The sequence below is a fragment of the Sus scrofa genome, chromosome 2 (assembly GCF_054392235.1).
Source record: "Sus scrofa isolate SSC_HxYL_T2T_F1_AM1 chromosome 2, Sscrofa_HxYL_maternal_Yorkshire_Landrace_v2.0, whole genome shotgun sequence".
NCBI classification, from domain to species: domain Eukaryota; kingdom Metazoa; phylum Chordata; class Mammalia; order Artiodactyla; family Suidae; genus Sus; species Sus scrofa.
Genome location: NC_139384.1, coordinates 61,927,461 through 61,999,549, shown reverse-complemented (window position 1 = coordinate 61,999,549; position 72,089 = coordinate 61,927,461). Strand labels below are relative to the sequence as shown.

The window sequence follows — 72,089 nt, the reverse complement described above, 5'->3', positions numbered from 1 at the left end:
ATGGAAAGTCTCCATGCTCTTGGATTGGAAGAACCAATATTGTCAAAAAAAAAGTATACTCACCAAGTCAATCCACAGATTACAGGCAATATCTATGAAATTACCTTTTTTATCCATAGAACCAGTACAAAATTTAAATTTTATGGAAACACGAAAGAGCTTGAATAGCCAAAGCAATTTTGATAAAGGAAAATGGAGCTAGAGGAATAAGGGTCCCTGATTTCAGACTATATTGCAAATCTATGGGCATCAAAAAAGTATAGTACTGACAGATATACATAAATATAGATCAATGGAAAAGGGTAAAGAGCCCAGAAATGAACTCAAGCACCTATGGTCCAACTAATCTATGACATAGGAAGCAAGAACATACAAAGAAAGAAAGATAGTCTCTTCAATAAGTGGTGCTGGGAAAATTTGTCAGCTACATGTGAAAGAATAAAATTAGAACACTCTCTAACAACATATACAAATAAATTCAAAATGAATAAAAGACATGGAAATAAAAATACTATAAAAGAGAGGAAAACATAGGCAGAACACTCTTTGACTTAATTGCAGCAATATCTTTTTGGGTCCACCTCATAGAGTACTGAAAATAAAAACAGAAATAAACAAATTAGACCTAATCAAATTTATAAGCTTTTGCAGAGCAAAGGAAACCATAAACAAAACAAAAAATATAACCACATAATGGGTGAAAGTATTTGCGAAGGAAGCACCTGACAAATTAGTAATCTCCAAAATATGGAAATGACCAATGCAGCATGATAAAAATGAAAATTAAAATATGGTCAGAAGATCTAGACATTTCCCCTAAGAAGACATACAGATGTTCAATAGTCATATAAAAAGATGTACAACATCACTAATTTTTTGAGAAATACAAATCCAAACCAAAATTAGGTGTCACTTCACACCTGTAAGAATGGCCACCATCAAAACACTACAAACAATAAATGCTGGAAAAGGTGCGAAGCAAAATTAACGCTCCTACACTGTTAGTGGGAATGTACAATGGTACCACCACTATGGAAAACAGCATAGAGGTTCCTCAATAAATAAATATAGAACTATCATATGATTCAGCAATTCCACTCCTGGGCATATATCCAGAAAAAAATTATAATTTGAAAAGATATATGCATCCAGATGTTCATTACATAAAATAGCCAAGACATGGAAGCAACCTAATTGTCCATGGAGAGGCATAGATAAAGAATAGGTGGTATATATATACAATGGAATATTACAGAGCCATAAAAAGAATAAAATAATGTTATTGGCAGCAACATGGATGGACCTAGAGGTTATTATATTAAGTAATTCAGGCAAAGATAAACATTATATATCACTTACATATATAATTTTAAATCATGATACAAATGAACTTATTTACATAACAGAAAGGGACTCCCATACTTCAACTTTAATGGTTATCAAAGGGGAAAAGTAGGGGAGGGAGGGATTGTGAGTTTAGCATTGGCATGTACACACTATTGTAACTAGAATGAATGGTCAATGGGGACCTGCTATATAGCATAAGGAACTCTACCCACTATTATGTAATAACATATATGGAAAATAATCTGAAAAATAGATACATGTGTATGAATAATTTAACCACTTTGCTGTGTATCAGAAATTATCACAACATTGTAAATTAATTATAATTCAATAAAATTTTCAAAAGAGGTACTCAGTCTCACTAACTATCAGATAAATAAAATAAAATCACGAGATATAATCTTATACTGCTTTTGATGGCTATTATAAAAACAAAATGAAGGACATTAATTGTTGGCAAGAACATGGACAACAGGGAAATGTCGCACACTTTTAGTAGGAGTGTAAAATGGTGCTCCCACTTGGAAAAACAACACATATTTTTCCTCAAATAAAAAACTAAAAATAAAATTAGCATTTGATCCAGCAATTTCATTCCTAGGTATACATATAAATGAATTAAAATCTGGACTTTGAGCAAATAACTGCATACCCATAGTCACTACAGCGTTATTCACAGTAGTCAAGACATGGAATAAACCTAATGACAAACAGATGAATGAGCTAAAATGTTATTTGTAAATACATTGTCATATTATTCAGCTTTATGGAAGAAGAAATTCCTTCCATTCTTACAACATGTATAAACATGAAGGTCATTATGTTAAAAGAAATAAGCATTACACAGCAGGAAAAATACTCCATGATACAACTTATATGATGAATCTAAAAGATTCAAGCACAGTTTCAGCGAGTAGAATGGACATTTCAAGAGGCCAGAGGGTGGGGGATGGAAAACAGATGGTATTAATTAATGGGTACAAAATTTAGGTTATATAAGTTTAATTGTTCCTATATGTCAAGTGTATAGCATAGTGCCTATAGTTAATAATACTATACTATATATATATATACCATATATATATATATATACACACACACACACACATACACACACACAAACATGTTTGAAGGTTAGATATCATTTAATCACTTTTATAAAAAATTATTAGATTAATTCATATACATAAACCCTTAAAATATACACAGCACAGACATGGTTAGCCTGTAAGTGGATGATGATTAGTGCATGGGCAGTTTTTAAATTGTCTTGAAGTCCTTTTATATGCATTATCAAAATAAATCCCTACAGTAAGCCTACTTATTAAATATATTTCTCAATTTTATACCTGACAAAACTGAAGTTCAGAGAGTGTACTTTTCATCCTATTAATTTGAGGTAAGAGAAGCGCATGATTGCTAAAATTACCCAGCCAAAAATATAAATACAGGAAAGGAAGGTAGAGATTTTAAATTCAAGGGCATCGAGTTAGGAGGAAAGAGGTTTCCTTGAAACAACAGGAAAGTATGGGACTTCAAAACCTCTTCAAAGAGACAGAACTCAGAGCCCCTGGCCAAGAAAAGAATTACCAGAACCTTCTCATTGCTCCACCAGTCTCATTGTAATCCTCCCTCTCCAACATTGAGCAAACTGTCCTACTCTCTCCTACCCCCTACTAGGAAAAATATGTGACCAACTCCTTGCCCTGCCCCTGTAGTGGTCTTATAGGCCCCCAACCAAACAGCAAGGGTAAATAAGACCCCTCTTTCCCCAAACAATCAGCAGGTTGACAACCTCTCCTTTCTCCCCAAAATACAAAAAAAGACAAAACCAGGGCTCCAGATAAGCTCTACTTGATTATCAGGAAGTCTTGATTATCAGATGCACTAGCAGCATCCCTTATCTCAATACACTCTTCTTTCTTTTCACCCTGCTGTGAGTCTGAAACATTCTTTTACCAACACACACCATGGACCAGGACAAAAGTTGAAAATCAGATGGGAATAGACATAGAACTAAGAAAACAGAGCCTGCCCCTGCTTGAAGCATATTCCCCAGGAGAAAGATGCTGCATCCTGAGAGGTTTTTGAGGTGTCTTGTGCAGTAGTGGTCATTCCCTCTGTTCCCTTTAAGTCAGAACATTGAAAACTTCTCCACTCTCCTTAGATATCCCCTTCAGAGCAGTATGTGACTCCTTTTCCTGAAATAATATAAAGAACCCTCTGAACACCAGAAAAGGTCAATTACACAAAAGCTGGCAAAAAAAAGAAAAACCAAAGTGACAAATATTTAGATATACTCACTAGAACAAAAAGAGAGAGGACATATATAAATTAAATAAAAATTAAGGAGGAAACATTGTGATACATACAATGGATCATAAGAAATTACCACAAGACCACAAACTAGAAAAACTGGTTCAACTCCTAGAAGCATACAAAAGGTGAATATTGAGTCATTAAGAAATTGAAAATCTGAACAGGATGATTACTAATAAGGGGATTGAATTAGTAAGCAATCATCTCCCAATAAAACAGAATTCCAGGCCCAGATGGCTTCACCAGTGAATTCCAATGAACATAAGATTTAATACATAAGAGTTAAAATTTGTCAAAAATAGAAAAAGAAGGAATGTCTTCAAACTCATTTTAAGAGCCCAGCATTACCCTGATAACAAAATCAGACAAATACTACACAAGAAAATAAAATTATGGGCCAAAATCCAAAATGAATATAGAAGCAAAAATCATCAACAATATATTATCAACCAGATTTTGGCAATATTTTAAAAATGATTGTATATACTATGATCAACTTGGATTTATTCCAGTGATGCACGGATGGATCAACATCTGAAAATTCATTATGTGATAAACCACATCAACAAAATGAGGTGTAAAAACCATGTATTCATCACAATACATACAAAAAATGATATGATAAAAATAAACATCTGTACACATTAAAAACGTTTTTTTAAAATGGGTATAGAGAGACTATACCTCCCCATAATAAAGGCCATATACAACAAATCCACAGCTAACATTATACTCAATAGTAGAAAGTTGAAAGCTTTTCCTCCATGATGAGGAAAAAGAGATGGATGTCCACTTTCACAATTTTTATTCAACATAGTATTGGAAGTCCTATTCTGAGAAATTAGGTAAGAAGTAAAAGGCATCCGAATAAGAAAAGAAAAAGTAAAACCGTGACTATTTTCAGATAACTTGTTATTATGCATATGTATGTATATATATATATATATATGTATGTATTAATTTGTATGTATATGTGTGAGTGCACAAAACCATACAGACGCTAACAAAAAAAAATAACTATTGGGTCTAATAAATGAATTCGGTAAGTTGCATTAAAAAATCCATGTACAAATTTCCATTACATTTATCTTTTTAAAGTTTGATTTGAGTATGGTTGAGTTAGAATGTGATATTAATCCATCCATCTTTCCATGGGCATTGATGTGGTACATATACACAAAGGAACACTATTCAGCCATAAAAAAGGACAAAATAATGCCATTTGCAGCAACATGGATGGAATGAGAGATTCTCATACTAAATTAAGTAAGTTAGAAAGAGAAAGACAAAATCCACATGACATCATTTATATGTGGAATCTAAAATATGGCACAGATTATTCTATCTACAAAGCAAAAACAGGTCGTGGACATGGAGAGCAGACTTGTGGTTGCCAGGGGTACAGGGGTGGGAACGGGAAGTTTGGGGCTGGTGGATGTATACTGTAACATTTTGAATGGATAAGAAATGTGGCCCTACTATACAGCACAGGGAACTCTGTATGATTGGGTCATTGTATTGTACAACAGAAATTGAAGAAAGATTGTAAATCAGCTATACTTTAATAAAAAATGTATTAGTTTCAGGTGTACAACAAAGTGAATAAATTATACATATATAAATATGTATTCATACTTTTTTCCCATACAGGTTATTACAATCAATTGAGTAGATTTCCCTATGCTATATATTAAGTTCTTGTTAATTATCTGTTTTATACAGTAGTATGTATATGTTATTCCCATCCTCCTAATTCTGCCTTCTGCTCTCATGTTTCCCCTATGGTAAACATAAGATTGTTTTTTAAAGTCTGAATTTATTTCTGTTTTATAAATAAGTCATTTGGTGCTCCCAACATGGTCCAATTGCTCTGTTTTGGGTTGCTGTGCAGGGGGTGTGTGTTCTATCCTTGGTCAGTCAGAGTGAGTTAAGAATCCAGTGTTGCTGCACCTGTGTCTTAGGTTGCAAATGTGGCTCTTGGATTCAGTCCCTAGCCTGAGAACTTCCATATGCTACAGAAACAGCCAAAAAATAAAAAAATATATATATATTGTATTATTTTATTAGATTCCACATACGAGTGATATCTGTTACATTTCTATACACTAATAACAAAATAACAGAAAGAGAAACTTAGAGAACAATTATACTTACAACAGCATCAAAAATAATAAAATAAAACATCTGGGGTTAATAGATGCAGACTGTTGCATTTGGAGTGGACAAGCAATGAAATCCTGCTGTAGAGCACAGAGAACTATATCCAGTCATTTGTGATAGAACATGATGGATTATAATGTGAGAAGAAGTATGTAATATATGACTGGGTTACATTGCTGTATAGTAGAAATTGACAGAACACTATAAATCAACTATAATGGAAAAAATAAAAATCATAAAATAATAAAAAACCTAGGAATAAATTTAACCAAAAAGTAAAAGACTTGCTCACTGAAAACTACAATATTAATGAAAAAGATTGAAAGACACAAATCATAGTTTATTTACAATGTTGTGTCAATTTCTTCTGTACAGCAAAATGACCCAGTCTCAAAACAAAACACAAAAATTGACACACATATCCATGGATTAATCCACAAAGACCCAGAATAAAACCACCTATATATGGCCAATTAATTCATGATAAATAAGCCAATAATTTTCAATGAGAAAAGGACAGTATCTAAAATAAATGGTTTTGGGAAACCTATAATATAAATTGTTTGAGGTGTGTTCACTTAATAACACTTAGAAACAAAACCAAATTTTTATTCAAAAATCTCTTAGAAGTGGTTGCTAAAATCTGCTCACTCTAAACAAAACAAAACAAAGATTTGTACTCAGACTGAAAATTTTAAGAGAGACCTACTGTTACAAGTGTATCCCTTTAATAAATTAAACTCTAGTTATTTAAAAAATAAAAATAATGCAAAATAATAATGCATGTAAGTAAAGAAGATTACTCTATATCATATGAGTGAACTTCACATCAGGTGAAGGCCTTAAGAGCAAAACTGAGGGAGTTTTACCAGGGAAAAAGGAATTTGGCATCAAGATTATCATGTAGAAATGGTGCCTAGTTTCCATGCTCCTGGCCTGTCCTATGGAGTTCAGACTCAAAGCTGCATCAACTCTGAATTCCCACCCTGCCTGCCTGCACTACCGACATCATATATTTTAGTCTTCACATTTATGTAAAATAATTCCTTTAATAATATCCGTCACTCACTCCTCTCTCTCTCTTTCTCTCTCTCTGGCATTAGATATTGCTGATGATTCAACAATATTGGGAATGTACTAAAAGCCATTTAATTGCACACTGTAAAATGGTTCAAATGGTGATTTTCATGGAAATTTTCTCTCAAAAATGAAGAAAAAAATGTGCTTTTCACAGTATACTGAAGTCATGCATAAATATGAAAGAATGTACTAGAAATTACTATAGAAGGTATTTCTGTTACTGGGAGCAGGAAGGCATATTTAAACAAGATATGAAATTTCAAACCAAAAAGAAAATGACTGTTATATTTGATAAAATTAGAAAAGAAAAATATATACAGCAAGCAAATATTTATATTGAAGTATCACAGAAGAAAAACAGCATATATAACAAATAATTAATTTTAGGAATATAGAAAAGGCAAACAAATTAGATAACAAACTACCCAGTTGTTAATATAAGATATTGAGGACTCAGAGTTCAAGTGAAATAGGAAAATTACCTTATGATAAGATGCTAAGTCAAAAGTAGATAAATGTACACCAAATACATAGTCTAGATGAAATCAATAACGCTTGAAAAAAACTGCAAATACATCCAGTAAGTGATTACCTCAAGATCAAAGTAGAAAATGGGTGTGTAGAAGTAAGAGTTTTCATCAAGGAATAGAGAATGACCCAAACGCAGCAAGAAGGGGACGCTCTCCCTAGCCATGATCCTGAGGGGCAGTAGGATGAGCAACGGTTTCCAGGATCAATTAGCTTACCAATATGGAGATCTGGGTCCCATATATTGGAACTTGGCCATGCTGGTCTCAGCTTGGCAAAAAAATACTAGGGGAATAAATACACAGACTTCATTATGCTCCTACTCTCCAATCACTTTCTGGAATCTCTCAATAACCAAACTATCCAGAGGGCAGAGGGATAAGTAGTCCCCTCTGGTCACAGTTAGACTTGGACAAGCCAAAAAACCTGAGAGCACAGTGGGAATATGAGAGTATGCTCCTCTTTCTCCATAACTTGTAGAAGATAAATTAATCTAGATGAGAGTACCATACACATTAGCACTTTGCATCAAATTCATTGATCGTTTGAATAATAATCCCCTTCTGAGAATCTGTCGTATATTTGAAGAAAGATATATGTACAAGACACTCATTTATTTAATTTAAAATATTTCAAGAAATTTTAGGCAATATATCATTTAGTACATTGACATTTTTACTAGTGTTTGTTTTAATTTGGTTATAAATCAATAATCTGAGAGATAAAAGGCAACCAAAAGTATGTTAAATGTGAATTACAACACACCTCATGTTGTTTATTAAGCCTTATTTCCTCAGTCATCTCTGGCAAAGTGATTTTGCTCCTCTGATTTCTTCAAACACATAACTGAAAGCTGGAGTATTTGTGAAAAACAATGCAGACATCTCTATTAGAGAAGTTACTATGGTAGTTTACTCATAAATTTGGCCAGAAATCCAATTATAGTTTTAAGGTCCTCTGGAATCTGTAAGAAATGGAGGGCTTTTTTTTTTTTTCCTTTCTTTTTTGGTGGGATAGAAGTAATTTTTTTTTCAGACAAAGGCTGAGAGCATAATAAGCATAAGCACAATAATAAATTTTGAAGTTTGCAAAACTTTGAACTACTTCAGTGCAAAACTTCTTATGTAGCATTGTAAAAAGGTGTACTTCAAAGCCAGAAATGTTTTCATTCATTTTTTTTTATTCTACTTAGAAAAAAAAATGGAGCAGCAATTTTTCCTGCAGGTCTAGGAATTTTTTTTTTTTTTGTCTTTTTGCTATTTCTTTGGGCCGCTCTCGTGACATATGGAGGTTCCCAGGCTAGGGGTCCAGTCGGAGCTGTAGCTGCCGGCCCATGCCAGAGCCACAGCAACGCAGGATCCGAGCTGCGTCTGCAACCTACACCACAGCTCACGGCAACGCTGGATGGTTAACCCACTGAGCAAGGGCAGGGACTGAACCTGCAACCTCATGGTTCCTAGTCGGATTCATTAACCACTGCGCCACGACGGGAACTCCTAGGAATTCTGAGTATTATAAACTATATATAATTTGGCTAAAAAATTTTCAACTATATACTTCTTATAAATCATTAGTAGTATGATCTGTGGAAAGTTGTATTTTAGACATTTTATTTTTAAATTATTCTATTATTTTAAAATCATTTTACTTTAAATATTATTTTCCTTGAGATAGAGTAAAAAATTCATCTTTGGAAGTATATGGTTCCATACCACAACCACAGTTTGTCTTGTTTCATTCTCTGTGTGTGTGTATGTGTGTGTTTGTGTTTGATATCTAGGGTGTTTTAAACAGAACTTGTAAATGTGTGGATTTGTAAATGTGATACATATGCTCCTCAATTACTTTAAAGGATAAAGAGTATATATATTTTATTCATTCTGTTCACAACAAAAATATTGTAAACTGATTTTCCAACTTTGTTTCCACAAATACTGCAAGATACATATTTTATAGTCAGGATTGTAATTATGTGTTTCAAAAGAAAGTGAAATCTGTACTTTTGAAACTTTCTGAAAATACGCAAATTGACATAGTCAATTGGAAATTATTATACATGCAGATGAGTTTGTGATTTTATGGAACAGATTCAAGAGGTCCTGCCTTACCCCATACCCAGCACAATTTCTCCTGGATGTAGTGCATGGTCCTTCCACCAGGCAGCTCATGATCCTCCTTCTCCTCATTCACCACTACCTAAAGTTTTGCACATTTCTAATTAATTACCACAATTTTATGTTTTTGAAAGGCAATTCAAATCATTTAACTACTTAAAAAATCTGGGTAACAAAGGACAAGAAATGAGACTGTGGAATAAATCAGGAATGGAGACATTGGAGTATTGACCTCTCCTGCTTGGCCAACCACCTATCTTTACTCATGCTCTTCTTTTTCCATGGCATTATGTCCCTGTGCAGGTCCCCCTGCCCCAAACACCTGCACTCATCTGAGCTTAGCTTCAAGTTACCTTTCAACACTGAGATCCCAGTCATTTTCCTCAGTCTCCTTTTGTTTGGCTGAATGTGAATGTCATAGAACTCATGTGTCTTTGTAACCTGTATGCTTTCCCTATGAACATAACAATAGATTGTATCTTTTATTATAACTCTTTTCACAAACTACACCTAAAGTTCAAATTTCCTAGGGATAGGAGCCATGTGTCATTCAGATTTTAAACTAATTTTGGCTATTTTAAAAAACTACAGTATAGCATAGGAAATATTTGTTGGAAAAATGAAAGATTAAATGTTGATTTTTTCTACTTGCTTGGATAATGCTAATTATTTCAAATCATAGTAGTGAATATTCCCTAAACACTACTTACACTTTAGGGTTAATATTTTCCCCACAGTAAACTTTGTGGGCTTGGATTCCAAATCTACCATAAGGTATTAATGATTTCAGAGAGCTAATATGCAGTGCACACTTGCAGGGTTGGATCCAGAAGAACAGAGCAACCCTCATAAACGTAGGCATAAGGCTGCATTGTTGCAGTAATTATCATACATGTTAACTCGAACATTTTTAAAATATACACACTAGTACCAAAGAGAACATCAGAAAGAAAAAAAGGAGGAAATCTGATACTTTACTTTTTGTCCTCACATCATGCACAAAAATGAAACTTAAAATGGCTGAAAGACTTAAATATAGGACAAGACACCATCAAACTCCTAGAAGAGAACATAGGCAAAACACTCTCTGACATCAAGCTTACGCATGTTTTCTCAGGTCAGTCTCCCAAAGCAACAGAAAGAAAAGCAAAAATAAACCAATGGGACCTAATCAAACTGGCAAGCTTTTGCACAGCAAAGGAAACCAAAAAGAAAACAAAAAGACAACTTACTGTCAAGGGCTTACTCTCTAAAATAATCAAACAACTTATACAACTCAACATCAAAAAAGCCAACAGCCCAATTGAAAAATGTGCAAAAGACCTGAATAGACATTTTTCCAAAGAGGATGTACAGATGGCCAACAAACACATGAAAACATGCTCAGTGTCTCTGGTTATTAGAGAAAAGTAAATCAAAATCGCCACAAGATACCACCTCCCACCAGTCAGAATGGCCATCATTAATAACTCCACAAATAGCAAGAGCTGGAGGGTGTGTGGAGATAAGGAAATCCTCCTGCACTGTTGGTGGGAATGTAGGCTGGTACAACCACTATGGAGAACAGTATGGAGGTACCTTAGAAATCTATACATAGAACTACCATATGACTTAGGAATCCCACTTTTGGGCATGTATCTGGACAAGACAATCTTGAAAAAGACATATGCACCCGCATGTTCATTGCAGCACTATTCACAATAGCCAAGACATGGAAACAACCCAAATGTCCATTGACAGATAATTGGATTAGGAAGATGTGGTATATATGCACAATGGAATACTACTCAGCCATAAAAAACAACAAAATAATGCCATTTGCAGCAATAATGCTATGGATGGAAATAGAGACTCTCATACTGAGTGAAGTAAGTCAGAAAGAGATACCATATGATATCACTTATATCTGGAATGCAACATACAGCACAAATGAAATTTTCCACAGAAAAGAAAATCATGGACTTGGAGAATAGACTCATGGTTGCCATGGCAGAGAGGGAGGAAGTGGGATGGATGGGGCTCTTGGGTTTAATAGATGCAGACTCTTCCCTTTGGAATGGATTAGCAATGAGACCCTCCTGTGTAGCACTGGGAACTATGTTTGGTCACTTATGATGGAGCTTGATAATGTTAGAAAACAGAATGTATACATGTATGTGTAGCTGCATCACCATGTTGTACAGTAGCAAATTGACAGAACACTGTAAGCCAGCTATAATGGAAAAAAATAAAAATCATTATATAAAAAATAATTTCATGTATATAAACAAGTACCATGAATAGTAATTATACAATTAATACATTTATCCTTTACCTAGATTCACCTGTTAACATTTAACCCTTCTTTCTCTCCTTTCTCTTTCTTCGGTTGCATGCATTTTGACATTTTCCTCTAAATATTTTATTACGTATTTCCTAAAAATAAGAATATTCGATCACATAATCAAAGTGCAATTATCAACTTCAGAAAAATGTAACACAGGTACAATAAAATTGTATGAATATTTGGAAGGAAGGAGTATAGAAATGAAGAGCTTTCTCATACAGGGAAATAATGAAGAATAAACTGGCATGACACTATATATTTCTTATACAGAGAGTGAATTAAAATAAACTATTTGTATAAAAAGTGTCTTACTTAACAGTTTTCTGAAAGACATCTTCCCCATTCAACATTTTTCTCAGAGCCACTGTGACATCCTTATTTCTAAGACTATAAATTAAAGGGTTTAGCACAGGAGTGAGTATGGTGTAAAAGACAGATACAACCATGTCCTTCTCAGGGGTATGATAGGAGCTGGGGAGCATGTAGGTGTATACGGCAGCCCCGTAGAAAAGGATTACTATAGTCATGTGGGAAGAACAGGTGGTGAAGGCCTTCTTCCGGCCCTCTGCTGAGTTCATTCTGTGGATGGTGAGGAGGATGAAAGAATAGGAACTTGAAATGACTGTGACAGGGATGAGGATCATGAGGACACAGCATATGTACATGAGTGTCTCATAGAGGGATGTGTCTGAACAGGAAAGCTTCATTACAACAGGGGCCTCACAGAAGAAGTGATGGATCTCCCGTGATCTGCAGAAAGGGAAGGTCATGGTAACTGGTGTGAGCATAAAGCCATCCACTGATCCCAGGAACCAGCAGCCAGACACCAAGAGGAGACACACCTTATGATTCATGAGAATAGAATAGTGGAGTGGATGGCATATAGCCACATAGCGGTCATAGGCCATAGCAGCCAGAAGGAAAAATTCTGAACCTCCAAGTGTCAAGTAGAGAAACATCTGCATTCCACATTCAGGGGCTGAGATCTTATTCATGCCCATGACCTGGTCCATGAGCATCTTGGGCACAGTGACAGAAATGTACATCACATCCATGAGAGACAACTGGCTGATGAAAAAGTACATGGGGGTGTGGAGATGGGCAGTAGAATGAATCAGAAGGATCAAGATGCTATTCCCAGACAAGGCCATCAGGAAAATCACAAAAATGACTGCACAAAGGATAGCAGGGTGCTTGGACTGAAGGAAGAACCCCACTAGGATGAAATACATCTGCCCAGTGTGGTTGGCCATTGAGGTGGAGTTGTCCATGAGGTTTCACCTAGGTCACCAAAGAGAGTTTTGGGATTAATAAGTCACTCATGGAATTTTACCACCTGAAATGAATGTTTAGTGAGCTTCTGGTACGTGTGTGTGTGTGTACGTGTGCGTGTGTATACATATGTGTATGCACAATATTCCAGTTATACTAAAAGGAGGGTACTGTAGTTTTGGAGGTTTTAAGATATCTGTATTTCAAGAAATTTATTGGAAGGTAGGAAATTCACAACAGTGAGTCCAAGGAATTGGTTACCAAAGCTTGCCAAAGTTGAAAATCATGAAATTTCTTGATGATTTTTTAATCAAGTATAGACTTTTTCACACTTCTCTATGCAAACACAAAAAGTAAATTATTGGGGAAAAAAGGTAAATCAGTCACCTTATTTCTACAAATTTTTTTTTTATAGAAGTCAGAATGTAATCAACTTCTCCGGTGGAAGGACTCGACAGGATCTTAAAAACTCTTGGAAATATATTCCTTATAGGAATGAATTAGAAAGTAACAAATGTAATTTGAGGGAAATCCATACCAAAGGTTTGAACGCACTTTGCCTCTAGGTTCAGGCCATGCTGTGAGGCTCTGTGGTCATGCAGAGGGAGCCAAGCATCCACAGGAGCAGAGTGAATCTTCACCAATGACTAATGCTTTAGATATCTTAAGTGCAGTGACTAAAGAGTCCAGACTCTGTGGCTGCACTAAGGCTATGGATCCAGATTAGCTTCTACCCACCATTTATTTCTTTGCTCTAATTTAAAAGATGATAATAATGTAGGATCTCAGATATTTTTAGGATTAAATGAAGTGAATATGAAAGTTCTTAGAACTTTACCAGGTATGAACACATAAGCACATATCTTGTTAAAATACTAATATCTACAGTAATTATTATGCAGAATATATGTAAGAGATCACCGTTACTATAATTGTTTTATCAGTTGAGATGTGCTACTTCCAGTTTTAACATCTATTCATACATATGCAAATTTGGATTTAATAATTTCTGTAGTCCAAGACTACAATACATATAATCTCTGAATTTCTGTAAATATGTACAAACTCTATGTAAATATGTATTTATACACATATAACTATAAATTAATATGTAATAAATAGTTCTTATTTGAACCCTAATTAAGCAGAGCTTTAATCTTATCTAATATAGTATATACTTTTCCAACTTCATCTTCTTAAAGCTCCTATGACTTGCTCTAAATCTCAAAAAGGACTCACATTTAAAAGGTCACAGCTGGAATTCCCATTGTAGCTTAGAGGAAATGAAACTGGCTAGTATCCATGAGGATGTAGGTTCAATCTCTGGCTCTGGTCAGTAGGTTAAGGGTCTGGCATTGCCACAAGATGTGGTACAGGAAACAGACACAGCTTGGATCTGGTGTTACAGTGGCTGTGGCGTAGGCTAGCAGCTGTAGCTGATTCGACTCCTAGCCTGGAACTCCATATACTGCACCTGCAGCTCTAAAAAAATAAATGAATAAAAAAGAGAGGTCACTGCCAAATCTGAAAAATAATGGATATATATTCATGTATAAGTGAATCACTGTATTGTACAGCAGAAAGTATCATAATATATTAAATCAAATATACTTCAATAAAACATTAAAAATGGAAAAAACAAAAATAAATGAAGAAGAAAAATAGTCAAAATCCATTAATTAATTAATTAATTAATTAAAGATTACTGCCATTTCCAAGACAAGGTCTTCATTGTTCTGCAATTGCCTGCCTATAGCAATCATTTCTACCATGGAAACAGATGCAGAGAGGAAACTGAACAACACTAAGACATCTGTGACTCTGATTTAATGTTCTCTTAATGTTCTGTCTTCTATCCTGCTGCTCACAGACTCTATCTGTGTAGGACACTGAAGACAAATCAAAGAAAAATAAAAGTTGGTTACACTGAAGGAGGTCATAGTCAGTCTATTCAGAGAGAAATATTGTATAAATATGAATTAAATTAGAATTTTAATGAAATAAAAAATAAATTAGAAAGAACAATAGAAAACAAAAACATCTGGCCTTTCTTAAGAGATTCAGTAATAGTTTCCTCTATAATTTTTCTTAGGGATATTAAACAAGAGCAACTATTCAATTTTCGACATGGTAAATGTTAAATTTTAAAAGTTTTAACAAAAGGAAGAGAATATTAGCTTATCTTTTGGGGAAGAATTTGGAAGTATTTATAATGCAGGAATAGTTCAATAAGAATTTCCAAGTTTCAAATATATGTTATACTCATATAATAATCTCACAGACTAATTTAAATATTCAACTTGTTAACAGTCCCAAGATCTGCGGTGATGAAACAGTAGAAAACAGTGAAAATGAGTTTGATGTTTTAATATAAATATCTAACAACTCTGTTATACATTCATTAAAAATATCTTTGTCAAATTCTACTAACACTTGTATATAAAGGCTGAGTTCTGTGCAAAATTTAAAAACTGTCCAATAAACACAAAATGTACCTGTGGAGGAGCCTCTATTGGTGGTCAAAGTGGAGCGAAGATCAGTGTGGTGACCAGCAATGTGAAGACCTCAGAGCTGTTTGCTGATGAATAAAGGGAGAGCAGGAGGGTGAGTGGGAGGCACTGGGTAAGTTTTGGTGTCACTTTGGTAAATGGAAGTCACAGTGATCAAGCTGCACTGAGCAGCCTACCAAGAAGTGAACTCTGCCTGTATCACGCAAGACACTTGGCCTCCCTCTTTACTCTTACTCTTCTCTAGGCAATTGCCTGAGTTCAAAATTAATGCATATTTAACTTGAGGAATTACTAACAGTAGTGGTAGAATAATATCAAATCATATATGAAGCTGGCAGCCTCCTGGCAATTGTTTTATCACTTTACATATTTTATCTTTTCAATAGCCTATGAGGTGTTTACCCAGTTTACTTTCTTCTTTTAGATATTAATTTATTTAGGTTCCCAGGTCTTCTGCCTAGACTCACATCTTGGCTCAGGTGTTGGAACAAAGAGGTTGTAATACAGCCTAAATTCTTTAGGACCCATTCTTCCCTCCACGGTCTCCAATTTTGATATTACTCACCCACTTTCAACTACATCTAGGAAACACAAATATGACTGAGAAATTTTCAGTATTCTAACTTCCAGAGATAATCACCATACAAAGTAAAATGAGTTCTTTTTCTTCTGTTCAATTTCAGTCTCAGGCAAAAAACAAAACAAAACAAAACAAAAAAACAAAACCCAGCATACAACAAGTGGGATTCAACAAGTGGGATAGAGATTATTTTGTCTATGTATAATTGGAAATCAAAACCTGTATCCAAATATGTTGCAGTAAATACATGATATATAAATGATTCAGGGAAATCAAAATATATTTGCTTCTCTTCACAGAAATAGATAGCAGAAAATAAATAATTAAGGTTAAGAATTAATTCAATATGATAGAAGATGAACAAGTAAAAAATAATAATTACTCTTTTCTCATGAAGTTCTGCCTTCCTATCTGATTGACCTCAGTATCAGATGATGCCCAAAGCCTCATCTAGATGAGCTTTTGGAAATTGTCCACAGTTAGCTTTATAAAGAAAAATAGGAGGGTGATAACATCCCTGGTTTTACTGTGCCTATTAGGGGAGTGTATGAACATCTGCTGTTCATAAATCCCCTATGGATTCTTCATTCATTCTTTGAAGAATAGTGGAATTAAGATACCTAAAAATAAAAGGAAATAGAGATCTCTGTTGCATTTTTTGTTTTTTTTCTCATTTTTATTTCCTTTTATTATTAAACTAGAAATCTTAACCAATATTAAAATTCATCTCATCTTAACATCATTAGCACATTCCTATCTATGAAACAGATATTAGCTTACATATGTCCTTAGCCCCTTCACATTAAACAATATTTTCTTATGTGTGTGTATATGTATGTATGTATATATATCCTCATTTAATCTTCAAGAACATTTTGTGAAGTATTGATGTTTGCCTTATCTTTCATGGATACAGACTCTGAAATCATCTAATTGATGTGTCTAAGAGAACACTAATAATAATCTGGTTTAGACAAAATTGAGGTGGTCTCATTTACATCATCTGGACCACTCTCCATCTTTCACTGATTGTGCTTCTTCCTCTATCACTAAGTTACAATCTGTGATGCTTTAATATTGCATTGCATATTAGTTTATTTGTTTTTAATATAAATATCAGCACTTTGCTTAGAGAAAAATACAAAAAAAAACCAGAAATAATTACAGGGAAAAAGTTAAATGTGTCTACTCTACCAGACAAAAATCATACCATAACAGGTACATTTTCCTTGAGACTACAAATATTTACAAGGTGTATACCACTTAACAGGCAATTAGGACAAATAAGGGGGGAAATATAGAAACCATTATCATATAAATTTCAGGTAAATACTACTGAACTATTTTTCTTTTTTTAAATTTTTTTCCCACTGTACAGCACAGGGATCAAGTTATTCTTACATGTATACATTTTACCCCACCCTTTGTTCTGTTGCAATATGAGTATCTAGACATAGTTCTCAATGCTACTCAGCAGGAGCTCCTTGTAAATCTATTCTAAATTGTATCTGATAACCCCAAGCTCCCAATCCCTCCCACTCCCTCCCTCTTGCATCAGGCAGCCACAAGTGTCTTCTCCAAGTCCATGATTTTCTTTTCTGTGGAGATGTTCATTTATGCTGGATATTAGATTCCAGTTATAAGTGATATAATATGGTATTTGTCTTTGTTTTTCTGGCTCATTTCACTCAGGATGAGATTCTCTAGTTCCATCCATGTTGCTGCAAATGGCATTGTCATTCTTTTTATGGCTGAGTAGTATTCCATTGTGTGTATATACAACATCTTCCTAATACAATCATCTGTTGATGGACTTTTGGGTTATTTCCACATATTGGCTATTGGGAATAGAGCTGCAATGAACATGCAGGTGCATGTGCCTCTTTTAAGTAGAGTTTTGTCTGGATAGATGCCCAAGAGTGGGATTGTGGGGTCATATGGAAGCTCTATGTATAGATTTCTGAGGTATCTCCAAACTGTTCTCCATAGTGGCTGTACCAGTTTACATTCCCACCAACAGTGCAGGAGGGTTCCCTTTTCTCCACAGCCCCTCCAGCACTTGAAATTTGTGGACTTATTAATGAGGTCCATTCTGACTGGTGTGAGGTGGTATCTCATGGTAGTTTGGATTTGCAGTTCTCTTATAATCAGCGATGTTGAGCCTTTTTTCAGGTGTTTGCTGGACATCTGTATATCTTCCTTGGAGAACAGTCTATTCAGGTCTTTTACCCATTTTTCTATTGGTTGATTGGCTTTTTTGCTGTTGAGTTGTATAAGTTGCTTATATATTCTGGAGATTAAGCCCATGTCTGTTGCATCGTTTGACACTATTTTGTCCCATTCTGAAAGTTGTCTTTTTGTTTTCTTTTGGGTTTCCTTTGCTGTGCAAAAGCTTTTCAGTTTGATTAGGTCCCACGGGTTTAGTTTTCCTCTAATTTCTATTGCTTTGGGAGACTGACCTGAGAAAATATTCATGAGGTTGATGTCAGAGAGTGTTTTGCCTATGTTTTCTTCTAGGAGTTTGATGGTGTCCTGTCGTATACTTAAGTCTTTCAGCCATTTGGAGTTTATTTTTGTGCATGGTGTGAGGGTGTGTTCTAGATTCATTGCTTTGCATGCAGCTGTCCAGGTTTCCCAGCAATGCTTGCTGAATAGACTTTCTTTTTCCCATTTTATGTTCTTGCCCCCTTGTCAAATATTAACTGACCATAGGTGTCCATAACTGACCATAACTGACCATCTGGGTGCTCCTATATTTGGGGCATATATGTTGACGATAGTAACATCCCCTCCTTGGATGGATCCCTTAATCATTAAATAGTGTCCTTCTTTGTCTTTCTTTATGTCTTTTGTTTTAAAGTCTATTTTGTCTGATATGAGCATTGCAACTCCTGCTTTCCTGTCATGTCTATTGGCATGAAATATTTTTCCCACCCTTTCACTTTCAATCTATATGTATCCTTTGTCCTAAGGCGAGTTTCTCGTAGGCAGCATATTGAAGGCTTTTGCCTTTTTATCCATTCAGCCGCTCTGTGTCTTTTGAATGGAGCATTCAGTCCATTGACATTTAAGGTGATAATTGATAGATGATTGTTTATTTCCGTTTTGAACCTTGTGTTCCAGTTAATTCTATGATTCTGCATTCTTTCTTTCTTTTTTTTTTTTTTGGTTGCATTGTCTACAATTATTATCTGTTTGAGTGGGTTTTTTTTTCATTTTTTACGAATGCGATGTTTGATTTTGACTTGTGGTTGCCCTGTGTTTTAAGAATGCTAACCACTTCCTGTAAGTGTTTGTTTTGGCCTGATGGTCCTGTAGGTTCAAACACTGTATTACTATACTAAAATTAAGAAGAGAAACAAACAAACAAAAAGGGGTCTATTTATTTCCTTACTTCTCTTGCCCACATTTTATGATTTTGAAGACTCTTTTTTTTCTAAAAAGAAAAAAAAAACATTAAAAAATGTTATTTTGTTTGAAACATGTTCATGATTAAATCTGTATGCTGGCTTATTTGAGTGACTGCTCTCTAATTGTGGTTTCCTCAATCCTAGTTCTTCCTCTTTTTTTATTTTTCCTCCCTTTCTTTCCTTCCTTTCTTTTTGGTTTAGAGAAGCCCTTTCAGTGTTTCTTTTAGCCTGGGTTTTGTATTGCTGCATTCTTTTAGCTTTTGTTTGTTGGAAAAAAATTTTATTTCCCCTTCTATTTTAAATGATATTCTTGCTGGATAGAGTAGTCTAGGTTGCATATTTTTTCCTTTTAGCACTTTAAATATCTCTTGCCATTCCCTCCTGGCCTGTAGAGATTCTGCAGATAAAGTTATTCTGTCACATATCCTTATGGGGGTTCCCTTGTAGGTAACATTCTGCTTTTCTCTTGCTGCCTTTAGGATCCTCTCTTTATCACTGACTTTTGCCATTGTTATTATAATGTGTCTTGGTGTGGGTCTATTTAGGTTCAAATTGTTTGGGGCCCTCTGTGCTTCCTGTATCTTGAACTCAGTATCCTTTAGATTTGAGAAGTTTCCAGTGATAATTTCTTCAAATATATTTTCCATCCCCTTATCTTTTTCTGCTCCTTCTACAATTCCTATTATGTGTAGATTGGCCTGCTTTCTATTATCCCATAGGTCTCTTATATTGCTTTCATGTTTTTTGATTTGGATTTCTGTCTGCTGGCCTGATTGGGTGATTTCCATTATTCTATCTTCCACATCACTGATTCATTCTTCTGCATTATTCATTCTGGTTTTTACTGCCCGTAGTTGAGTTTGTATCTCTGCAAATGAATGTTCTAGTTTTTCTTGGCTCCTCCTTCTATTTTCTAGTTCCTTCCTGAGGGTGTCTGCATTACTGTTCATTTCTTCTCTTAATTCCCTCAGTATTTTCACCATTTCTCTTTTGAATGCCAGGTCTATCAGACTGCAGAGATCTGTTTCATTGTTGGCTACTTTAGGTGAGTTCTCCTATTGATTTAACTGGGGGTGGTTTCTCAGCTTCTTCATCTTGCTTGTTGTTTTCTTTTTCCTGGTAGAGTTGTACTCTCCGTGGCTGGACAATGTTTGCCTTGGCACTGCTGTGGAATGTTTCCTGAGGGCTGGCATTGTTGGTCCATCTTCTTTGTGGCAGCATGGCTTTTCTGCAGGGTGGGTGGTGATGACAGGGTGTCTCTGAAGCAAAGGAGGACTTCCTGAGTGCAGACAGGACTGGGAGTTCTGCACCACGATGGAAGCTGATTTCACTGGGCTGGGAAGAGCTTGCTCTGGTGTTTTTCGGCTGTGGGGCTCTTGCAGGGGGCTCGTGGTGCTGCGCAGCTGTTTCGTGGGAGTGCAGCTCCCCTGAGGGCAAGAGTGGCTAGCTGGGCCACTATGAACACAAGAGGCTCTTCCCTAGGGCAGCCCAACTCAGAAGGTATGCCTGAGAATGTAGGCAGATTTTTTCATGGCCTGGCCAAGCTTGTTCTATCTTTTCTAGGCTGCAGGCCTTTTCCCTGGGGCTGGCAGTGTTTGGTGCTGCTCCATGGGAGTGTAGCCCCTCCAAATGGGCAAGCTTGCCAGGGCAGGGACAGCCCCTGAAGTGGTAGGCTTCCAGAAATTGTTGAGGCCAGCCCTCCCAGATGGTAGCCAGCCCCAGGTCCAGCATGTGCATAAGGGTGGGGAGGGATGCACTGGGAAGCATAGCTTTCTTATAGCTGGTGGGTCAGTGAACTCGCTGTGTCATGGGGAGTATTCTATGGCAGCCCACCCCTCCGCCTCTCCCCTCCCCAACACTGGTCCCTTGTCTCTCCCGCAGATCCAGCTCTTCCCCCACGTTCCCTCTGATGTGGCTTTCCACTTCTCTGCCCTTAGTGTATTGCTTCCTCCCCCTGCAAAGCTCTGCTTTCTCATCTCCCAGGCAGTCTCTGCCCATCAAACTCCTTCCTAGACCCCCCCCCCAAGCAGTCTCTGCTCCTCCTACCCCAGCCCTTTCCTGGGGACTAACCTCTGGAGCTGAGGTCTTGGTGTCCAGTGCCCACCCAAGCGTCTCAATTTTTGTTGATTGTACCAGTAGTTCAGATGATCTGTTTGGTTTTCACTCTGTTTTTCAGAACTCTGACTTACTGCTGCACTCTTCTCTGCCTCTGGAGATTCCTCTGGTTTGGTTTATCTTTCCATCGAGTAGTTGACTCTCCAGAGCATGGGATCACTTTCTCCTCCACAGTTCCCTTGTGGGAGCACCTGTCCAGTTCAGATTAACCTTCTCTCACTCTCCTCTTTTCTCTTGTTTTACCTAGTAATGTCATGAGATTCTTGCCATTATTGAGTTTAGGTTCTTCTGCCAGTGATTGGATGCTGTTCTGGGCAAGTGGTTTAACCTGTAGATGTGTTTTTTTGTTGTTATGTTTGTGGAAGAGGGCAAGCGTGTCCCCCTACTCTTCCACAATCTTGCCTCCTCCTGAACTATTTTTCTACCTATGTGGTTGATTGGTTTACACGGCATCCTTGTCCAGACAGTGATTTCTGCTTGTAAGTTCCAAACTTTGAGGCTGGGACCTCCTGTGTTCTCCAAGGTTTAAGTCTGCAGATGGTTTCTCCTAACGACTTTGTCACCTGGTTTCCCATAAGACTCTGAGAGTGCACATCCTGGAAGACATTGGATAGTGGGAAAAAATATAAAAAGATATTTCATATTTTTTCTTACTTCTAGTGAAGTTCTCTGGCAGCTGCAGCTGCAAGATTCAGTATACCAAAGGCAGCTTCAGTGTCATTGGTTAGATACAGGCCTCTGGGTTGCATCAGGGAATAATCTCTACCAGCAGCCCCAGAATGCAGCATCTCCATCAGCTCAGTAGTGAGGGTTACAAGGGGCTCCAGAATTTGGCAAGACTCCCAGGCCTTTAGTGACAACACTTCCTTTCCCTTTTCCCTAGCTTTCACTCTAGCCCGTTGATATCCCTATAACCAATCTCTTTCATTAAGTCTCTTTAATTTTAAATGTGTGAATTGTGTCTGAACACTAAATAATGAGTGTTGTCACAATTTAATATTTAACATTCTGAAGTGAATTACACATCAATTACAATGTTCATAATATTGAATATTGTGTTGCATTCACATTTCTAAATTATAAATCGTATTGTGATAAAAATGCTCATATAGAGTTCCTGTTGTGGCTCAGCAGGTTAAGAACCTGACTACTATCATTATGATGTAGGTTTGGTCCCTGGCCTCACTCAGTAGGTTAAGGATTTGGCTCTGCCACAAACTGCAGTGTAGGTCAGATGAGGCTTGGATCTGGCAATGCTGTGACCTGCAGCCACAGCTCCAATTTGACCCCTACACAGGAAATTCCATATGCTGTTTAAAACAGCAACAACAACAATAACAAAAACCTCACATAGAAAGTATCCACTGAATATAATTTTCCCTAAGATAATACACCATAGGATACAAAACGTTTCAATTTCTTCACATAAAATACTGAATTGCTTTTCCAAAAACAGCTTCATATATTCTACAGTATCAGTATTCAATTTTATGTGCTTTACTGTCCCATTTTGATAAGCACAGCATTGTTTAAACTGTCTTTCTTGATTACTAATATGTTCATATAACACTTTCAGGTTTATAAATCTATGCTTATGTAAAATTTGTTTTATATCCTCTACATATTTTATATTGAATTTTTTATTGTTATTTCCTCAATACAATTTTTTTCCCACTGTACAGCATGGGGACCCAGTTACACATACATGTATACATAATTTTTTCTCCCATTGTTGTGCCTGGTTGCATGTATCTAGGCAACATTCTCAGTGCTACACAGCAGGATCTCATTATTAACCCATTCCAAAAGCAATAGTTTGCATCTATTAACCCAAAGCTCCCAATCCATCTCACTCCCTCTCCCTCCCCCTGAACAACCAAAAGTCAATTCTCCAAGTCCAGGATTTTCTTTTCTGTGGAAAAGTTCATTTATGCTGTATCTTATATTCCAGATATGTGATATCATATGGTATTTGTCTTCCTCTTTCTGACTAACTTCATTCAGGATGAGAGTATCTAGTTGCATCCGTATTGCTGCAAATGTCATTATTTCATTTTTTATGGCTGAGTAGTATTCCATTGTGTATGTATACCACATCTTCCTCATCCAATCATCTGTCAGTGAATATTTAGGTTGTTTCATGTCTTGGCTATTGTGAATAGTGCTGCAATGAACATGCGGGTGCATGTGTCTCTTTTAAGGTAAGTTTTGTCTAGATATATGCCCAAGAGTGGGACTGCTGGGTAGTTCTATGTGTAGATTTCTAAAGTACCTCCAACTGTTCTCCATAGTGGCTGTACCAGCTTATATTCCCACCAACAATGCAGGAGGGTTCCCTTTTCTCCACACCCTCTCCAGAATTCATTATTTGTGGACTTATTAATGATGGCCATTCTGACTGGTTGTGAGGTGGTATCTCATAGTAGTTTTGATTTATATTTCTCTAATAATCAGTGATGCTGAGGATATTTTAATGTGCTTGTTGGCCAACTGTATATCTTCCTTGGAGAAATGTCTATTCAGGTCTTTTGCCCATTTTTCCATTGGGTTGTTGGCTTTTTTGCTGTTGAGGTGTATAAGTTGCTTATATATTCTAGAGATTAAGCCCTTGTCAGTTGCATCATTTGAAACTATTTTCTCCCATTCTCTAAGTTGACTTTTTGTTTTCTTTTTGGTTTCCTTTGCTGTGCAAAAGCTTTTCAGTTTGATTAGGACACACTGGTTTATTTTTGCTTTTCTTTCTGTTGATTTGGGAGACTGACCTGAGAAAACATTTGTAAGGTTGATGTCAGAGAATGTTTTGCTTATATTCTCTTTCAGGAGTTTGATGGTGTCCTGTCTTATATTTATGTCCTTTAGCCCTTTGGAGTTTATTTTTGTGCATGGTGTGAGGGTGTGTTCTAGTTTCATTGATTTGCATGTAACTGTCCAAGTTTCTAAGCAATTTTTGTTTAATAGATGATATTTCCCCATTTTATGTTCTTGCCACATTTGTCAAGGATTAATTGACCATAGGTGTCAAGGTTTATTTCTGGGTTCTCTATTCTGTTCCATTGTTCATTATGTCTGTTTTGGTACCAGTACCACACTGTCTTGATGACTGTGGCTTTGTAATTTTGCTTGAGATCTGGGAGAGTTATACCTCCTGCTTGGTTTTTGTTTCTCAGGATTGCTTTGGCAATCAGGGTCTTTTGTGGTTCCATATAAATGTTTGGATTGTTTGTTCTAGTTCTGTGAAAAATTTCCTGGGTAATTTGATAAGGATTGCATTGAATAATCTGTAGATTGCTTTGGGTAGTATGGCCATTTTTACAATATTAATTTTTCCAATCCAGGAGCATGAAATATCCTTCCATTTCTTTACGTATTCCTCAATTTCCTTGATTAATGTTTTACAGTTCTCAGTATATAAGTCTTTCACATCCTTGGTCAGGTGTATTCTGAGGTATTTGATTTTGTGAGGTGCAATTTTAAAATGTATTATATTTTTGTATTCCTTTTCTAATATTTCGTTGTTGGTATACAGAAATGTGAGTGATTTCTGAATGTTAATCTTATATCCCAATACTTTGCTGAATTTGTTGATAAGTTCAAGTAGTTTTGTGTTTAGTGTTTGGGGTTTTCTATATATAGTATCATGTCATCTGCATACAGTGACAGTTTTACCTCTTCTCTTCCTATTTGGATGCCTTTGATTTCTTTTGTTTGTTTAATCGCTGTGGCTAGGACTTCCAGTACCATGTTGATAAACAGTGGGAGAGTGGGCATCCCTGTCTTGTTCCAGGTTTTATTGGGAAGGCTTTCAGCTTTATTCCATTGAGGATTTTATTTGCTGTGGGCTTGTCATAAACTGCTTTGATTATGTTAAGGAATGTTCCCTCTATACCAGCTTTGGTGAGAGTTTTGATCATGAATGGATGTTGGACTTTGTCAAATTATTTTTCTGCATCTATTGAGATGATCATGTGGGTTTTGACTTTTCTTTTGTTAATGTGGTGTATGACATTGATTGATTGGCATATGTTGAATCATCCTTGTGAACCTGGGATGAATCCCACCTGGTTATGGTGTATGATATTTTGATATGTTGTTGGATTTTGTTGTCAAAATTTTTGTTGGGAATTTTGCATCTATATTCATCAAAGATATTGGCCAATAGTTTTCTTTTTTAGTGGTAACTTTGGTTTTGGAATTAGGGTGATGGTGGCATCATAGAATGTCTTTGGGAGTGTTCCTTCTTCTTAAATCTTTTGAAAAAGTTTAGGTGGAATAAGTATAATTTCCTCTTTGTAAGTTGGTAGAATTCACCTGTGAAGCTATTTGGTTCTGGACTTTTATTTGTAGTGAGTGTTTTTATGACATATCCAATTTCATTTCTAGTGATTTGTCAGTTCTGTTGATCTATTTCTTCTTGATTCAGTTTTGGCAGGTAAGACTCCAGAAAGTTGTCTATTTCTTCCGTGTTGTCAAATTTGTTGGCATGTAATTTTTCATAATATTCTCATATTTTTTTTGTATTTCTGCAGTAGCCATTGTGCTTTCTTCTTTTTATTTTCTTATTTATTTGGGTTCTTTCTTTCCTTTTCATGGTGAGTCTAGACATGGGTTTGTCAGTTTTGTTTACTTTTTCAAAGAAAGTAGAGAAATAAATAGATTCTTTTTATTTTAATGATGTGTTTGAGCCTACATGGCTCTCAGGCTAAAGCAAGCACTTATAGGCAGGGGTTAACATACTTAAAAAACAGGGCAACCACAAATCAAAAGCTAACATTACATTCATGAAAAGTGAAAAGAAAAGTATTCAAGCATAAAATAAATGTACTCCATCCAACAAAAAAAGAAAAAGGGAAGAATGTAGGAATATAGAATCAATCAAAAGCTAACATTACATTCATGAAAAATGAAAAGAAAAGTATTCAAGCATAAAATAAATGTACTCCATCCAACAAAAAAAGAAAAAGGGAAGAATGTAGGAATATAGAATCAACTGGAATACAAGGTTTAAAATGGCAATAAATAAACATCTCTCAATAATCACCTTAAATGTCAATGGACTGAATGCTCCAATCAAAAGACACAGAGTAGCAGATTGGATAAAAAAGCAAAAACCTTCAATCTCCTGCCTACAAGAAACTCACCTTAGGGCAAAGGATACATACAGATTGAAAGTGAGGGGATGGGAAAAGATATTTCTTGCCAATGGACAAGACAGGAAAACAGGAGTTGCAATCCTCATATCAGACAAAATAGACTTTAAAATGAAGGCCATAAAAGAAGACAAAGAAGGACACTATTTAATGGTAAAAGTAACCATTCAAGAAGAGGATATTATAATCATCAATATATATGCCCCTAATATAGGGGCACCCAAACACCTCCAACAAATACTAACAGACATAAAAGGAGAAATTGATGGGAATAAAATCATAGTAGGAGACTTTAATACCCCCCTCACATCAATGGACAGATCCTCTAGACAGAAAATCAATAAAGCAACAGAGATCCTGAAGGAAACAAGAGAAAAGTTAGACTTCATTGACATTTTCAGGATGTTACATCCAAAAAAGTCAGAATACACATTCTTCTCAAGTGCTCATGGAACATTCTCAAGAATTGATCACATACTCGGGAACAAATATAACCTTGGCAAATTGAAGGGTATAGAAATTATTTCAAGTATCTCCTCTGGCCACGATTGCATGAAACTAGAAATCAACCACAGGAAAAAAATGAGAAAAAACTTACTACATGGTGACCAAACAACATGCTACTAAAAAACCAATGGGTCAAGAAGGAAATTAAAAAATACCTCAAGACAAATGATAGTGAAGAAAAAACCACTCAAAATCTATGGGATGCCACAAAAGCAGTGCTGGGAGGGAAATTCATAGCAATACAGGCCTTTCTCAAAAAAGAAAAATCTCAAATTGACAACTTAACCCACCACCTAAATGAATTAGAAAAGAACAAACAAAACCAAAAGTCAGAAGGTAGGAAATCATAAAGATCAAAGAGGAAATCAACAAAATATAGACTCAAAAAACAATAGAATACATCTATATTGTAATTTTTAAAAATATAAAATTCTTTATATATTAGGAACATTAAATCTTTCTTCTTAGTACTATTTTCTCAAGTTTTATTTTTATATTGTGTCTCATCAGAATTTTTTAAAGTATTGAATTTATCTTTTTGGGGGTGCTTTTTAGGGCCATGCCTTTGGCATATGGAATTTCCCAGGCTAGGTGTCTAATTGGAGCTGCGCCTGCTGGCCTACACCACAGCCACAGAAACACAGTATCTGAGCTGCATCTGTAACCTATACCACAGCTCATGGCAATGCTGGATCCTTGATCCACTGAGCAAGGGCAGGGATCAAGCATGTGTCCTCATGGATGCTAGTCAGATTAATTAACTGCTGAGCCACAATGGGAACTCCAAGGTATTGAATTTAATATATGAAATTTAATGATTTCTTCTAGCACTTTTCTATTTAGAAAATCCTCCCATTTGGCTATAATTAAAATATTCAAGTTTACATTTTTTAAAGAATGAGCACGAGAATATCTTTGTACACAACTTCTAATACAGCAATAATTTTTTTGGGGGTGCAACATGGAATGCATTTCTAACATGATTATTTTCTTGCAGAGATTAATTAAAGACATGCAATGAGTCTTTCATTTACTCATTCCAAAGTGTTTATTCACTGCCACATATATGTCAACCTCTATTCTGGATTCATGAGAGTTGAAAACCAAGAGTCTGCCCTTCTAGAGCTCACATTCTAGTAATCAATAAACTACTAAAGTAGTAATGCCATTTGTTCATAACTTCGGTGAATAAATAGTAAGGCAGTGTGAAAGGATGAGAATCATGGGGATATCTCTTTGATACTGACTGGTTAAGACCTTTTATTCAGAAATTTCTTCAGATGCAGGAATGAAACAGGGAGCCAGCCAATAAATATATGGGCAGGGATTTTTTTTTTTACCTTTTATTTATTTATTTTTCTACAGTACAGCATGGTGACCCAGTTACACATACACGTATACATAATTTTTTCTCACATTATCATTCTCCATCATAAGTGACCAGACATAGTTCCCAGTGCTACACAGCAGGATCTCATTGCTAATCTATTCCAAAGGCGATAGGCTGCATCTATTAAACTGAAGCTCCCAATCCATACCACTCCCTTCGTCTCCCCCTTGGCAACCACAAGTCCACGATTTTCTTTCTGTGGAAAGGTTCATTTGTGCCACATGTAGATTCCAGATATGAGTGATATCATATAGGAAAAAAAAAAGATAAAAGCCCTGAAACAGAAAATCACTTTCCATGTTTGATCAGCTGCAAGAAGTTCTGTGACCCCAGAAGTGGTGAGAGAGAGAGATGGGGACACATAAAAATGGAGGTTTGAGATTAACCCAAAGCAGCAAGTCCTCCATGATTGAGGTACTGTTGAAGGACCTGGAATGATAAGGGTATATTTAAGGAAATTCTTTTTTTAAAAGTAGTACACAGCATCATCATAAGAAATCTTTATATTTCCCAGCAGAGGGAAGAAAGTCACTGATGAGAGGAGAAATGCCATTGATGCTGTGTTCTGGTTGACCTTCTTTTGCATAGCTGTTCTCATTCCAGTGGTTTTCATGAGTGGCCCAAGAACAGTGGACATACTGACCTGTGGATTCATTGGCTCCTATTTGGTGGTCTTGGCCATTGACAGCTACTTGTACATGATCCTTTCTTACATCACTTTGAATGTAACCAAGAAAATGTTCCACATGGATTTTGGCAGAACTTTCATAAACGTGCCTTTTTCAGATGAATGACTTTATTACCTTGGCAGTATGGGGGATTCTGGCTGTAAGTGGATTTACACTACAGATTCAAAGAGAAGGAGGGCAACAATTTTTCCTTCCCTACCAGTACAAGTTATGGAAGTGTGAGTGTGAACAAACAATCTGGACCCCAACTACCACATCCTGCCACTGAGAGAGAGCCACCAGAAAGAGAACACCCCTGCTTCTGTAAATGCCAGACAGCTTGGTCAATATGATCTAGAGGTACTACCCAGCACCACTGCAGATTTAGTGTTTCTGCCCAGGTGCTTCAGCAATCTCTGGGGCAAGTCTGCCAAGAAACCTGCTTTTGTATCTGCTTTGTACAGTATTGTGATGTATTTATTTATAGAGGGTAAGGGTATGCCAGGGAGGTAACAATAATCCTAAGTGAGAGTGAAAATGATGCCAGAAAGTTAGGGAGGTTTTCCCTTATTACAAAATACTTAAGAAATTACCTTTTGGTCTATAAATATATGCCAACTCATTACATTACATAAACATACACAATAAATTTTAAAAAATGGTTCTCCTGTAGCCCTGGTGTTTTCTTTTTACAATTCCTTGAACAATTCTCTCACCTGAATCTGTCTAAATTCAAGGGTTCCAGCATGAAGAGTGGTTTTATTTAAGGGTTAGGCAATTTTTATTTGCTACTGTTTTTGGAGGTTTAGGGATTTGAAAATGTACCATTGAAGTTCAGAGTAAAAAAGAGAAAGAACTAACTTATTATCTTACTAAAACCAGTCTGATTACTAAGTCACACATTTCTTACTACCATATATTATCCAGAAGTACCCTTCTTTTATTTATTTTTAATTGTGGTAAAATACATATTTACCATGCCAATCATGTGTAAGTGTATAGCTCAGTAGGTAGCCCTCATCTTTGCTTTTTATTGCTTAAAATAATAATTTAAATAGCTAAATTATTTCAATTATTTGAAAATACCAAGTTATACAAATAAAGGAACTTTTATATGAATGATCTTTTTATATTCCAGATAAAATATGGTTTCACTTTCTTTTCAAGGCTTTTAAAAATAGTGTTGACCACTGATTTCTAATTTTAACTTCATTAGATGTCATATGAATTGTTTCATTTTTAGGAAACAAATTGGTCCTAGCATTGTCTTCTAGTCCCATTAAAAAGGAAACATTTTGGAAATTTGCATTTTGTAGTTCTTTCTGCTAAACTAGTTGTTAGAACATAGGTGTGAAATACAGTTTCAGTAAATTTCTGTATGAAGCCTTTGTATTGTCTGTTTTCAAATGATGAGGAGGGATTCAGAAAGGATTAAGGTGTTTAAGGGAGCTGGTTTTAAAGTGGACCTTGGATTCTGCAAGGAGAGTCTATTTGGTTTTGACTTTGTTCCACTGCAAGAAACTGCCAGGTTGCCCAGTGCTGAATCCCTACTCCTTATGGTCTTTTACTGTCAGACCCTTGGCTGAGGTTCTGCCTTGAATTTTATGACTCTGACATGCATGAATGCCTTGAGGTCTGTTATGGTTTTTGCATTCCCATTTGTGAGTTAACAACTATTTAAATTGTACTGCTTTTAAAGTATTTCTTTCTTTCTTTTTTTTCTTCTTTTGTCCACACCCATGGCATGTGAAAGTTCCAGGGCCAGGAATTGAACTTACACCACAGCAGCACCCAAAGCCACAGTAGTGACAATACTAGATCCTTAACTTGCTGAGCCACCAGGGAACTCCTCCCCCTTTTTTAAAGAGTTTTTCAAACTATAATATGTATTTGATGTTTCAGGTAACTGAAAAAGTTTTGACTTCTGCTTTTAAAAAAGTGTTTGTAGAGGCTGAAACAAAGTGGAAAATATATATAATCATTTTTACATTGAAAAGTTATACACAGGTGTTGTTTAATATTTATTTTGTAACCTTCACTGTTTCTATGACTTCAGTAACACTTAAAGTAAATGTGTGTGTTTTTAAAAAATAATTCACAGCTTATAAAACTCAACAGCAAAAACACCAACAACCCAATGGAAAAATGGGCAAAAGACCTGAATAGACATTTCGCCAAGGAAGATGTACAGTTGGCCAACAAGCACATGAAAAAATCCTCAACATCCCTGATTATTAGAGAAATGCAAATCCAAACTACCATGAGATATCACCTCACACTAGTCAGAATGGCCACCATTAATAAGTCCACAAATAACAAGTGCTGGAGAGGGTGTGAAGAAAAGGGAATTCTCCTGCACTGTTGGTGGGAATATAAGCTGGTACAGCCACTATGGAGAACAGTTTGGAGATACCTTAGAAATCTATACATAGAGCTTCCATATGACCTTGCAGTCCCACTCTTGGGCATATATCCAGACAAAGCTTTCCTTGTAAAAGACACATGCACCCTCATGTTCATTGCAGCATTATTCACAATAGCCAAAATATGGTAACAACCCAAATGTCCATTGACCCATGATTGGATTAGGACGATGTGTTATATACACACAATGGAATACTACTCAGCCCTAAAAAATGAAATGTCATTTGCAGCAACATGGATGCAACTAGAGACTCTCATATTGAGTGAAGTAAGTCAGAAAGAGAAAGACAAATACCACATGATATCACTCATATCTGGAATCTAATACACAGCACAAATGAACTTTTCCACAGAAATGAAAATCCTGGACTTGGAAAATAGACTTGTGGTTGCCTGGGTGGATGGGGAGGGATTGGGATGGATTGGGTGCTTGGGTTACTAGATGGAGACTACTACATTTGGAATGGATTAATAATGAGATCCTGCTGTGTAGCACTGAGAACTATGTCTGGATTCTTATGATGGAGCATGATAATGTAAGAAAAAAGTATGTATACATGTATGTATAACTGGGTCCCCAAGCTGTACAGTGGAAAAAAATTGTGTTGGGGAAATAACAATAAAAAAATTAAAATTAAAAATAATTCACCATATGGATTTTGGATTCTTCTGTACTATAAATTCTAACAAAGGTACATGGAATGTTCCTGAATTTTTTCCTATACCATAAAAATGCACTGGCACTGAGGACTGTAAAGACACGGTGTAACTTTTCTTGAAGGGAGGAGAAAAGCTGTTAAATTTTTCAAGTTAATTTGTGAGTAATAAGCCATTTTGTATAAATATTAAATAATAAACACCTACTTTGAAACAAAAACAGAGGTACAAAACTCATAAGACTGCACATGCCTTTAGAGAAGGGAAAGAAGTAACAACGAAAAAATGGTCCATTTTTTCTAACTTCTTTTTAAGTTGACATATAGATAATTTACAATATTGTGTTATTTTCAGGAGTAGAGCAACGTCATTCAGATTATATATATATATATATATGTATATATATATATTATTTTTAATATGATTTTTCATTATAGGTGAATACAAGATATTGAATAATTTTCCCTGTGCTTTAGAGTAGTTTTTTGTTTATATATTTTATACATATTAGTTTGTATATATTAATCCAAAACTTGCAATCTCTTCCCCCCCCCCCCACTATTCCCTCTGGTAACCATAAGTGTGTTTTCTATATCTATGAGTCTATTTATGTTTTGTAAATAAGTTCATTGTTATAAGGTTTTCATTTTATCTTTTTTTGTCTTTTTGTCTCTTTAGGGCTACATCCAGGGCATATGGATGTTCCCAGACTAGGGGTCAAATCAGAGCCGTAGCCACCAGCCTACTCCAGAGCCACAGCAACGCACCATCCTATCTGTGTCTGTGACCTACACCATACCTCACAAATGCAAGATCCTTAACCCATTGAGTGAGGCCAGGGATTGAACCCAAGTCCTCATGGATTCTAGTCAGGTATGTTAACCACTGAGCCACAATAGGAATTCCTGTTATAACTTTTTTTTTTAGATTCAATATGTCTGTAATAGCATATGAGGTTTGAATTTATCTGTACAACTTACTTCACTTAACATGACAATCTCTAGGTCCATTCATGTTTCACAAAATGAAATTATTTCATTATTATTATTATTGTTATTATCATTATTATTATTGCTTTTTAGGGCTGCACCTATGGCATATGGAAGTTCCCAGGCTAGGGGTCCAATCAGAGCTACAGCTGATGGCCTAGCCACGACCACAGCAACAAGCGATCTGAGACCCATCTTAGACTTATATCACAGCTCATGGCAAAACTGGATCCTTAACACATTGAGTGAGGCTAGGGATCAAACCTGCATCCTCATGCACACTAGTCAGTAATCAGATTTGTTTCCACTGAACCACAAAGGGAACTTCCTATTTCATTTTGTGTGTGTGTTCTTGGATTAGAAGAATCAACATTATCAAAATGACTCTATTATCCAAAGCAATCTACAGATTAAATGAAATCCCTATCAAATCATAAATGGCAGTTTTCACATAACTAGAACATTTTTTAAACTTGGAAAGAAAAATGACAACAAAATAGCCAAAACAATCTTAAAAATGGTCATAGAGGAACCATGCTTCCTGACTTCAGACTATACCACAAAGCTTCAGTAATCAAAACAGTATGGCACTGGCACATAAACAGAAATATAGATCAATGGAACAGGATGTGAAACCCACATAGGGGAATAAGATGGTGGAATAGAAGGACTGGAGATCAACATCTCTCCTAAAACAACAAAATTCACAACTAAAGACTGAGCATTCTTCACCCAAATGGACCAAAAACCTTAAAAAGGATATCCTACTCCAGAAGAAAAAGAGGAGGCCACATCAAGAGGTAGGAGGGGTGATTTGATGATATAAACTACCACATACCTCCTGGGTGGGAAGCCCCAAAGAATGGAAACTAACTGGTCCACAGAGACTCACCTACAGCCTACAGGAGTTAGAGTTATGAGCCCCACATTCAACTCTCACATGTGGGGATCTGGCATGGCGAGAAAGAGCCCTGGAGCATGTGGCATTGAAGGCCAGTGGGGCTTGTGTGCAGGAGCTCCACAGGGCTGGGGGAAACGGAGACCCATTCTTAAAAGGCGCACACAGACTTTCATGTGCACTGGGTTCCAGGGCAAAGCAAAGTCTCCTTGGGAATCTGGGTCAAACCTGACTGCAGTTCTTGGAGGACATCCTGGGAAAACAGGGGTGAACATGGCTTGTTGTGAGGGAGGGACATTAAAAGCAAAGCTCTTGGGGATATTCAGAAGAACTGACGTTCTCTGGAGGTGGCTGTTTTGGGAAAATCTGGCCCCACCCATCAGTCATCTACTGAGAAGCCCCAGGGCAAACAACAATCCAGGCAGGACCACAGCCCCACCCCTCAGTAAACAGCCTCCCTAAAGACCCCTCAGGCAAACAGCTGCCTCTAATCACATCCAGAGACTAAGCCCCACCCACCAGAGGGATCAGAATTGGCTCCACCCACCAGTGGGCAGGTATCAGTCCCTCCCATCAGGAAGCCTACAGCAAGCCCCCCACACTGACTTCAGCCACAGGGGGGAAGACATGAGAAGTAAGAGAGGGTACAACTCTATTATCTGTAAGAAGGTCACCACACCAAAAACCTATGAAAATGAAAAGACAGAGAACTATAACTCAGATGAGGGAGAAAGGAAAAACCCCAGAAAATCAGCTAAGCAATGAGGAGATTCTCAGCCTCCAGGAAAAAGACTTTAGACTGTTGATGCTGAAGATGATGCAAGACATTGGAAATAAACTAGAGGCAAAGATGGATAACTTACAGGAAACACTAACCAAAGAGATACAAGATATAAAACTTAAACAAGAAGAGATGCAAAATACAATAACTGAAATAAAAAATTCACTAGAAGCAGCTAACAGCAGAATACAGGAGGCAGAAGAATGAATAAGTGAAGTGGAGGACAGATTAGTGGAAATCATGGATGTGGAACAGAAAAGAGAAAAAAGTCTGAAAAGAAATGATGAGAGGCTCAGACAACTATGGGACAATGTTAAACACACCAACATCCATATTATAGGGGTGCCAGAAGGAGAAGAGAGAGAGAAGGGGACAGAAAAAATATTCCAAGGGATAATAGCCAAAAACTTCCCTAACATGGGGAAGGAATCATTCATTCAAATCCAGAAAGAATGAGTAACATATAAAATAAACCCTTGAGTAACATATAAAATAAACCCAAGGAAGAACACCCCAAGACACATATTAATCAAACTGACCAAAATTAAAGACAAAGAGAAAATATTGAAAGCAGCTAGGGAAAAGAAACAAATAACATACAAAGGAACCCCAATACGTTTATCAGCAGATTTTTCAGCAGAAACTCTGCAGGCCAGAAGGGAGTGACATGATATACTTAACATGATGAAAGGAAAAAACCTCCAACCAAGATTACTTTACCCAGCAAGGTTCTCACTCAGATTTGAAGGAATAATCAAAACCTTCATAGATAAGCAAAAGCTGAGAGAATTCAGCAACACTAAACTAGCCTTACAACAATAACTAAAGTATCATCTCTAGGCAGAAAAGAACAAGAGAAGAAGGAAAGAAAAAAGAACAGCATAAGCAAATCCAAAGCAATTAACAAAATGGCAATAAGAACATACATATTGATAATTACCTTAAATGTTAATGGACTAAACACCCCAACCAAAAGACACAGACTGGCCGAATGGATACAAAAACAAGATCCAGATATATGCTGTCTTCAAGAGACCCACTTTGTTTCTAGGAACACATACAAATTGAAAGTGAGAGGATGGAAGAAAATATTTCATGCACACGGGGATCAAAAGAAAGCTGGAGTAGCAATATTCATATCAGACAAAATAGACTTTAAAATGAAGAATATTTTAAGGGACAAAGAAGGACATTACATAATGATCAAAGGATCAATCCAAGAAGATGATATAACAATTTTAAATATCTATGCACCCAACACAGGTTCACCACCATATATAAGGCAACTGCTAACAACCTAAAAGGACAAATCAACAATAACACAATCATAGTCAGGAACTTTAACACCCCACTTACAGCAATGGACAGATCATCCTGACAGAAAATCAGTAAGGAAACACAGGCCCTAAATGATGCATTATACCAGATGGACTTGATAGATATTTATAGGAGATTTCATCCAAAAGCAGCAGAATACAGATTCTTCTCAAGTGAACATGGAACATTCTCTAAAATTGAACACATCCTGGGCTACAAATCCAACCTCAGTAACTTTAAGAAAATTGAAATCATATCAAGCATCTTTTCTGACCACAACACTATATGACTGGAAATCAACAACAAGAAAAAAACTGCAAAAAAACACAAACACGTGGAGAATAAACGACATGCTGCTAAACAACCAATGGATCACTGAAGAAATCCAAGAGGAAATTAAAAAATACCTAGAAGCAAATGACAACAAAGATACGATGCTCCAAAACCTATGGGATGCAGCAAAAACCATTCTAAGAGGGAAGTTTATAGCAATACAAGTCCATCTCAGGAAACAAGAAAAAGCTCAAATAAACAAGCTAACTTTACATCTAAAGCAGCTCGAGAGAGAAGAACAGACAAGACCTAAAGTTCATAGAAGGAAAGAAATCATAAATATCTGAGCAGAAATCAATGAAATAGAAATGAAGAAAACCATAGAAAAGATCCATGAAAAGAAAAGCTCATTCTCTGAAAAGATCAACAAAATTGATAAAACCCAGCCAGACTTATCAAGCAAAAAAGAGAGAGGACTCAAATCAATAAAATTAGAAATTAAAAAGAAGAATTAACAATGGACATCACAGAAATTAAAAGGATCATAAGAGACTACTATATGTAACTATACGCCATAAAACGGAAAACCTAGAAGAAATGGACAAATTCTTAGAAAAGTACAATCTTCCAAGACTAAACCAAGATGAAATAGAAAAGATGAATGGACCAATCACAAGAACTGAAATTGAAACTGTGATTAAAAAACTTCCAACAAACAAAAGTCCAGGACCAGATGGCTTCACAGGCAAATTCTATCCAACATTTAGAGAAGAGCTAACAACTATCATTCAGAAACTATTCCAAAAAATCACAGAGGAAGGGATACTCCCAAACTCATTCTATGAGGCCACCATCACCCTAGTACCACAACCAGACAAAGATTCCACAAAAAAAGAAAACTACAGGCCACATTCACTGATGAACATCGATGCAAAAATCCTTAACAAAATACCAGTAAACTGAATCCAACAATACATTAAAAGGATTGTACATCATTATCAAGTAGAATTTATGCCAGAGATGCAAGGATTCCTCAATATCCACAAATAAATCAATGTGATACACCACATTAACAAACTGAGGAATAAAGACCATATGATCCTCTCAATAGATGCAGAAAAAATCTTTGACAACATCCAACACCCATTTCTGATAAAAACCCTTCAGAAAATGGGTGTAATGGGAACATACCTCAACATGATAAAGGCCATATATGACAAACCCACAGTGAACATCATTCTCAATGGTGAAAAGCTAAAAGAATTCCTGCTGAGATCAGGAACAAGACAAGGATATCTGCTCTCACCACTACTATTCAACATAGTTTTGGAAGTCCAAGCCACAGCAATCAGTTAAGTAAAAGAGATAAAAGGAATTCAAATTGGAAAGGAAGAAATAAAATTATCACTACTGGCAGATGACATACTATACCTAGAGAATCCTAAAGACTCTACCAGAAAACTGTTAGAGCTCATCCACGAATTTGGCAAAGTCACAGGATACAAAATTAATAGACAGAAATTGAAGGCATTTCTATACACTAACAATGAAAGAGTAGAAAAAGAAATTAGGGAAGCAATCCCATTTATCATCACATCCAAAAGAATAAAATACCTAGGAGTAAACCTATCCAAAGAAACAAAAGACCTATACTCTGAAAACTATAAACCACTGATGAAAGAAATCAAAGATGACACAAATAGATGGAAAGACTTAGCATGCTCTGGGATCAGAAGAGTCAATATTATCAAAATTACTATACTACCCAAGGCAATCTACAGATTCAATGCAATCCCTATCAAATTACCAAGGACATTTTTCACAGAATTCAAACAAAATATTTTAAAGTTTGTTTGGAGGCACAAAAGACCCAAAAGAGCCAAAGCCAGCCTGAAAAAGAAAAATGGAGCTGGAGGAATCAGGCTCCCTGACTTCAGACTATACCACAAAGCAACAATCATCAAAACCATATGGTACTGACACAAAGACAGAAACATAAATAAGTGGAACAGGATAGAAAGCCCAGAATTAAACCCACACACCTACAGCCAACTCCTCTATGACAATGTAGGTAAGGATATACAATGGAGAAAGGACAGCTTGTTCAATAAGTGGTGCTGGGAAAACTGGATAGCCACAAGGAAAAGAATGAAGTTGGACCACTCCCTACACCATTCACAAAAATAAACTCCAAATGGATTAAAGACCTACATATAAGACCAGACATTATAAAACTCTTAGAGGAAAACATAGGTCAAACACTCTCTGACATAAACAACAGCAACGTCTTCTCAGAGTTGCTTCAACCTCTTAGAGTATTGACAACAAAAAGAAAAATAAACACATGGGACCTAATTAAACTTCAAAGTTTCTGCACAGCAAAGGAAACCCTAAACAAAATGAAGATAACCCACAGAATGGGAGAAAATATTTGCAAGTGAATCAACTGACAAGGGATTCATCTCCAAAATTTATAAACAACTTCTGCAGCTCCATACCAAAAAAGCAAACCACCACATCCAAAAATGGTCCGAAGATCTAAACATACAGTTCTCCAAAGAAGACATACAGATGGCCAAAAAACATATGAAAAGGTGTTCAACATCACTCATTATTATAGAAATGCAATTCAAAACCTCTCTGAGGTACCACCTTACACCAGCCAGAATGGCCATCATCAAAAAGTCTACAAACAATAAGTTCTGGAGAGGGTGTGGAGAAAAAGGAACTCTATTACACTGTTGGTGGGATTGTAAATTGGTAAATTGGATCAAGAAGATTTGGTACATATACAAAATGGAATATTACTCAGCCATTAAAAAGAATGAATGAATACCAGCATTTTTAGCAACATGGATGGACCTAGAAACTATCATGCTAAGTGAAGTCAGCCATACAATGAGACACCAACATCAAATTCTTTCACTGACATGTGGAATCTGAAAAAAGGACAGACTGAATTTCTTTGCAGAATAGATGCTGACTCACAGACATTGAAAAACTTATGGTCTCCGGAGGAGACAGTTTTGGGGTAGGGGGGATGTGCTTGGGCTGTGGGTTGGAAATCCTGTGAAATCAGATTGTTATGATCATTATACAACTACAGATGTGATAAATTCATTTGAGTAATAAAAAAAGAAACCCCCAGAAATAATCCCACACACTTATGGTCAACTAATCTATGGCAAAGGAGAAAAAAATATTCAATGGAAAAAATAAATTCTCTTCAATACATGGGCTGGGAAAACTGAACAGCTACCTGTAAAAGAATGAAATTATAAGTGTTCTCTAACACCATATACAAAATTAAAATCAACATGGATTAAAGACCTAAATGTAAGACCAGATACTATAAAATTCCAAGAGGAAAACAACCAGGTATAACCCTCATTGATATAAGTGCAGCAATATTTTTGGATATTTTAACATCTCTGAACAGCTTACCAGAAATGCCCACCTTATCTTATGTCCTAATTGCAGCCTGGATTCCCCTCCCCATTAAATATGCTATGAATCACCAAAATTTCTATAACTCACAAAGTCCAGAGGCCCCAGATATTTTGCTTTTTTCAGCTCTCAGTATATCCCTGCTCTGAAATGTCATTGGAACATTGAGAGAGAAGAAATATGTGATAGGACTTAGGTGTATGGCCTTGCTCAGTGGGTTAAAGGATGGGGCATTGCCTTAACCTGTGGTGTAGGTTGCAGATGTGTCTCAGATCCCACATTGGTGTGGCTGTTATGTAGGCCAGCAATAACCAATTTGACCCCTAGCCTGGGAACTTCCATATGCCACAGGCACAGCCCTAAAAAGAAAAAAAAATCTGATTCTATTGCTATCTCTAATGTAATCATGACTTTAGACTTCCTGAAGTCATAGATTACATTTTCCCCTAGGTATACTACATTATCCTTTCCTTCAAATATACATATGTTTTAGAAACTATATGATTTTTCCTCTGAAAATTTCTCTAACTTGGTGTGCAGCTACTATGAAACTCATCAAAACTTAGTTTTTCATAGAGTCTGACCTTTCCATAATCTAGAACTTAAATCTAACCTTAACTTAAATAATGGTGGGAAAATTATGTCAAGTATAACTCAAGAAATTCAATCAGAAGTTTGAAAATTGAAATATTCAGGCAAGGCATTCGTTGAGCAAAACTAATGATTTATAGATTGGAAGAATTTTACTAGCTTTCTAATAAAACTGAGATACAGGATGGGAGAGATCACTATGATGGGTGTGCAGCTTTATGTGTGGCTAACCCAACTGCTCCATCAAGTTCCATTAACTCCCATTAATTATTCTTCCACTGTGCATGGAAGAGCTAATATTTTAGACATTTTTGGGAGAATAGACGGCATCAGAAAAAGGAAAAATATTATTTAATTCTTTTTCAAATAAATAATTGCTATTCAGGACATCTGTAGCTTTTTGGGTTTTTTTGTTTTTTTGTTTTTTTTTTTGGTATTTTTGCCATTTCTTGGGCCACTCCCGTGGCATATGGAGGTTCCCAGGCTAGGGGTCTAATCGGAGCTGTAGCCACCGGTCTACACCAGAGCCACGGCAATGCAGGATCTGAGCCGTGTCTGTGACCCACACCACAGCTCAAGGCAACACCGGATCGTTAACCCACTGAGCAAGGCCAGGGATTGAACCCACAACCTCACGGTTCCTAGTCAGATTTGTTAACCACTGTGCCATGATGGGAACTCCCATCTCTAGCTTTTTAAAAATTTCTTATAAAAATCATTATTCTACATTTACTACATTCAATGTCTTAGACTTTGCCTCAGGTTTGTGAAGGGAACCAAATAGCACACTCTTGAACTGCTAGCCTACACCAGTTCTGTACCCTGAGCTTCCTTCTTCCTTTAGGAAGTCTCCACCCTAAGCATTTTTCTTTGAACACCAGGTATGTACATCTAATTCCCATATTGTACAAGGTCTGTACCACTCTTGCCCTCCATCTGCACCAGCTTTTCACCCTGAGCTGATATCCACAGACAGGATGGACACTCTCTGCTCTGATGCTCATGTTGGTTCTGCTTAAGAAGCTTCATTGTGCAAGGAATGGTTAAATAGATCGAAATGTTAAGCAAGGGAAGAAAAATTAATGGAGATGTAAAATTATAGAATATATTTAAGAGTAATTCAAATTTTAGCTTCTTCATTTATGTATTGTAATCACAGTAATTTCTAAAACTAAAATTCACCTTCCTCTAGAAAATGTCACTTATTTTCAAGTATTTCCTTTTTTCCTGATTGTTGAAATTATTATCAAATTTAGACATGTTCTATTTGTGCACTGAAAGGTAATTTAAAAAGAAGCAAAAATATTCAACTGATGTAATATGTAAAGAAATCACTTTTCAGTCTATTGACATGCAACAGTCATGAGAATACCTGTTTACCCTTGATGGTAAGATCAGATAGCTGTTGCAGGTGGTAATAACTCAACAATATATAATTCAAATCTCCTTGTACACTAATCACAGCAAATGCATCTCCCACATGTAGAAGTAGAACTCTTTTGGTGCCTGGAAGTCATCAACCTGTTTATTCAGCATTACCTCCTGCCTTCCAGGTAGGCACTGTCCTGAAATTTTTTTTTGTCTTTTTTTTTTGCCATTTATGGGCCACTCTCATGGCATATGGAGGTTCCCAGGCTAGGGGTCAAATTGGAGCTGTAGCCACCGGCCTACACCAGAGCAACAGCAACACGGGATCTGAGCCATGACTGCGACCTACACCACAGCTCACAGCAGCTCATGGCAATGCCAGGTATTGAAGCAACCCACTGAGCAAGGCCAGGGACTGAACCTGCAACCTCATGGTTACTAGTCGTATTCATTAATCACTGTGCCATGACGGGAACTTCCTGTCCTGAATTTTATAATTATTTTTTGTTTTTATTTATAGATTTATTACTGGTTTACATATACCTAACGATGCCAAATGATTCGGTTTAATTATGGATGGATAATATCATTTACATTTTTTGTAACTTCCTTTTAGAAATGCTTACCATTACATTTTAAAAATATATCCAAGTTGCTGCATCATGGATTTATTCATTTTCAGTGCTACAGAGTATATAGTTTTCTGACTATGCTATAGTTTATTTATGCAATCTTTTGAAGAGTACATATATTGTGTTCATATTTTAGCCATTAGAAAGAATGCTGGGGAGACAGGATAAAGATGACAGAGGAGTGAGATGTGAGGCTCACCTTTTCCCACACATATTAAAAAAAAAAATCTAGGAGTTCCCATTGTGGCACAGCAGAAACAAATCCGACTAGGAGCCATGAGTTTGTGGGTTTGATCCCTGGCCTCGCTCAGTGGGTTAAAGCTCCGGCATTGCTGTGAGCTGTGGTGTAAGTTGCAAACATGGCTCAGATCCTGCATTGCTGTGGTTGTGGCATAGGTCAGCAGCCGTAGCCCCAGTTGGATCCCTAGCCTGGGAATCTCCATATGTCGAGGGAGCAACCCAAAAAAAAAAAAAAAAATCTACGTTTAGAACAATTCACACAGAACAACTACTGAATGCTGGCAGAAGACCTTAATCCTCCAAAAAGGGCAAGAAACCATCCACAAGACAAGGTAGAACAAAAGGAAAAAAAGAGAGAGAGAAAAGGAATCCAGGATGGACTAGCACTCCTGAGAGGGAGCTGTTAAAGAGGAAAGGAACCCACACCCTGGGAAGACACCTAACTGACAGGGGGATCAGCCAAGATGGAGGGACCTCTAAGTCTCTGAGAAAAGCACAGCAGCTGGTTTGAGGAGGGCAAAGCAGAATGAGAGCTGCACAGATCATCTGCACCACCACCCTAAGCACCATAGACTAAAAAACTTGGGCAGGGGCAGGGGGCTGAGAATCAGGATACAGAGGTCAGTTCCAGGGAGAGGACTAGGGTTGGCTGTGTGGTGACAGACTGAGGGGCTAGGGAGTGGTGCATCATGGGCTGGGAAGGGAATGTCACAGCTGAGGGAATCTGGAAGGAGTTCTGGGTGCCCAGGAGAAGCAAGGTGCCATTGCTGGGGAGAGCAAGAGGAGGAGGGACAGACTGCCATAGGAATCTTTCCCTGCACATGCATGCAGAAACCCAGAGGATAGGCACCTCTGGCACAGGCACCATTTGCTCAGGCTATGGGAGACTGGGTGTTTCCTCTGTGGGCTAAGGCTGATGCAGCACCTCTTGCATGATCTCAGGCAGTGGGGACAGACAACAGCAATCATCTCAGAAACAGCAGTCATTTCTGGAACAGAGGGGAACTTGGCTCACCACCACTATGGGTCTCTGGACATGCTCCACCTATGGCCCCCAGTCACCACTGAGTTCAGCAAAGAAGAGGGCACTGCAATGGGGAACCACCCATTATTGCTCTCACTACCCTGGGAACACACCCATACTACTGCTTCCACTGCCAAATGCTCTGGGCACTGCCTAAACATGCCTGATCACTGTCACTTCCCAGGATCCTGCAAACATTAGCAGCCTGTGCAGCATATACTGTGTGGGCTAATTGAGATGGGGTGATTTTTCTGAGGTCTATAGGTGGCAGGGGCAAACCACTGCATTTATCTCTGACTCCAGAGGTAGGTGTGGCCCACCACCGCTAGAGCTCAATGAACAGGCACCACTTGTGGCCCCAGTCACCTCAGAGGGCACCACAGAGGAGGGTATTGTTTCTGAACACCAGCTGTTGTTGCTCTCTCTCCCCTGGGAACTCAGACACTGTACCTCAGCCACTGTGAACTGCTCCAGGCACAGTTGAAATCTGTCCAAGGCTCTTACCACTTCCCAGGGCCCTGCAAATAAGATCAGCCTGCATGACCTTCCTTGCTGCTATCAAGAGCCCAGCAATGAGACACTGACTACTAGCTCTGCCCATTACCTACTTTTCCCTGGAACCACAAGAAGCACTATATCAAGGAGATAACAGCCTGATCACACTGAGGAAAGATATGGCAAATACACAAATTCCCCATCATAAATAAAGGATAAACCCCTACAAAATACAAAGGGGTACTCTTGCATAGAAATAGGCCTCCAAGAATACAGTAGTTTGTTTCCTTAAACTCACAGAATAAGAAAAATATAAATAAAATGCAGAGGTTCAGGAACCATTCCAGTTAAAAGAATGGGAGAATTCACCTGAAGCAGGAAAAAATGAAATCGACCTCTGTTGTCTAATAGACAATGAGTTAAAAAAAAAAAGGAGATAGTGAAAATAATGAAGGAATTAAGGGTGAATATGAAGGAATTAAGAGCAGATATAAACAGTAATGCAGATTAGTTTAGAAAGGAACTAGAAAATAAAAGAAAGAGTCAAAGAAAAATTAGGAATTCGAGTCAAAGAAAAATTAGGAATTCATTTGCAGAGATGCACACTGATTTAAAGGCACTAAAGAGCAGACTGAATAATTCAGAGGAAGAAATTAGTGACTTGGAAGATAGAATAATGGAAATCACCCAATCAGGATAACAGAAAGAAAATCAAATAAAAAAATAAAAGCAATATAAAATCTAAGGATAATATAAAGAGGGACAATCTATGCGTAGTAGAGATTACAGGAGGAGAAGAAGAAGAGTGTATTGAAAATATATTATAAGAAATTATGTCTGAAAATTTTCCAAATCTAACAAAACAATTATTAAGATACAGGAAGCACAGAGGGCCCCAAACAAGTGGAACCCAAACAGGCACACACAAAGACATATTATAATAAAAATGGCAAAAGTTAAAGATAAAGGGAGGGTTCAAAAGACAGCAACACAAAGCATTAATTATAAGGGAACCCCAATAAGCCTATTGGCTGATTTCTCTGCATACACTAAAGGACAGAAGAGAGTGGCGAGATATATTCCAAGTTATAACAGGGAAAAAAAATGCAGCCTATAATACTCTACCCATCAATAATATCATTTAAAATAGAAGTATAAATAAAGAATTTCTCCAACAAACAAAAACTAAAAGTGTACAGCAAAACTAAACCCATTCTAAGAGAAATACTGAAAGGAATTCTCTAAGTAAAAAAGAAGTAAGAATAAATAGGATCACAGAAAACTCAGATGGAAAGCAATCACTTAAATAAGCCAGTATACAGATCTAAAAGGAAAGAAATACATATATATTTATTGTAAACATGATGGTAAACACAAGGAACAGCAAAAAGACAAACATGAAGATGTTAAAAAAGGATTTCAAAATCATAAAATAAGGGGAAAGAAAGTAAGAAAATATAGACTCTTTTTTAGAATGTGTTTGAGCCTATATGACTATTAGGTTAAAATGAACAGATATTTGAAGGGGTAAACATACTTGAAAAGCAGGAAAAAGGCAAACCAAAACCAAACATTAAATTCAAAAAAACTAAAAAGAAGAGGACACAAACATAAAATAAAAGGAAATTGTCTTATCTAAAAAAAAGGAAGGAACAAAGGAGAAACATAGAATGAACTGGAAAAAAAAGGTTTAAAATGGCAATAAATACCAACATATCAATAATCACCTTAAATGTCAGTGGAAAGAATGCCCCAATCAAAATACATAGTGTGGCAGATTGGATAAAAAAGGAAGAGCCTAAAACATGGTGTCTATAAGAGACTCACCTTAAAGCAAAAGATACTTATAAATTGAAAGTAAGGAGATGGAAAAAGAAATTTCATGAAAATTGAAAAAAACAGGAAAGTGGGATTTGCAATACTCAAATCAGAAAAAAAAAGATTTTAAAATAGAGACTGGGAGTTTCCTTCTTGGCTTAGTGGTTAATGAACCCTACCAGGACTGATGAGGCCATGGGTTCAATCCCTGGCCTCATTCAGGGGGTTGGGGATCCAGCATTACCATGAGCTGTGAAGTATGTTGCAGACACAGCTTGGATCCCATGTTGCAGTTGTTGTGGCATAGGCAGGGAGCTATAGCTCCAATTTGACCCCTAGCCTGGAAACTTCCATATGCCACAGGTGCAGCCTTAAAAAGCAAAAAAAAAGAAGAGCATGAAACAAAGAAGGAAACTACTTAATAATAAAAGGACTCATTCAAGAAGAGTATATTACAATCATATATATGTGTACATATGTGTATATATATTTATATATACACCTAATATAGGATAACCAGTATTTGTACAACAAATACTAACAGACATAAAAGGATAAATATATGGGAGTACAATAATAATAGGAGAATTTAACATCCCATGTACATCAATGAATGTATTTTCTAGACAGAACAGCAATAAGGCAACAGAGATCCTAAATGACACAATGGAAAAGTTAGACATTTTCAGGACATTATATCCAAAAAAAATCAGAATATACATTCTTTTCAAGTGTACATGAAACATTCTCAAGGGTTGACCATATACTGGGGCACAAAACTAACCTCAACAAATTTGAGAGTATAGGAATTATTTCAAGTATCTTCTCAGACCACAGTGGCATGAAACTAGAAATAAACCACAGGAAAACAAATGGGGGGAAAAATGACTACAGGGAGAATAAACAACATGCTACTAAAAAACTAATGGGCCAATTAGGAAATCAAAAAGAAACTAAAAAATACCTCTAGACAAATAATAATGAAAACACAACTATTCAAAATCTATGGGATGCCACAAAAGCAGGGCTTAGATTCAAGTTCATAGCAATAGAGGTCTTCCTCAGAAAAGAAGAAATATTTCAAATCAGCAACTTAACCTACCATCTGAAAGAATTAGAAAAAGAACAAACATAACCTAAAGTTAACAAAAGGAAGAAAATTATAAAGATCTGTGAGGAAATAAATAAAATAGATACTCAAAAAAACAATAGGAAAAAATCAATAAATCCAAGAGCTGGTATTTTGAAAGGAAAACAAAATTGACAAACCTCTGGCCAGACTCACAAAGAAGAGGAGAAAAAAAAAAACAAATAAAATAAGAAATGAAAAAGGAGAAATCTCAATAGATAATGCAGAAATGCAAAAAAAAAAAAAATCAGAGGATATCATGAAAAACTATATGCCAACAAATTTGACAACCTGGAAGAAATAGACAACTTCCTAGAGACAGCCTGCCAAAACCGAATCAAGAAATAGATCAATTGAACAGACCTATCATTATAAATGAAATTTAATACGTCATAAAAACACTCTCTACAAACAAAAGCCCAGGACCAGATAGCTTCACAGGTGAATTCTAGCAAACATACAAAGAAAACTTATACCCATTAGTTTTAAACATTTACAAAATGTTAAAGAAGGAACACTCCAAAGACATTCTATAAGGCCACCATCACCCTAATACCCAAACCAAAGATATTATCAAAAAGGAAAATTATAGGCCAATATTTTGATGAATATAGACACAAAAATTCTCAAAAAAAATTAGCAAACTGAATCCAACATTTTAAAAAAGATCATATGCCACGACCACATCGGATTTATCCCATGTTCACAGGGATGGTTCAACATATGAAAATCAATCAGTGTCATACACCACATTAAGAAAAGTCAAAAACCACATGATCATCTCAATAGATGCAGAAAAAACATTTGACAAAATACAACATGCATTCCTGATAAAAACGCTTACCAAAGAGGGAATATACTTTAACATAATTAAAGCCATTTATGGCAAACCCACGGCCAATATAATACTCAGTGGAGAGAAACTGAAAGACTTCTGGCTAAAATCTGGTACGAAACAAGGATACCCAATCTCACCACTGTTATTCAACATAGTACTGGAAGTCCTAGCCTCAACAATCAGATAAACAAAAGAAATAAAAGCTATTCAAATTGGAAGAGAAGAGGCAAAATTGTCACTGAATGCAGATGATAGATGGTATGATACTATATATAAAACACCCTAAGAACTCCACATAAATACTACTTGAACTGATCAATGAATTCAGCAAAGCAGCAGGATACAAGATGAACATTCAAGAATTAGTTGCATTTTTGTATAATAACAATGAAATATTAGAAAGGAATATAAAAATAAAATACCTTTTAAAATTGCACCCCCCAAAAATGAAATACCTAGGAATAACCTGAACAAAGAGATGAAAGACTTATATGCTGAAAACTGTAAAATATTAATCAAGGAAATTAAAGAGGATTCAAAGAAATGGAAGGATACTCCATGCTCCTGTACTGGAGGAACTAATATTGTAAAAATGGCCATAGTACCCAAAGAATATGGAGATTTGATGCAATCTCTATCAAATTACCTGTGATATTTTTCACAGAACTAGATAAAACAATTCAAAAATTTATATGAAAACATGAAAGACCCAGCATTGCCAAAGCAATCCTGAGGAATAAAAACAAAGCAGGAGGTATAATTCTCCCAATCTTCATTAAGTTACAGTAATCAAGAGAGTATGGTACTGGTACAAAAACAGACATGCAGACCAATGGAATAGAATAGAGAACCCAGAAATAAACCCAGGCATCTAGGGTCAATTAATCTTCAACAAAGGAAGCAAGAATATAAAATGAGAAAAAGAGACTCTTCAGCAAGTGGGGATGGCAAAACTGGACAGCCACATGTAAATCAATGAAACTAGAACACATCCTCACACCACTTACAAAAATAAACTCAAAATGGCTAAAAGACTTAAACATAAGACAAGACACAATCAAACTTAGAAGAGAACATAGGCAAAACATCCTCTGGCATCAACATTACAAATTTGTCCTTAGGTCAGTCTCCCAAGGCAACAGAAATAAAAACAAAAATTAAATCAATGGGACCTAATCAAACTAGCAAGATTTTGCATAGCAAAGGAAACTGTAAATAAGACAACCTGCAGAATGGCAGAAAATAGTTTCAAAAGATAAAACTGATAATGTCTTAATCTCTAAAATACAGAAACAACATATACAATTCAACAGCCAAAAAACCAGCAATCCAATAAAAAAAATGGGCAGAACACCTGAATAGATATTTCCCCAAAGAGATATACAGATGGCCAACAGGCACATGAAAAATGCTCAACATCAATAATTTTTAGAGAAATGCCAATCAAAACCTCACATCAGTCTGAATGGCCATCTTTAACAAGTCAATAAATAACAAGCACTGAATAGGGTGCTATGAAAAATGTCCCCCCCCCACTGTTTTCAGGAATATAACTTAATAAAACTACTATGGAAAACAGTATGGAGGTACCTCAGGAAACTAAATATATGATCCAGCAATTCCAAAGTTTGTCATATATCTGGACAAAACTTTCTTTGAAAAAGATGCATGCACCCATATGTTCAATGAAGCACTATTGACAATAGCCAAGACATGGAAGCAAACTAAATGTCCTTTGAAAGATGAATGGATTAAGAAGATGTGGAATACAACTCAGCCATAAAAAGAACAAAATAATGACATTTGCAGCAGCATGGATGGAACTATAGACTGTCAAACTAAGTGAAATAAGTCAGAAAGAGAAAGACAAATACCATATGCTATCACTTATATCTGGAAGCTAATATATGGCACAAATAAAGCCACCTACAGAAAATAAACAAACTGATCGACTTGTAGAACAGTGTTGCCAAGGGGGAGGGGAACAGAGTGGAATGTAGTAGGAGTATGGGGTTAGTAGATGGAAACTATTGCATTTGAGGTAGATAAGCAATGAGACCTGCTGTGTAGCACAAGGAATTATATATAGTCACTTGTAATGGAATATGGTGGAGGATAATGTGAGAAAAAGAATGTGTATACTTATATACATATATATGAATATCTAGGTCACTTCAATGTACAGCAGAAATTGACAGAACTTTGTAAATAAACTATAATAGAAAAAATAAAAATCATAAAAAATTTACACAATAAAAAATGGGCAAAAGGAATTTCCCATGGTTGTGTAGTGGTAATGAAACCAACTAATATCCATTAGGATGTGGGTTCGATCCCAGGCCTTGCACCATCATTTAAGGATCTGGTGTTGTAGGTTGCAGACATGGCTTGGATCCCATGTTGCTATGCCTGTAGCATAGGCCAGTGACACAGCTCTGATTTGACACTTAGCCTTGAAACTACCATATGCACCAGGTGTGGCCCTAAAAAGACAAAAAAGAAAAAAAAAAAAAAAAGAAAAGGGCAGAAGAGCTAAATAAATATTTTTAACATTTTATTTTTTTAATATTTCATTATTCTAAAAATATTTTAGTATAAATATTTATTTTTTGCTTGAGATGGAGTAAAAAAACATCTTTTTTAAGAATATGCTTTCTTACTACATTTTTTTCTTGTTTTTTTTTTTATTATTTTCCCACTGTACAGCAAGGGGGTCAGGTCATCCTTAGATGTATACATTGCAGTTACAGTTTTTTCCCCCACCCTTTCTTCTGTTGCGACATGAGTTCTTTGTTTTTTTTTGTTTTTTTTTTTTTTTTTGCTTGTTTCAATGCCTAGGGTGTCTTCAATGCAACCATTAAATGTGTGAACCAGAATATTGAATAGGTGATACATACATTCCTAATTTCCTTTAAATGTTAAAGTACATATTCTATTCATTCCCTTTGACTAGAATAAAAATATTAAACTTATTTTCCAACTTTGTTTCCCCAAATCCTGCAAGAACCTTATTTTACAGGTCGGTATGCAAATAAAGAAAAGAGAAAAGGAAATGGGAATCTGTATTTTTCAAACCATCTGATGATACACAAATTGACAGCATCCATTGAAAATTGATATACAAGCCAATTAGTTTTTGATTTTATGGAACAGATTCAAGAAGGCCTGACGTACCACAAATGCCCAGCACTATTCCTCTTGGTTATAGTGTATGGTCCTTCCACTTAGATTGGCACCATTCAGCTCATGATCCTCATTCACCTCCGCATCTAGTCTTGCACTTTTCTAATTAATTACCACAGTTTTAACAATTTTAAAATGCAAATAAAATCATTTTACTGCTGATTTTTTCAAACCTAGGTCACAAAGGACAAGAAATGAGACTATGAAATGAAACAGGAATGGAGATGTCATTTGAATATTGACCTTGCCTCCTTGGCCAACCACCTGGCCTTTACTCATACTCTTCTTTTTCCATGCATCAGTTTCATGTGCAGGTCTCCCTGTGCCAGCCACTTGCACTAATATGAGTTTAACATCCTAGTTATCTTTCAACACTGAGTTCCCAGGCTTTTTCTCAGTTCCCCTTTATTTGGCTGAACTTACATGTCAGAAGTAGAACTCATGTGTCCTTGTGACCTGTATGCTTTCTCCATGAACATCAAAACAATTTGAATGTTTTATTACAATTCTTTTCACAAACTATACCTACAGCTCCCAAATTTCTTAGATATAAGAGCTATGTTGCATTTTAGATTTAAAACTAACTTTAGCTATTTATAAATTACAGTATAGCATAAGCAACTTTCATTGAAAAAAAATGAATGATTAAAAATTTGATGTTCTTCCTCTACTTGCTTATATAATAAGTACTTCAAAGGTCAGCAGTGAATTTTTGCTAAACCCTCCTTCCACATGGGGTTAATAATTTTCACACAGTGCTTTACGGGGTCTTGTATACCCAATCTACCATAAGGTATTAATGATTTTAAATAGATAATATCAGGTCATGCTTGCAGCACTGGAACATGAAGAACAAAGTAGTCCTATATAAAAGTAGGCAGAAGACTGGATTATTGCAGTAAAGATCAGCAATGTTAACAAGGGCATTTCCAAAATATGTCACTTACACTGCCACCAAGCAGAACATCATAAAGAAAAAAGGAAAAAAATCTGACAATTTACCTTTTGTTTTAAAATAACTTCAAGTATTATTAACAATTAGTATAAAATAATTATAATACAATTAACATATATATTATTTACCTAGGTTTACTTGTTAAAATTTAACCCTTTTGCTTCATCACCTCTTACACTCTTCAGTTGCACATTTTTTCCTATATTTTATTATGTATTTCCTAAAACTATGAATATCTTCTCACATAATCACAGTGAAGTTATCAACTTCAGAAGAATATAACATGGGTACAATGAAAATGAATAAATAAATAATGAATAAATAATATAATGAATATAAACCTGAAAAACTTTCCAGTAAAAGGAAGAACCTACCAAAAGGGATAAATGTGGGATAATATATCATTGTATAAGAATCTGAAGAATAACATTGGCATAAGACTATACATTTTTGATACATAGAATGAAGGAAAATAAACACTTAATACAAAAAGTTTTTACAGTTTTCTGGGAGATTCCACATTAAACATTTTGCTTAGTGCCCCTGTGACATCCTTATTCCTAAGGCTATATATCAAAGGGTTTATCAAAGGAGTGAGTATGGTATAAAAGACAGATACAACCATGTCCTTCTCAGGGGTATGATAGGAGCTGGGGAGCATGTAGGTGTAGATAGCAGCCCCATAGAAGAGGATAACTACAGTCATATGGGAAGAACAGGTGGTGAAGGCCTTCTTTTGGCCCTCTGCTGAGTTCATTCTGTGGATGGTGAGGAGAATGAAATAATAGGAGCTTGAAATGATCATGACAGGGATGAGGAGCATGAGGACACAGCATATGTACATGAGTGTCTCATAGAGGGATGTGTCTGAACAGGAAAGCTTCATTACAGCAGGGACCTCACAGAAGAAATGATGGATCTCCCGTGATCTGCAAAAGGGGAAAGTCATGGTGATGGGTGTGAGCATAAAGCCATCCACTGATCCCAGGAACCAGCAGCCAGACACCAAGAGGAGACACACCTTATGATTCATGAGAATAGAATAGTGGAGTGGATGGCATATGGCCACATAGCGGTCATAGGCCATAGCAGCCAGAAGGAAAAATTCTGAACCTCCAAGTGTCAAGTAGAGAAACATCTGCATTCCACATTCAGGGGCTGAGATCTTATTCATGCCCACGACCTGGTCCATAAGCATCTTGGGCACAGTGACAGAAATGTACATCACATCCATGAGAGACAACTGGCTGATGAAAAAGTACATGGGGGTGTGGAGATGGGAAGTAGAATGAATCAGAAGGATCAGAATGCTATTCCCAGACAAGGCCATCAGGAAAATCACAAAAATGACTGCACAAAGGAGAGCTGGGTGCTTGGACTGAAGGAAGAACCCCACTAGGATGAAATCCATCTGCCCAGTGTGGTTGGCCACCGAGGTGGAGTTGTCCATGAGGTTTCACCTAGGTCAACAAAGAGAGTTTTGGGATTAATAAATCACTCATGGAATATGACCCCCTGGAGCATGTGTGTGTGTGTGTGTGTGTGTGTGTGTGTGTTGTATGCACAATATGCCTTTTATGGTAATAGAAGGGAATGCCCTGGGACTGTAATTGTGAGGATTACAAGATATCTGTAATTCAAAAAATTTACTAGAACACAGGTAATTCATAATAGTGGCTCCAAAGTGTTGTTTTTGAATAGTTAATTTTGCCAAAGTACAAGGTCATTAGATTTCTTGATGATATTTTTTATCAAGTATATAAATTTTCAGAATCACAAAGACAAAATTAAATTATTGAAATAAAGGTAAATCATTGCCCTTATTTCTATAATTTTTGTTATAGAAGTCAGAATTTAGCCAATCTCTCTGTTTGAGGAACCCAATAGAATGTTATGAATTCTTCAAATGTATTCCAGATAGGAATGAATTAGAATGTAAAAAACATAATTTGGGGAAAATCCATACCAAAGGTTTGAACACACTTTGCCTGTAGGTTCAGGCTGTGTGTGAGGCTCTGTGGCCATGTGCAGGGAACCAGCATGGCACACAAGCAAGTTGAATCCTCAGCAATTACTAACCCTTTGGATATCCCAAGTGCAGTGATTGAGGAGTTCACTCTGCAAATTCACTGCACATATGGGTCCAAATTATCCTCTATCCACCATTCTTCTCTCCACTCTTACTTTTGAAAAAGTATAATAATGTTTGAGTTCTGATATTGTTAGTATTATATGAGGCAAAATATGAAAGTTCTTAGAACATTACCAGTTACAGATGCATAAGCACATATATTGTTATCTTAAAGTTCTAATAACTACATAATTATTATGCAGAATTCTATGTAAGTGATCACTGTTACTGTAATTGTTTTATCACATGAGATGTGTTGCTTGAAGATTTAATATATATATATATATTCATACTTATATAAATTTGGATTTGATAATTTCCATAGTCCAAGACTACAATGCATACAGTCTCAGAATGTCTATAAAAATGGAAAAACCCTATAGAACATATTTATAAAATATGGACATATAACTATAAATAAATATAGAATATATATTTATTATTTTAACCCTAGCTAAGCAGAGCTTTATGGAGAATAACATCTAGTCTAGTACATGCAATAGCATATTTATCTCCATATAGATCCTACAATTCATTCTAAATATCAAGGAAAAGAATTAACATTTAAGATATCGCTGTCAGTTCCAAATAAGAATGAATAAGTGTCTATGTGTATAACTGAATCACTTGAGTGTGAAATTATTGCAATATTATAAATCAACTATACTTCAATCAAACTTCAAAAATGAAAAAAAAGAAATTAAACAGCCATAAAAATAAATTAATTAAAGGTCATTTACAAGACAAGGTTTTCATAATTTTGCAGTTGATTGTCTATAGTAATCAATTTTTCATGGAAACAGAGGTGCAGAAAGGAAAACTTAACAACAATGAGATGATCCTGACTCCAATTTAATGCTCTGTCTTCTGTCTTGCTACTCACAGACTATATCTTTGTTGGCCACTAAAGACAAATCAAAGAAAACTTTAAGTTGGTTACACTGAAGGAAGTCATAGTCAGTCTATTCAGGGAGAAATATTGTATAGATGTGATTTAAATTAGAATTTTAAAAGAGATGCAAAATAAATAAGAAAAATAGAAGGCAAAAATACAACTGGCCTTTCTTAAATGAATCAGTAATAGCTTATTCTACAATGTATCTTAGGGATATTAAAACGTTGTAACTTTTCAATTTATGACATGTTAAATGTTAAATTTTATAAGAACTTACCAATAGGAAGAGAATATTGGCTTCCCTTCTGGGAAAGAGCTTAGAAGTGTTTAGGATGCCGGAACAGTTCAAGAAGAATTTCCAGTTTCAAATATATTTTCTACTCTTATAATGATCCTAGAGACTAACTGAAATATTCAATTTATTAACAGTGCCAAGTTCTGGGGTGATAAGGCAGTAGACAACACTGAAAATGAAGTTGATGCCTTAATATAAATATCTAACAAAGCTGTGACACATTGCATTAAAATATAATATTTATGTTGAATTCTGCCTACATTTTCAGATGAAAACTGAACTCTGTGCAACATTTAAAAACTGTCCAATAACACAAAATGTACCTGTGGAGGAAACTCTATTTATGGTCAAAGTGGAGCAAGGACCAGTGCAGTAACCAGGAATGTGAAGCCCTCAGAGCTGTTTGCTGAACAAATGAAGGGAGAGCAGGAGTATGAGTGAGAGGCACTGGGCAAATCTCTGTTGCACTTTGATAAATGGGAGCCACTGTTACCAAGCAACACTAGACAGACTTCTGAGGACACCAGAGAGACAAGAGAATTCTGCTTAATCCACTCAAGACACTTGGCTTGCCTCTTTACTCTTGTTCGTCTCTATCTAATTGCCAGAGTTCAAAATTAGTGCATATTTAACTTGAGGAATTATTAACAATAGTGACAGAATAATATAAAATCATATATGATGCTGGCAGCCTCCTGGCAATTGTTTCATTGCTTTACATATTCTATCTCCTAAAAAGCATATAAGGTACTTACACACTTTATTTTCCCCTTTTACAGATTAAATAATTCTGCCTAGACTCACATCCTAGCTCAGGTGTTGGGACACAGAGCTTGTAATACAGCCTAAGTTTAGGACCCAGCCTTCCCTCCATAGTCTAAAATTTTGATATTAGCCACCCGCTGTCAACTTCATCTGGGAAACAAAATTATGATTGATATATTTATTTTGGTGTTCTAACTTCCAGAAATAATCACCACACAAAGTAAATTTAGTCCCTTTCCTTCCTTTTAATTTCAGTCTCAAGCAAACAAATTCATCCTACAATAATGCTGGCAGAATAAATATTCTTTTGTCTATGTAAATTGGAAATTAAAATGCATATCCTAATAGTTTCAGTAAATAATATATATATAAAAGATTCAAAAGAAAAAAACACATATGCTTCTCTCCATATAAATGGATGATAGGGAAAAGATAAAGATATATGATTAGGAATTAATAGAATGTGACAGAAGAACAAGCCAAAAAAATAATAATTACACTTTGATCCTGTAGTTCTTCCTTCCTATCTGATTGATCTCAATATCAGATGATGCTGAAAGCCTCATCTAGATAAACTATTGGAAAATGGTCACAGTTGCCTGTATAAAGAAAGATAGGAGAGTGACATCATCCCTGGTTTTATTACACTCATTAGGGGAGTGGGTGATAGTCATCTGTTAATAAATCCTCTCAAAGACTTGGAAGAATAATGAAATTAATAGATCTAAAAATAAGGAATAGATATCTCTGTTGCACCTTTTGTATTTTTTATCTCCTTTATTATTAAATTAGAAATATTAACCAATATTAACAATCATCTCAAATCTTAATACATTCTTATCTACAAAATAAATATTAGCCTACATATGGCCTTATCCTTTTCATATGAAGCAATAGTTTCTTATATATACATATATATATCCTCATTTAATATTCAAGAATATTTTGTGACGTATTGATGTTTGTCTCATTTTTCACAGATACAGACTCTGAAACTCATAGTCTAATTGATATGTCAAAGAGAAAACCGATAATAAGTATTGTGGTTGAGACAAAACATGTTTTTATCAGTTGGAGTACTCTTCATTATTTAACGATTGTGTTCTTTCCTTTGTAACTCAGCTGCAATCTGTGTTGCATATTAGTGTATTTGTTTTTAATGTAAATGTCATCATTTTATTTATAGAAAAATATATAAAAAAGAAAACATTAAAAAGAAAACATTTTAATAGGCCATAATCTACCCTACCAGAAAAAAAGCATATAATAGCAATAATATTTACTGCAGACTACACATATTTACAAAGTGTATACCACATACTGAACAATTAGGACAAACAAGGGAACATAATAGACTCCATCCTCATGGAAATTGCAGACAAATTCCTCTGAAATTTTTCCTACATATGTGTTCTCAAACTGTGTTGATCAGTTTCCATGGCATTCTTTTCCAGACAGTGATTTCTATTTCTAATGTCCACACCTGGGAGCTGGGACCCCCTGTCCTCCAGAGTTTCAGCCTGCAGATGGTTTGCCCTTTTGTTATTTGATTTCCCATTCGACTCGGAGAGTGCCAGCCCTGGGAGGCACTGTATAATGGGAAAAAGATAGAAACTGCATCTTTTTTCTCGCTTCTAGTGAAGTTATCTGGCAGCTGTAGCTACTGTGAACTGCTGAATACCCTGCAGGAGCTGCAGGATCCGCTACCCCAAAGGCAGTTCCAGTGTCGCTGGTGGGATACAGGACTCTCAGCAGCAGCAGGGAATGATCCTCACCAGGATCCCGAGAATGCAACATCTCCATCAGCTCAGCATTGAGAAGTACATGGGGCTGCAGTGTTTGGTTAGGATTCCTGTTCCTTTGGGGACAGAACACCCTTTCCTTCTTCCTTAGCTTTCACTCCAGCCCACCAGTACCCCTGCAACAAATCTCCTGCATTAAATCCCTTCAATTCAAACTGTGTTAACTGTGACTAGGCACTATATAATGAGTGTCCAGTCACACTTTAATGTTTAATATTTAATATTCTCTCAAATAATTCATTAATTATAATCTCATAATATTGAATAATTGCATTGCATTCACATTTCCAAATTATAAGTTGTTTTGTAATAAAAATGCTCACATAGAATGTATTCTCTGAATGTAATTTTCCCAAAGATTATTTACCAGAGGGTATAAAACATTTCAAGTTTTTTCATACACAACACTGAATTGCTTTTCCAAAAGCATCTTCAAATATGCTACAGTATCAAATGTCAACTGAAGTAGCATTAAATTCTATTTGTTTTTCTTTCCTAGTCAGTATGGCAAGCACAGCATTGCTTAAACTGACTTTCTTGATTGCTAAAATGTTTAGTAGCATAGTAGCATGCTATATATGTTTATGTAAAATGTGTTTATATCCTTTGCCCATTTTCTTATTGAATTTTTTCTTTAAAAATATAAAAGGGTTAATATATTAAGAATAGTAATTTTGTGATTGGTACTATTTTTCTCTTAAGCTTTTATTTTGATATTGTGTCTCATCTTGATATTCCAGGTCCTTCCAAAGATCCTTAGGATCCTCCAAGACTTGCCCCTCTGTTCATGACTAACCTCATTTTCTATGTGTATCCAACTTTCTTATCACATCTGGGGGCACAAAGCTTCTTGCAGCTGATCAAATGTGGAAAGTGATTTTCTGTTTCAGGGACTTTATCCTTTTTTTCCCCCCTGCTTAAAAATCCCTGCCCAGACATTTAATGACTGCATGTCCTCGGGAAAAAATGTCTATTCAATTATTCTGACCAATGCTTCATTGGGCTTTTTTTTTAATGGAGCTGTTCATATGTATTGAATACAAACTCATATAATCTGCAAATATTTTCTCCCATTCAGTATGTTGCCTTATCATTTTGTCCATGGTTTCTTTCCTTTGTTGTGCAAAATCTTTTTCATTTAGCTGTCTCTTTATTCCTTCAGGTTTGTTCTTTCTCAAGACTACTTTAGTTATTTAGGGTCTTTGTGTTTCCACACAAATTTTATTATATTTTTTGTTCCAGTTCTATGAAGAATGTCATTGAGAGTTTGATAGGGATTGAATTGAAACTGTAGACTACCTTAGATAGTATGCAATCTATCTATCTATCATCTATCTCTATATGTATTATTACATCTATATCTATCTATCTATCTATCTATCTATATATATATATATATAATGGACAATTACACAACCATATAAAAATGAAATTCTGGCATTTGTTATAATGTGGATGGACCGAGAGAATGTTTAGTGAAATAATTTAAACAGAAAGACAAAAAACTCTATGTTATCAATGCTACATGGACTCTAAAAATAATATAAATTAATGTATATCACAAAATGGAAACTGACTCACAGATATAGAGAACAAAGTAATGGTTACCAAGAGGGAGGGGGAAGAACTATTTTCTATATTGGCTGCACCAATTTGCTTTCAAATTTAGTGCATGAGCATTGCCTTTTCTCCAACTCCTCACCAATAGTTGTTGTTTGTTGTCTTTTTAAAACCATTCTGACTGTTGTGAGGTGGAAACCACTATAATTTTGATTTACATTTTCTTGATGATTGGTGATGTTGAATATCATTTCATGAACCTGTTGGTTAACTACATATCTCTATAAAAATGCCTATACAGATCATGTGCCTATTAACAAGGAAAGACATAAAAAAATCTGACAGGAGTAGCACATGAGTTGGTAGTGAAAAAAATGGGGTTTAGCTATCATAGAACCATAACTGTACTTTATGTAGTATAGAGAGATTTTGAAGTTAAAAAAAGAATATAAGATATTTTAACCTGAAGAAAGTTTATTGATCAGAAAAAAATTGGAAAAATGCATTAATAAATACAAAGACCATCACTTAAACAAAAATATTGAAAGATTAAATATAATACAATATCTCAAAAGCATATCAAACCACATCAGATATAAACTAAAGAGAAAAAAGTAGCAGCAAGAGATCATAATATATTTCCTTCTATACAAATGCCAGAAGAAATATATGAAGATTAACAAACCATGAAGGGCACAATTTATAACAAATATGGGAAAAACACTACATTCAACAACAGGGGAATATATAGAATGTTCACAAAATGGATCACATAAGGGCCATAATTTAAGGTGCAAAACACTTCAGAGTGTTGTTAAATCTCTGCACTTTATTTGAATATAGAATTTAATTAAAACATAAGTACGGGAATTTCTATTGTGGTTCAGAGACTTAGGAACCCTACATAGTGTCCCTGAGGATGCAAGTTCAATCTCTGGAATTGTGGAGTTGATAAAGGATCTGGAATTGCCACAAGCTGCATAGTAGGTCACAAATGTGACTTGTATATGGTGTTGCTATGGTTGAGGTATATGCCTGCAGCTCCAGCTTCAATTAGACCCCTATCCCAGGAACTTCCAAATACCACAGTTATGACCTTAAAACAAAACAACTACAGAAATAGGAATGTCTAATATGTTTGTAGGTTATAAAATATTATTCTAAATAATATTTGGGTCAAATAAAAACATTCACATATCAAAAGATACTTCAAAGACACCAGGTGAGAGGAAATTTAGAGGCATATACATGTGTATTAAACTTTCTTTAAATTTTAGATAAGTGACTTAATCATCCTTTTAAAAATATATAAAATAACATCAAATGAAAACCAAAGAGAGTGTAGAAACAAAATATACAATAAGGAGCATCAGCAAAGCTAGATGACAATTTTTTGAAAGATGAATAATATTGATAAACTTCTGCTGAAAATGACCAAGAGATAAAAGAAAAGACACAAATAACAATTATTAGCAATGAAAACAAAGATATCACTTGAGATGCCCAAAGTATTTATTGACTGTTATATAATAAGAGGTCATACTACTAGGGTATATATACAAAAATGTGCCTGGCAAGCTTCTTTGTAATGGCTATAAACTGAACATATGTGTAATGATCAACAGATTGCATAAATAAATTATAGTATAGTCAGAAAACTAAATCCTCTGTGGCAAAGAAAATGAATAAATTCATGATCCTTTAAGATCACTGCTCTGATGTTTCTTTCTAGATGCTACAAGGCTCTTTGAGTGGAGTTATTTCATAGTATTATGACTGTGATCTCATGTCTGCACAGCTCTCTCCGCCACTAGTAAACAAACACCTTGAGGTAAAGGATTCTATTCAGGCCACTGTTTTGTCCCTCATGAATTGCACAGCATCTGTGGAAAAGGAGGAAATCTATAATGGTTGACTAAATGACTGATGATACAAAAATCTAGGAATATTTGCATTTTCAAAGAGTTAAGCAGATGATATTCATATTAAATTGAATAGACTTGTGTTTACCAAGGGGAGGGGGAGGGGGTGGGATGGATGGGGTGGTTGGGGTTAATAGATGCAAACTATTGCTTTTGGAATGGATTAGAGATGAGATCCTGCTGTGTAGCACTGAGAACTATGTCTAGTCACTTATGATGGAGCATGATAAGGGGAGAAAAAAGAATGTATACATGTATGTGTAACTGGGTCACCATGCTGTACAGTAGAAAAAAAAATGTATTGGGGAAATAACAATTAAACAAATCAATAATAAAAAATGTTGGATAAATAATGTATTTGTGAGAAAAAGGTAAGTTTTCTACAATATCGTTTTACAGTTTGATTAAATACTTACATGAAAATGTCCTGTTAATTGGAAGATGAAAAAGACTAAATACTGTTCTTTAATTCAACAGAGAGCTGATGAGCTCCTCTCATGTGACAGAGTCTACACAGACCTCCTCACATCCATAAAGAAGCAGAGAAGACACACAGGGACAGAGTCATGGGCAAAGCCACCATTATCCACTCACACTTGTGAGGGGGCAACAGTTATCTATACCCTTCCAGGACCAAGCCCGGAACTGGACAAGTGAGTTAAATTCATTTAATACTCAAAGCCTCATGATGATGTTTGTGTTGCTAGTTCTACTTAACTGGTAGGGAAACCAAAGTGGGGGTGGGGATAATTTGATCATTGGAGCTAAGGAGTAACAAAGCTAGGATTTAGCTAGATTTCTCCCTAACCCTGCACAATCACTCATTAACCCTACACAATCACTCATTTACCACAAACAAGGAGTGTAGAAAATACAGAAGTGGGAAGAGAACTCACAGTTGGAACAGGTGCCATGGGCTTTCTATGTATTCCTGGTGGATCTTAAATAGTAAGGTTCACTTTTTTTCATTTAAAAGAGGTGTTAGGCAATTCTGAGGGCTTTAGCAAACTCAGAAATGTTACACAACTCTTGAAAACTAAAGAGGCAAATCCTAAACTAAACTCAAGACTAATGATTTTCACTTTACCCCATCTAATCACAACAGCTAAGGATCCAGCACTGCCATGAGCTGTGGTGTATATCACAGATGAGGCTCAGATCTAGCATTGCTGTGACCATGGCATAGGCCAGCAGATTTAGCTGTGATTGGACCCCTAGTCTGGGAACTTCCATATGCTGCAGGTGCAGCCCTAAAAAGAAAAAAAAAAAAGAAAAAAAATCAAATCAAGATTTTAGTTTTTCTTTGCACTTTGTGTTCCTGAATGACAGGTAATCCAATCACTAAGATCAAATAAAACCAATGGAAAAATAATATGTAAGACTTAACCTAATGATATCAAAGAGTTAGTAATAAGGATAACTAACATTGTTTAATAGACTTTTGTATACAAACTGTTTGGTCAGTTTTGCTTCTTTCATTTATTTATTGTAATCACAGAAATTTTGAAATCTAAAATTTTTTCAACCTCTAAAAATGCCTCATTTTCAGGTAGTGCTTTTTTTTCTTTACTATTGGAGTTAGTTCAAAATTCAGACACATTCCCTTTGTGCACTGAATCATAAATAAGAAGCAAAAATCTTCAGTTGATGTGCCTGGTAAAGAAGTTTTCATTTTATTTACATGCAGCAGGAATTGAAACACCTGATATTTGCCCTTTGATGGTAAGATTGGTGTTCTGTTGCAAGTGTAGAAACTCAACAGTTTAGAATTGAAATCTCCTTGTACATTAATCAGAGCAAATGTGCTTTTTCTAATTTCTTATATTCCATAAATTCTACACATTATTTTGTTCATGAATATAGGAATGCCTTAAGGCTACTACTAGATTCACAGACATTATCTTTGTAGCACGCTATACAGTTAAAAAAGTAAAAGTTGGTGATAATCCATAAACTTTTGTTGAATCCCCAATTTCAAAAGGAAAAAAAAAATCTCATGATATTAAGCTTTTCTAAATTTCCACCCTTCTCAAAGACTCCTATATTAATCCAAATATGATAGACCATTTTCTACAAAAAATTAAGGCATAAAGAAACTAAGCATGAAGTCACTTTTATTTGCACATGTATGATCTTTTTTTTTTTTTTTTTTTGTCTTTTTTCCATTTCTTGGGTCGCTCCCGTGGCATATGGAGGTTCCCAGGCTAGGGGTCAAATCGGAGCTGTAGCTGCCAGCCTATGCAAGAGCCACAGCAATGCAGGATCCGAGCCGTGTCTGCAACCTACACCACAGCTCACGGCAATGCCAGATTGTTAACCCACTGAGCAAGGGCAGGGATTGAACCCAGAACCTCATGGTTCTTAGTTGGATTTGTTAACCACTGCACCACGACGGGAACTCCTATTTGTACATGTATGATCTTTGAACTTAGATGGATCTATTTTTTCTCTGGACATTAAATGTGAATTGGTATTTGGTCCAAGTAGTTTTGATAGTCAAATAGTTATTGAAAACATTAGTATTCACACTATGAATGTCACTTTCAGCACTGGGAAAAAAATGCATTCATTTGTTCTCACTGTGATATAATAACACTCATTGAAACTTTGTAGTTGCCACATATGAACTATGAGTTAAGAGTTATTGAAAATCAAGAAAACCACCAATAGTTCTTCCAGTATTATACTTAAATCTAAACTCTTCTCGATAAGTCACATTTAAGATTAAGACACCCACACTCATGTCTCATACTAACATGACCAATAAACCTTTGATTAGAGATAAAATAAATGGCACTATCTGTACTTTCCTTTATATCAACTATGACCTCACAGATAAAAGCAATATAAGATCATTAAATATAAGGAAATAAATTATGATGTGTAAACAAAATGGAGAAGAAATTCCACATGCATAAGACAAAAGAAAGTTATGATTGGACTCAGTTTTAGGGACCTTAGAACCAGTGGACAAAGAAGAGGAAAAATAGGGAGGAGATAAATAATATAAAAGGATAATAAGACAGTGCTTCTAATCCTCAGCACTGATCACATCCTGCTTCTCAGAGCCCCTGTGACATCTTTATTGTGGAGGCTGTAAATGACAGGGTTCAGTACAGGGGTGATGATGGTGTAAAAGGCTGAGACTATCATGTCCTGCTCAACTGTATGGTAAGAACCAGGAAGCATATAGGTGTAGATGCCAGCACCGAAGAAGAGAAGCACTACAATCATGTGGGAGGAGCAGGTGGCAAAGGCCTTCCTGTGGCCCTTGGTTGAATTAATTCTATGGATGAGGTGCAGGATGAGGGCATATGAACTTGAGATTACCATGGTGGGGATGAGAAGCATAAGAACACAGCACAGGTACATGAGCATCTTGTAGAGGGAGATGTCAGAACAAGAGAGCTTCAGCAAGGCAGGAACCTCACAGAAAAAGCTCAGGACTTTTCTGGAATGACAAAAGGCGAAGCTCATAGTGATGGGAGTGAGTAACAAACCATCAACCATTCCTAGAAACCAGCATCCAGACACAAGGCATTCACAGACCCTCTGGTTCATCAGCAGTGGGTAATGGAGGGGTCTGCAAATGGCAGCATATCGGTCATAGGCCATGGCAGACAGAAGGAAAGACTCAGCTCCAGCGAGGGTCAGATAGAAGAACATCTGGATCCCACAACCTGAGGGAGAAATTTTATGATCTCCTGTCACCTGGCTCATGAGCATCTTGGGCACAGTCACAGATATGTACAGAAGGTCTATGAGGGAGAGCTGGCTAATGAAGAAGTACATGGGGGTGTGCAGGCGGGGCTCCACATGGATCAGGATGAGGAGGAGGGTGTTCCCAGCTAGGGCCATCAAGAAGAAGATGAAGACCACAGTGTAGAGGAGGATGGAGTGTCTGGTTTCACCAAAGAGCCCCACAAGGATAAAATCAACATTTGATGTTTGATTCTGTGAATTTTGATACCACGAGTACATGGTCTTGGTTACAGTTCTCACCTGAGGAATAAAGAAAAAGTTGTTGTTTTTACTCTAGGAGTGTGCTGGTTTGTCCCCTTCACAACCCTCAAGGAAAGTCTAAGAAATTTAAAGTACAAAATGCAGATAAATGATTTTTACAGGAAATCACAAAAACAAAATTTGCAGATGTCCTTAATGGAAATTATTTCATGGAAATGAATTAACAATTAATATTTTTGTTTTTCTGATGCCATATATTATCCCAAAACAGTGTCTAAAATATTATATATTCCATGCGCAGTGAATAAATGAGCAATCTGAGTTAACTGAACTGGATGAAGCAGTTGTGCTAAACCCACAAAGCTATAATGCAACCTAGTGATTCCTCCAGTCTTGTATATCAGTTTTCTTAGAAAACTAGTAAAATTGTCCCCAAATATGAATCATCAGTTTTGCTTAACAACTGCCTTGCCTTAATATTTCAATTTTTTAATTTCCCAAATTGAATTGCTTGAGTTATGCTTGATCTAATTTTCCTATAATTCTTTAATTTATGGTTTGATTTAAGTTCTAGGCTATGGAAAGCTCAGACCCCATGAAAGACAAATTTGGGTCAGTAGATGCACACCAGGTTATAGAAATTTGCAGAGGAAAAATCAAGTAGTTTCTGAAACCCATGGATATGTGAAGCAAAGTATAATGTAGTGTACCTAGGGGAAAAAATCTGTGACTTCAGAAAATCTAAAGTCATAATTAAATTAGAGAGAGCAACAAAAATCATACTATTTTTTCCTTATTATGTTTGTACCATTATAAAGTTCTGAGGAGATAGATTAAAAAGCCATATCCCAGGAAGTGTATACAGCCCATACCTTCCATTAGGTCTTCTCTGCCCCTTCAGAGAGTAAGTATGAGTCACACCAGCCAAGTGAAGCCGCTTTTATCATTCCAAAGCCAGAGCAATAAAGTTTCAATTCAGGAGGAAAAAAAAAGGAAAATTACATCATCAGAGTCTTCATTAGGGGATTAAGATAAATATCTGTTCTTCAGGCCTTTGTAGTGTTGAACAAACATAAAAACTAACATGGCTGGGGAAATAAAGAGGGATTTTCAATATTCTTATTTATTCATATTACCCGCACTTGGAATCAAATCTTCCCTGGAAATACACTTTTTTAAAGGCACTCTCAGAACCCAACACTTTGTCATCTGTTTTTATTTTCTCTTTTCATTTGTCTTTGCCAGTTAAATTGTGACTTTCCACTCATGGTACACATGGGAATTGAACATGTGTGCTATTTAGTTGCTGCATCTATTAAAAAGTAATATACCTTTTAGTAAGAATATTGTACATTTGTAGTTTAAAAATATATTTTCCAGTTTAAAATTATATCTTATTTGATATTTATTTAAAATGTTTTATCTTTTTAAAAACAAATCTAGCTTTCAGAAAATAAATATGCTGTGGAACATAAACCTCAGAGTCAGAACTTGACCCAGAATTGATTTTAAATATTATGTTCTCAAAAATAATCTCAGATTTATGAGCTCACTTAAAAAAATCCAAAAAATTATTTTGAAATATTTATGGGCTTATGGGCAATTGCAGGTATAGTATATCATGTGTATACTTTACTGACTGTGAGTTTATAAGCAATGATTAACAAAGATAAATTAGTTGAGCAAATCAAACAATAAGGCAAATAGCCTTTTGACTTGAGATGTATTAGTCAACTGTGTTTGGTTTTACGAGACTCCAAATGACTAAGTCTAAAAGGTCACACAACTCATATTTATTTTCCTAAAAATATAAAACCATTCAAGAGAAGACTAACATGTTTCAGAGCAGCTAAAAGAGTTACCAAACACAAAAATCAAACAAAACCCATGATCATGGCTCACAACACTGGGAACCCATTTTGTGCACTGCTCAAGCTGAATAAAGCTTCATTATACTTCCTCCCCCAAATTGCCTTTATTAAACTGGAAAAAAATAATACTATATTCCTCCCCTCACATGTTCTGTAGTTGAAGACTGTTTGTGTGTGACTTTGTGTGTCCATGGAAAGGAAATTCACATTTATCAGTGCCATCTGGGTCCTGACCATAATGTTGAACATTTTTCAGTATATAAAAGCACTGAGTCAGGTATCTATCTGATCATGTGTCATAAGTAAGCCCTAACACCAGGAATCAGAATCAGATCTTTACTGGAGCTCACCTGCTATTGAATGTTATTACCCCCCAAATCTTGAGCTACCATCAAGCAGGACTCTACATGTGTCCTTCATAACTTCCTTAATATTATTTACTTGCTGTGAATTTACTCCTTTGGTTTCTGTGTAAATGCTATTAGTCCCTCAATATTCAAGTCAAATGAAAACTGCACAAAGATTTTCTCTACCTTCAATCATTAAAACCTTCCCATGCATCTGAGATATCATAATGCTTCATTTATACTCCTCTCATAGACTTTATCACTTATCAATTTGGTTTAGTTATTTATTTTAATATTTCAAAAAATCCACATGAATCATATATGTATAATTAAAGTGAAGTAAAGTTTAGAAGGATATCTGAATGCTGTACAGGTATGAAAGTTAAACATATAGAATTTTTTTTTTAATTATAGGTGGATGTGGAAGTAAGAACACTCCCAAGCTCATTTTTATGAGAACCCTATCACACTTCCACCAAAGCCAGATAAAGATATCATTAAAAAAGAAAATTACAGGAGTTACCATCATGGCGCAGTGATTAACGAATCCGACTAGGAATCATGAGGCTGTGGGTTCAATCCCTGGCCTTGCTCAATGGGTTAATGATCCAGCATTGTGGTGAGCTATGGTGTAGGTTGCAGACACGGCTTGGATCTTGTGTTGCTGTGGCTCTGGTGTAGACTGGCAGCTACAGCTCCAGTTAGACCCCTAGCCTGGGAACTCCATATGCTGTGGGAGTGGCCATAGAAAAGATAAAAAGACAAAAAAAATTACAGCCTGATATCACTGACAAATATAGATACAAAAATCCTTGGCAAATATTAGTAAACCAAATCTAAATATATATTAAAAGGGGTTTACACCATAAAGTGGGAATTATCCCAGGAATGCAAGGATTCTTCAATATCTGCAAATCAATCAGAGTGATACACCAAAACACTAAAATATAAAAAACATATGTACATCACAGGGGACTGAGTGTTACTGGGTCATTTTGCTGTACAATAGAAGATGAAGAAATATTGTAAACCAACTATGCTTTAATAAAAATAAATATATGATCATCTCAATAGTTTCAGAAAAAGCTCTTAACAAAATTCAACACCCATTTCTGATAAAAACTCTCCAGAGAAAGCACATAGAGTAGACTTACCTCAACATAATAAATGGCACATATGACAAACCCACAGCTAACATCATTCTCAATTGTGAAACACTCAAAGCAGTTCTGCTAAGATCAGGAACAAAACAAGGTTGTCCATTTTCACTACTATTATTCAACATAGTTTTGGAAGTTCTAGCCACAGCAATCAGAGAAGAAAAAGAAATACAATGCATCCAAATAGGAAAAGAAGTTAAAGTATCACTTTGCAGATGACAAATCCTATACCTAGAAAATTCTAAAGCTGTTACTAAAAAACTGTTAGAGCCTATCAATGAATTTGGTAGGATAACAGGATACAAAATTAATACAAGGTAATCAATTGAATTTCTATATACTAACAATGAGAAATCAGACAGAGAAATTAAGGAAACCATATCATTTACCACTGCATCTATAAAATAAAGTAATAAAATAAAATAAAATAAAATAAATAAAATAAAATAAAATAAATTAAATAAAATAAAATAAAATAAAATAAAATAATAAAATAAAATGCCTAGGAATCTAGCTGAAGAGACAAAAGATCTGTAGTCTTAAAACTATAAGACACCGATGAAAGAAATCAAAGATGACACAAACAGATGGAAATATATAGCACCCTCTTGGATTGAAAGAATCAATATTGTTTCCCTTGGGAAACCCAAGTCTACTCTTCTTGGCCATGATCTGTTTCTGTTTTATATTTGCTTCTTTGTTGTTTTAGATAGGATCATCTGTTCCATATTTTAGATTCAACAGATTTGTCTTTATCATTCTGGCTTACTTAGTATGAGAGTTTCTAGATACATCCATGTTGCTGCAAATGGCATTAGTTTGTCTTTTTATGGCTGATATATATATATATCTCACATGTTCTTAATGCATCCATCTATCGATGGAAATATAGATGGTTTCCATTTCTTGGCTATTGTGAATAGTGCTGCTATGAACATAGGTATCCATGTACCTTTTTAATGAAAGTTTTGTCTGGATATATGCCCAGCAGTGTAATTGCTGGATTATATGGTAACTCTATATTTAGTTTCCTGAGGTACCTCAATACTGTTTTCCATAGTGGTTGTACCAAATTTAATTCCCACCAACAGTGGAGGAGGGTATCTTTTCCTCCACACTCTCTCCAGCATTGGTTATTTGTTGACTTGTTAATGATGGCCATTCTAACTGTTGTGAGGTGCTACCTCATAGTAATTTGAATTTGAATTTCTCTAATAATTAGTGAGGTTGACCATTATTTCATATGCCTGTTGGTCCTCTGTATGTCTTCTACAGAGAAATGTTTTTTAGGTCTTCTGCCCATTTTTCAATTGTGTTGCTTTTTTGTTGTTGAGTTGCATGAGTTCTTTGTATATTTTGGAGATTACGTCCTTGTCTGCTCCATTGCTGGCAAAGATTTTATCCCATTCTATGGGTTGTCTTTTCTTTTTTCAATGGTTTCCTTTGCTATGCAAAAGCTTTGAGTTGGGATCCTACTGTACAGCACAGGGAAATTTGTGTTATTGAGTCTCTTTGTAGTACAACAGAACCTGAAATTTTAAAATCAAATATACTTTAATATAATAATAAAGAACAAAGATAAAAATAAAATGTGCATGGAAACCCAAATCCTAGAATATCCAAAATTTTGAAAAAGAAAAATACAACTAGAGGAATCAGGCTCCCAGACTTCAGACCATATTATAAAGCTACAATCATCAAAAAGTTATGTTCCAGGTAGGGAGTCAAGATGGTGGAAGAGTAGGGGGACACGCTCGCCCTCTCCCACAAACACAACAACAAAAAAAAAACACATCTATAGGTTAAACAACTTCCACAGAACAGCAATTAATCACTGGCAGAAGAACCTAAACTCGAATAACAGCAAGAATCCCGTGACATAACTGGGTAAAACAAGAGAAAAGAGAGTGAGAGAAGGTGAATCCAAACTGGACAGGTGTTCTTGAAAGGGAACTGTGGAGGAGAAAGGGATCCCACACCCTGGAAAGTCACCTACTCGATGGAAAGATCAACCTAATTGTCGAATCTCCAGATGCAGAGAAGAGTGCAGCAGTAAGTCAGAGTACTGAAAAGCAGAGCGAGAACCAAACAGATCATCTGAACTACTGGCACAGTCACCAAAAATTGAGATGTTTGGGTGGGGGCTAGGCAATGAGACCTTGTCTCCAGAGGTTAGTCCCTGGGAACGGGACAGGCTGGGGTGTGGAGACTGTTTGGGGGGTCTAGGAACTGGTCTGTCAGGTAAGACAGGGCAGAGACTGCCTGGGAGACTAGAAAGCAGAGCATCATGGGGGGAGGGAGCAATACACTAAGGGCTGGGAAGTGGAAAGCCACATCAGAGGGAACCTAGGAGAAGTGTTGGATTTGCAGGAGAGACAAGGTGCCAGTGTTGGGGAGGGGAGAGAAGAAGGGGTGGGCCCCCATAGAATACTCCCCATGCCACAGTGAGCTCACTGGCCCACCAGCTATCAGAAAGCTATGCTTCCCAGTGCATCCCCGAACCCCCTACCCCTCACGAATGTGCCGGACATGGGGCTGACTGCCCTTCCAGAGGGCTGGCCTCAAAAATTGCCAGAAGCCTACCACTGCAGTGGCTTTCCCTGCCATGGTCTGCTTGCCCTCTGGAGGGGCTACATCCCCATGGAGCAACACCAAAAACACCACCAGAACCCAGGAAAAGGCCTGCAGACTAGAAAAACTAGAACAAGCTTGGCTTGGCCATGAAAAATATGCCTAAATTCTCAGGCAGTCCTTACAAGTCGGGCTGCCTGGGGAAGAGATTCTTGGGTTCACAGCAGCACAGCTAGTGAATCCAGCCCTCGGGGGGGGGGGGGGGTGCTGCACTC

The 72,089-nt window shown here is 36.1% G+C and overlaps 2 protein-coding genes and 1 pseudogene across 2 annotated transcripts; all 3 read right to left on the bottom strand.

The window, feature by feature from the left end:
• Nucleotides 1-12,182: 12,182 nt before the first annotated feature.
• Nucleotides 12,183-13,145, bottom strand: LOC100515886 (olfactory receptor 2T29-like). Its single transcript, XM_003124219.2, has one exon. The coding sequence runs from the start codon at nucleotides 13,143-13,145 to the stop codon at nucleotides 12,183-12,185; it is 963 nt and encodes a 320-aa protein (XP_003124267.2).
• Nucleotides 13,146-22,186: 9,041 nt separating this feature from the next.
• Nucleotides 22,187-53,982, bottom strand: LOC100516070 (olfactory receptor 2T29-like; annotated as a pseudogene).
• Nucleotides 53,983-64,950: 10,968 nt separating this feature from the next.
• LOC100516252 (olfactory receptor 2T3-like) lies at nucleotides 64,951-65,883 on the bottom strand. Its single transcript, XM_021085065.1, has one exon. The coding sequence runs from the start codon at nucleotides 65,881-65,883 to the stop codon at nucleotides 64,951-64,953; it is 933 nt and encodes a 310-aa protein (XP_020940724.1).
• Between the last annotated feature and the right edge of the window lie 6,206 nt (nucleotides 65,884-72,089).

Excerpts from the sequence above, each read along its gene's own strand:
- LOC100516252 (XM_021085065.1), bottom strand. The coding sequence starts at position 65,883 with ATGTACTCGTGGTATCAAAATTCACAGAATCAAACATCAAATGTTGAT.
- LOC100515886 (XM_003124219.2), bottom strand. The coding sequence starts at position 13,145 with ATGGACAACTCCACCTCAATGGCCAACCACACTGGGCAGATGTATTTC.